The sequence below is a fragment of the Platalea leucorodia genome, assembly GCF_965183815.1.
Source record: "Platalea leucorodia genome assembly, chromosome: 3".
NCBI lineage: Eukaryota > Metazoa > Chordata > Aves > Pelecaniformes > Threskiornithidae > Platalea > Platalea leucorodia.
The window spans coordinates 22434676-22505355 of NC_138825.1; the positions used below are offsets into that span (position 1 = coordinate 22434676).

Sequence of the window (70680 nt, forward strand, 5' to 3'; positions counted from 1 at the left end):
GTGGGAGCACACCAGCATTCAGGGGGTGGCAGGAGGGGACACGTGGTCGCTTCAGCATCCTCGGTTTGTTCCAATGGGTGGCAGACTGCATTGATTTGACAAGACCAAGGCATTTCATTTCAACCTGCAATGCTCTTATTACTTTTCACTTGGTCTATTTACATTGAAGGGAGTGTTAATATTAAAACTCATCAAAGGCAGCAGTGCTTTATAGTATGATGTCGTTGTAGAAGTGAGGTATTTCCACACTTCTGAATTGATTTATTTTAAAGGAAAACTTAAAATTTGGACTCTTTGTGTTTATCATGACACAAACTTGGAAACTCTGGAGGTGACTACAGCTGCCTACCTAACTTGAATGTGTCCTTTTGTCCATACTATTTCTTGCTCTTACCTGTGCCAGATGCCAACATCTGAAAAAATACATTTCCAGAACAAAAAAAAATTAGGAGGGTTTTATTTACTGGATTCATTCATAAGTCTTTTTAAAATTTTAGTTGTAAGTAACACAGTGGAGCTCCCACAAGAAGGTGTTGGGGCTTGCAAGAGGGAGGGGAGCGTTTCCCCTGCCCGGTGCAACGTGAGCCTCCCGCAGCCACCCTGGTGCCCTGGGTGCTGCCCGCACCCCTGAGCAAGCCCTGCGCAACCCACCTGCGCCCGGGGGCCCACGCTAGGGTCCTGGTCCTGCTTTGGGGCTTTTAAAAAAATGCTTAGGTTTTTCCCTGTTTCTGTGCACCCATTCCCCCTTCTCATTCTCCTCCCATGTGCAAGCAGAGGGGTACGACTGCTGCCTATGACCCGTGGGGAAGTACAGCCTCACCTGGGTGCTTTTCCAATGGGACTGCACCCATGGCAGGGCAAAGCTGGACAGGCCTGGGGGCTCAGCCATGATCCCATAGCGGGCAGCAGCAGATCATCGGCTGGGATGGAGGAAGGTACAGTTTGTCTCCTTGTTTCTTCTTCATTAATTGCCCCTGTTGTGGTGAAGATGAAGGCATTGGAGCAGACTGGTTCTCAGCTTTCCTAATAACAGAAATTTTTAAAATCATCCGTGGTGTTTAGATTGCTGCCCTGCCATGAGCTACTGTCTTACTAATGTCATCCAAGAGGCACACAGGGAAGAATGAACTACCACAACTGGATAATAAAAATAGTTTTAGCGCTTGGGATTGTTGCAAACATGTTCTGGTCAGATGGATTTTTGTGCTAAGAACAATGTTTCTTCCTTACCCCAAAATCTTCTAAAACAAAAGAAAGGGCTGCATAGCTATTGATTGTCTTTTAGCAATTCCCGAATAAGGAAGGAAATTATGTTCAGGCAGGCCTTTTAAATCAGTTCAGAAATCTCATCTGGACTTGTCTTGCGTGAGAGCCCTCCACTTTGCTAGTCCTCTGCGGTGTGCGAGCTGGCTGTTCTCCCCAGCTAGATAAACAATAATCTCAAATGTGGATTAAACTGACAATCAGCTTCTTAAAAAAAAGTCTTTTTTTAATGGCTGTAAGAGAATGAACGTTTCCAGCAAGTCCGCAGAATGTTACAGGAAAATTGGATCTGAAATTAGCTCCTTCTGATTAACTTTCATGCAGCGGGCTATCGCAGTGCCACCTAGATTCTTCCTGTTAATAAGGCTTATTTAAGGGGCGGAATAATGACAGGCTTGCAAAATGCCTGCTTTTGCAAGATTTTCAGTATAATTTTGATGACTCAGAATGATCAGATACTATTCTTTTGAATTAAGCATGGTCAGTGACTGCTACCATATCTCTGTAGGGTATTAAAGATTTTAAACATTTTCATGGTAATATTTTTGTTAGAAAATGAAAAATAAGGCTTTGCAGACTGTCGGACTGTGCAGAAGTTTGGTGCAGGTTTTGGTTTCCTTGTTTTCTGGTGTTACACTCTACAAAACAAAATGCTACTTAAAAGAATGTTTTAGTTCATTTAACATTAAAAAAGGTTTCCATTTGGAGAGAATAATTTCTCCAAACCCTAGATTATGCCGTGCCTAATCAACTCAAAGAACCGTTTTTGTTTGGGAGCAGTTACCCCAAGTCAGGTTCTCTGGGACTCGTTTTCGCAAGACGGAGAAACTGGGAACGGAGCTGTTATTCTCGGTGCAGCCCAGCTCCCTCAGCCCAAGGGGAATACAAAAATCAAACCAGATGAACACAAAAATTCATTTTTGCGTACAGCTCTTGAACTCTTGTCTGCTAGCACCTTGCCAAGAAAGGTCTCTGGACTTCTCCTTGCTACCTTGATTTAAGTGGAGGTCTTTTCAATGCCTCTTTTTTCTTTTCTTTCTTTTTTGCCTGAAGTGCTGAGTTTGGGAAACATCTTCTCTGGGACAGTGGGGAACGAGATACAATTTTCCCCTGAATTGTCTTCCTTTCCTGTTACTGTCAAGGCTTAACTAGCTCAGAAGGATCAAAGGGATGGCCGTCTGTGTTCCCCAGTCAGGCAGGTTGCAGCCCGTAACGGCAGGGAGGTGTAACTCATATTTCTGATGCAGAGCAGGCAGACAAGAGATGGAAATGGCTGTGAACTGAAAATGAATCTATGAACCATTTGAAAGTTTGGGGAAAGGATTTCAGGCCCTTCCCCAACTGTGAGATGGTTTTGATATAAACGAGCCCATCAGGCCTTTGGCTGAGTGAGAAAATGGTGCTACTTGGAGAAAATGCTCCATTGCAACAGACCCACGAGATGCCACGGCTCTCAACCCCAGAGAAGGAAGCAGGGATGCCTCTGCCGGTACCTGATGTCCGGTGGGATGCCCTGGCACCTCCTCCCCAAGGCTGCTACAGGGGAGGTACAGCTGCAGCAGGGTCTCAGCTCTGCGCTGGACCTTGCCCCACAGATACTGTAGCCTGTGTATATTTTTATCTGTAATATTTAGGGGGAAGTGTGGCACACCGATGGGAACCAGCTGAAAATGAGGTGGTTAATCTGCTTGGACCTGCAATATATTTCAACTCTGACCTTTGATATCTCTTGCTGCCGCTATCTCGTGTCTTCCTTTATCAGAGACTTCCAGTCTCATGTCAATTTTAAGACATGGGCTGTGGGCCTTGGGCAAATATTCACTGGAGATTAGGAGGAGACTTGAATGCAGCGCGGCAGAAGCACTCGCACAACAGTGGCTTTTGAAAAACCTTTCCCAGGGCAGTTGCAGAAAATCTGGGGCATGCCATGATTTCGTTCACTTGAGATGCCAGCTGCAAGGCATGTTGTTCCATGTGGGTTTTCTTTTGCATTTCAGCCGCTCAAAATGTCCGCTCTGCGGCTGCTGGGGCTTGAAATGAATTTGGGAACACGTCCAAAAAATGGTGGGTGGGTGTGTTTTGTGGGTGAAGGCTAGCGGATGAAAATTCCTGTCAAACAAGGGGATATGAAGAAAAGACGATCCCAGTGCATACCCCGGCCAAAGCCAGGGCAGAGGGAGGGAGGGAAGATTCATTTCCACGGGGTGCGTCAAGATGCTGACCCAGATTAGTGATGCCGCAGTGGTGGATGTTACGCAGCGCTGACTGCGCATGCAGCAGCTCAGCAGGAAACAGCTTGTGCAGCACGAACGTTTCATCACATCCCTTCCAGGATGGGGAATGGACTACCTGGAAGTCCCTGCAGCTTGACGGCTGGATTGGGAATTGCCTCCCCCCTCCCTCCCTCCCTCCCTCTTCCCCTCTATAATTACTAAAACTCTGTAGAAAAGCTGAGCGGTGGGGTCTGGTTTCAAGGTCGAGTGCATCTTTGAGGCCAGCCCTGCTGTGAGCGGGTGGTTGCACCAGGTAACCCCCAGAGATCCCTCCTGAATCACCGAAATTAGTGGGGTTGTAGCGGTGTGATGGTGGTATTGGAGTCAGGCCCCAGGGGACATAGACACTAGTGCAGAGCTGGCGGCAGGTGTGCCCGACTGCCCATGAACTGCCTTGTTCAGAGTTTATCCCTTTTACCTGCATCTTAATTAGTTGCTAAATGACCAATAAATGATCACCGCTTAATCTTAGTGTTTCCCCATCATCAGTCATGTAAAACTGTCAGTATTATTTTATGCCTTATACAGTTCTGTTAAAGGAAATGGTGCTATTCAAGGACCCACATGATGCAGAATATGGTCTGACCTAGAGCTTGTTTAATAAAAGCTTTGTCTGTGGAGTGTTAGCTTCCTCTTTCTGCTCAAGTTACAGGACCTCAACCTCCTTTCATTTTCACTTACCATCAGAGATCCAAGGTCAGACCTGTAGGAAGCGCCAGAGGAAAGAAGAGTCTGGACTTGCTGCTAAGCCAAGTCTAAGGTCTAACTCAGGCCTGCTGAGACCCATTTCCGCTGTCATGGACTTATGCTTCCCATTTTGGTCTCCTTTTCTCCCTCTAGAAAGTGGGAATGATTGTACTGGCCTATCTTATCAAAGTATTAAATAGCTCAAGGAGTTGAGGCTTAGAAAGACCTTGGAGAGTGGCAGACAAAGTACAAGATGTGGCAGCATTGGGTAGTCCTCGAGGAGATTGCATTCGCTCCATCACACAACAAGGCCACCAAGAATGTCATGGCAGTTTGGGTTCTGCCTCAGCCCTCCTCCCCGAGATTTGGAGGGAGATTCTCAGCCTGACCTCAGCAGTTTGCGAGCCCTTGGGTCTGCAGACCTGACTGCATGCAGCCATGGGGCAGCAATTGTTGGGATATTTCAGGTTTTTTCAGTTTCCATTTCTGATGAGGTAGCAAGAGAAGAGGTGGTGGTGTGGCTCCTTGTAGTTGAGCACAGAAATGTCACTGATCCTCCAGTTCTAGCAAACGAGTCATGACTGATGTTGTCCTAAGTGAAAATTGTTCTCCTTATACCCCATTAGGAGCTGTGATGGAAAGCTTCCTGCAGATACGCTTCTGTAGCAGCTTGGCCAAGGAGGAGTTGGGTCCCTTGCGCGGGGCAGCTTCAGGCTGGCAGCAGGGACCTGGCTTTTGGTACCATGCTGAGCCCCCCCCTCCATGCATAAAATCACATTGCTTTAACCCTTTGTGAGGGGAGGAGGCAGCTCTCCTTGCTGCTGAAGGCCAACACATTAGTGCTTTGTGGTGCCAGCCACACGTCTGCCCTCAACCATGCTCGGCGTGGCTGCCAGCATTGATTTCATTAAAGGGAAGCCCTCAGTTTATTGGGCCAAGCTCTTTTCTGTGCAAGATCTGCTTGGCACAGGGGAGAGGGGCATTTGTCAGGGACTGCAGCTGTCCCTGAGGTTTGCTGGTAGTTTTTAAAGCTGCTGCGGTCTGTGAATGGCCATGGCATTCACTTGGTGGCCGCAGCTATCAGGCCACCCAGGAGGGAGCTGATCATCCCAGGCCTTGGAGGGCTGCTGGGCGGCTCCTTCCAGCCAGCCCAGTGGGATGAGGGAACGATCCCACCAGCGCTGTGCTGGTTAAGGCCACCTCTCCATAGCAGAGCACTTAGCATGGTCCCCGTGGTCAGGATAGGTCCACTTTGCCTGCCTTGGGCTGCAGAAGGGTTGAGGCATGGGGAAGAGCTGGGTCTGATACATGTGATTCTCTCAGTTGCTGCCTCTTCAATCTGATCTTCCCCCTGCCCCTGCCAGGACAATAAATGCCGACTGAGGCATGTCTAATTCTTCCCTGTCTTCCTCAGCCTGTACTTCTTTCCTTGTCTGAGTGGTCAAAAATAACCTCTGCCTCCTCTCCTTTCCAAATGTTGTTGACGCAAGATTGGCCTCACGATACCCGTGTAGCAGAGTAAAGCACACAGCTTGGGTTTTGTCCATAAACAAAAGCGACTGAACTGCAACGAGTGGGGGATTTCCAAAGGCAGCCTTCACCTGCAGCTACTGGGGATTTTCCAAAGTGGAAGCCTTGTGTAGACCTCACGGCATTATTTGGTTAGGTTGCATTGCACGGCCCATGTATCGCAAAGCATTGCAGGAAAAAATTAGTGGTTTGGATTCAGAGGTGTGTAATTGCATGAAGATACGACTAGAGTATATGGGGAATGTTTTTTCTTTTTTTCTCTTCTGCAATAGATTTCTTCCTTTTATTGCCCTCTTATTTTGACGTGCTTGCTCATGATTGCTGGATGCTGGTGTGAAAAGGGTCACTGAAGCACTGCTGTAGAAACGTCATGTGTGAAAACAGAGACCTTGATATGGATAAATAGAAAGGGGTCAAATCCTCACCAGAAGACAAATGGGTGCAGAGCCTCTGCCTACAAATGCAGCCATCCCTCTTTATGCTGCTTTAAAGACCTGCCTTGGAGAAAGTAAGCTGAGCTAGGGAGCTAACGTACTTACTAGGGAAAGTATGATGAGAAATGTGTCCGCATGTCCCTGCTTGTCCCACTTCCCGCTTGCTTTCTTGACTAAGTAGACTCCTTCTCTGGGGTGGAGGACATGTGATGGACTGGGAGGTCGTTCCCCTCCAAAGGTGAACCTCCCCCGAGGCGACCGTCCAGGCCAGGGCAGCTCGGGCATGGGGCCTCCCATGGCCATGAGTGCATCAGGGAGGTGTGGCAGGGGTTTTTCTCCAGCAGGGGCTCTGAATAGAAGGGGGATGATGTGGCAAGAACCTGCGTGGCGCAAGCACTGCACGTCTCTTGCATGTCTGGTGCGTGAGGTATGAGGAAGCATGGGGAAAATTCTTGAGCTTTGTAGACAGCTCAATTTATTCACATCTCCCAGGTAAGGATGGACTGTGGCGGTGGTTGCAGGTAAAGCTCACTCCTCCAGGTGACTGGGAGCCCTCGTCACGCTTTCTGATTCACGTTAGCTGTATTCTGAAAGCATACGTGGGACAGAGGTGCCACGTGGACCTTGCGCTGGGTCTCTGCTCAGCGGGGAGCTCTGTGAGTCTGACAAGTCTGCATTGGCCAGCTGCATGTGGGAGGTGGAGGGAGATTTGGAGGAGTGTGTGAAATTAATATTTGTCCATTTTGAGCTTTAAGCACTCAAGGAAACTTTGCAATTAAAAAACCAAAAACCTCAGCCCTCCACCCCGTTAGTTCCTGTGTATCCATGCATGTGTATCTATATATAAAGAGTTATTTTAGAAGGCTGTTCAGTCGTCTCCCATCCTCCATCTCTCTCTCGTTCATTCAGTAGGGCGCTGCTTCTCCTGGCATACTGGTAAGTGGGAGAATGGTAATGCAGACCACACCTTAGGGCTAACAAAATTGTTACTTGAAAGTCAGGGTTATAGCCAGGCTTTTGACATAGCGATCTCCCAGCATGACACTTAGTAAAATTTTCTTTTTGCCTTGCTTCTGCATGATGTTCAGTTCTTCCATTCAGCTGGAGACCGGTGGCAAATCTGTGGTATCTTCAGTAGGGCCAGGATGTTTATTTCACTGCCAGACAAGAAATACAGATTCTTGAATGCTGTGCACCACTAATGCACCATTGAATAATCCCTGTAATTATTTCCCAAGTCTTTTCTTCTCAGGATACTCATATCCTGAGCATATATTAACAGCACCTGTAAGCTGGAGGCAACGGCTCTGTTGTCAGCTTCAGCAGACAAGCCTGGATCAGCATCTGAATAGACCGGTGCTGTTGTGCCCATCACTGCTGGCTGCAGATCTGGCCCATCCGTGGCAGCGAACATAGCTGGGGAGAGGGAAACTTTTCCCTGGGCTCAGGGTCACCCAGCAAGTATCAGCGCCCTGAGAGTAACAGGAGAGTTGAGCAATATCAGAGCTGGTCATTTGCTTCTCTGAGGCAACAAAACATTAAATATTTGGTCCATCAGAAATGCTTGAGGCATGTGCTTATGTTGAGCAAAGCCTTCAATCAGTAGGTTGTTACTACTGGGTCTGGCAGTAATGGCAAAATATCTGCCCTTCTTTGGGATTAGTAAAGGGATTTCTTGATAGCTTCCAATATCTCTTCGTAATTAAGGGCGTAAGCCTCAAGTGGCATAAAAAGGCAAAACTCCCTTGGTGTCATTGGAGCTATTCTGATCAACGTGACAGGGGACATTGGCCTCATTGTTACTGTTGGCCTTGGTTACTCATTTTTTCAGGTTTCCACTCAGAATTACTCATACCAGTTTTACAAATGGGATATGTGTGGTGACTAAACTGTTTGGATGAATCTAACATAGCTCATTATATCTTATGCTAACATGAGTTTTTGTTATTTTTCATGTACTGATTTATGAAAAGTATATATATTGGGGGAGGATAAGTATTTTACTATATACGGAGATCTCTCCTTGTAATATCACATCAACTTTCAGGAAGCCGATGATGCTTACTATTTTGCATGCAGCTATATAGAATTGGATTTAATGCTCCATGGGGCTATGCAAAATGATGCGCCAAGGGAACTGGGAGGCAAAAAGGCTTTTAAATGCACTGTAATATTTAGCTCCCGATGTCTGTGCAGAAAGGAGCAGTCTGAGACATTTGGCAACACTTGTCCACAGCTGTCCCAAGAAATACTGTCCCTGGTCTTCCTACTGTACGGTGAGCGTGCAGTACTGTGTTACTGATGGGTTATCGTGCTCCTCTGACTCTGCAGCACCTGGAATACCAGTGCCTGGCTTTACACCCTCGGTGGTAACTGCTCTCTGGTATCCGTTTGACTCTGAGAGCCTGCAAGCCTGGGAAAAAGTCTGTCGGCATAGAAAAAGTATATGAATCCTTTGTTTTTCTGCCAACAAAGAGGTATCTTCAGAGGAAAACAAAAATAAACTGGCTGATTTGGTCAAGTAGATCTGAGCTGAAAAGTTGAGAGACCCATATCCTGCCTGTGAATTTGTATTTACGCATAGTGTAAGCTCAGATCCTTTCTCTAAGCAGCGGGCTCCTGAGTTATGGAGCTGCGGTGCTGCACCACCAGGAAGGTGTTCTGCAGCCTGCGGAGTCTTGTTCTTGAAATCCCTTGAGTCTCAGGCAGGACTGCAGCATCCGTAGGGTATGGCCATGTTTTATAGCACATCCACCCAACTGCTGTTGAACTGTGGCACTGTGAAACCCTTGGGTACGTGTTATACCCTCTATTGGTGGTGGCATTTCAGCAAAACCTCTCTTCCCCTGTCCCGCAAGGGTTACGTATAATTCTCTTGGAAAAGAAAATCCTCTCACTGCGACCTGGCAGGGTGTGAGCTGCCTGCAGGTTGGAGAGTAGTCACTGAAATTATTCACTTCTTTTTTTATATGCTGTGCCACCCTTCCAGTGTAATTACCACCTCTGTGTCAGTTTTGGTTTCTAAATGGTTAAAGCTCACAAGTCATCTTTTGTTTCCCTATTCCGTAGCTTGATAACAAATGTTTTTCCCTTAAAGTGTTTCCTGTACTGAGAATGTCTGACCATGACTGATCAACACCAGTCATCACTGTCATGAATGACTGCAAATTGTGCAACATTGTCCCTTGATGAAGATGAGTGAGCTCATCGTTGGGACCCGAACGTGACTCTTCTCCTAGGCATTTTTTTCATTAGTAGCGGAATAAAGTCACAGGGGAGTGGGAAGGCTCCCGTAATGGGAAAGATCAAACCAAAAGATTAGGGAATAGCTCACTGAAATCGCCTGACATTATCATAGCCCTTTTCACTTGGCTAACTAGCATGTGAATTGGGGAAGTTAGGTCACCAGTTTTTTACAGTGCTTCTCGCAGTGTGGGAGTATCCCAGAAAAATTAGGAGGCAGCAAATGCGTGAGGAGTAATAACACTGTTTTACACAAGGCATAATTAACACGTGGAAATTCCTTCCAGAGAGAGCCTCGAGGTCAAGAGGCAAGCGGGATTAAGAGGGTGAATGAAACACTTAGAGGGGTAATGAGACTGCTTCTAACAATTCTGTTAGAAGGAATCAAAAGCACTAAAAAGTCTCGCCTTCAGGAGCATTTGCCAAGGCTTGGATATCGTAGCTGTTCCTTGGTTGTCCACTGAGGGGTTCATTCAATCTTTTGCTGAATCTCTTTGCTCTCAGAGGCTCAATATCAGAGTAGGTGGGTCATGGGGATTGCCCACAACACCAATTTGTTTGTATAGCATGGAGGGAATCACCAAAAGCATTGTGTGTGTGTAAATATACCTATGCACACTATGTAAATTTGAACTATTTAATATGCATAGTTGTTTAGACCTCACTAAGTTTTATGGCTGAAAAGTCTGAAGGCATGACATTGTCAAGGAGAACAGTTGCGTTTATCACCTTTTTGCTTGCAGGCTCCATTTTATATACTGACCTCAGCAAATGTAGCAATGAAGGCAGCCGTATCAAGGAAAAAATCAAAACAAAGCCTCCCAGTTGCTTACCCATGCATGTTCCCAAATCCTGCACTGAGTTAGGTTTGAATTTTGCAAATTCTTTCCTTTATAACAGGCTGAACAAGCAATAAGGTTAAAACAACCTCCTTTTCCCTTCCTCTCCCTGCTCCCTCTCCGAATCTGCACTGTGTAAGATCCTCACACCAAAGTTTGCAATTTAAGCTAAAATTTCCGAGCTCTTCCTGATATCCAGATTTCTTTGGAATGCCTTAGTGGAATGTGTACATCCCAGGCCTCTGAGAGGTGGCTCATGGTCCCTGCCGTTCCCCGTTGAGCCAGGCTGCGGGACATCGATCCAGCTGGGATGACAGAATGCTTGGAAGCCCCCATCACTCTCCTGAGCCCAAGCTGAAGTTTTATTTATGCAAAGTTTGCCAGAAAAACGTTAGTCATGAATGAAATATCCATAAGATCACACAACTGTCCTCCTAAACTTTTATTTCATCTCTTTTGAAAGGATGTATAATTTTATAATACAATGCGGTCTTTTAAGAAATGCCATGGATGAGAGATGACTTATATTTGCAGTGACGAATGGAACAGATTAAAAGACCTGTTGTTTATTGTCCATCATGGCAGTTGCATACATCCTTCGCCCGATGAAGCAATTCCTTATTTGTGTATTGAGCGCTAATTGTTTGTGTGTGCTGTGTTTAACACAGAGGACATTGCTCACTCCTGTGGCATTTGCAATTAGTGCTAATCACAGGCAGTGTAGTCAGATGTAGGTGGTATCTAAATCAAAAGCCAAAGGGGTGCTGATTTTGTTAAGCCTATAGGCGGGGATGTCACTATTTCCTTCACCACGAGTAGTTTATCCCAGCCCCTCCTGGGAATGAAGGTGTGATTCGAGAGTCGGGAGAGGGCCAGTCAGTGGACAGGACAAAAACCGGGATGCCTGGGGTCTGCAAGACCCCTCTTCTCTTCTGGTCTTGACGCCCTGATGAGAGAGCGGTGAGAAGATGAGAGCAGAGGAGAAGCAGTGCTCGGGCTGTGCTTGGGATTAGAAATGTGTTCCCTGGCAGGGAAAGCTTTGGTGATTCATTATCAGAGCTTCCATGGGTCTGAAACAATTTTGCTGCACATTTCTCAATCCCTGCTCTGCTCGTCCTGCAGATAACTAGGCGACAGGCAAAGACTCTTTTGAGACAAAAAATGTTAAAAGTGAGCAACAGCATCACAGCAGCAGCTGGCAGAGCTGCTGCAGATAAGGGCTTGTGACGATTTCCATTACCCTGTTGTTTGAGTGCTTACGGTTCAGCCATTAAAATTAGTTTGGAGCTAAAAACTGACATTGAGTTGCTCATCTCTAACACTGAACACACACAAGGTATGTTTTTTATAGTGTAGGTTCCCTATTCTTGGCAAAATTTATAGTAAATAGATTTGCCCCCATCCGTTAGCTGCAGGCACAGACTTATGCACGCCATTTGCAGGTACACGGCACAGAACTACAAGGGAAATTATCCAGGGGCGGACCCAGAGCTTGTTCTCTGTCCTCAAAATGGGCACGTTAATGTATGGCTGAGTGTATACCATACCCCAGAGCTTCTCCACGTACACCAGTGAGAACAGCACACGAGCACACAGCGCTGGTGTACTCAGCTGTGCTTACTGGTGGTTCTGGACACATGGCTGCGTTGCGTTGTGACATTTGCTGGCCCCTGTTTGGCCATGATGCCAGAAAGAATATTTTTTTTTTTTTAGAAGATGATGCAAACCATAAGTTTCAGTCCTTTATATTTTTGTTTTTAGACCCTGTTTCATTGATGATCTGTGCCCTTGAAAGGGTAATAAAGCTCCAGTTCCCATCCCTTTCTGTCCTCCAACTGCCCCTGGGCAGTGCTGCTACTGCTAATAGTTGCTGAATCGTGATGTAAGGCTGCCCATGTGGGCAGGGAAGTACATCTTCGGTAATATAACTGGAAAAGTCCCTTTGGAGTGCTTACTTCTGAAGAGGTCATTCTGCACAGTAGGAAGTAAAGAAATAGAGAAGATAAATCTTCCTGAACATGTGTTGTGCCTGTACAGATATGCGGGGATCTGGTAGCCACTGTTGTCAATGCATATGTCTACCGCAATGCCTCTGGAAATACCTCTTGGAAAAATTGTTCTTCCTTAGTGATTTTCTGTGGTGTTTCCGAAACACCACGCGTGCCTGATCGCTGCTTATTGGGTGGTGTCCTGGTTTCAGCTGGGATAGAGTTAATTTTCATCTTGGTAGCTGGTATGGGGCTGTGTTTTGGGTTTAGGATGAGAACAATGTCGATGATACACTGATGCTTTGGTTCTTGCTAAGCAGTGCTAGGCTGTCTCTAAATAGGTGCTAAGTGGCGCTCACACTGGTCAAGGACTTTTCAGCTTCCCCTGCTCTGCCGGGGGCACAAGAAGCTGGGAGGGGGCACAGCCAGGGGGGTGCTGGCCCAGACTGGCCCAAGGGCTGTTCCATACCATACGACGTCATGCTCAGTATATAAGCTGGGGGAAGAAGAAGGAAGGGGGGACATTGGGCGTGATGGTGTTTGTCCTCCCAAGTAACCGTTACGCGTGATGGAGCCCTGCTTTCCTGGGGATGGCTGAACACCTGCCTGCCGATGGGAAGCAGTGAATGAATTCCTTGCTCTGTTTTGTTTGCGTGCACGGTTTTTGCTTTGCCTATTTAACTGCTCTATTTCATTTTACTTCAATTATTAAACTGTTCTTATCTCAACCCACGAGTTTTCTCCCTTTTACCCTTCTGATTCTCTCCCCCATCCCACTGGTGGGGAGTGAGCGAGCGGCTGCGTGGTGCTTAGTTGCTGGCTGGGTTAAACCACGACAGGTGGATTTTCCCTGGCCAAGCAGTGAAGCAGAACGGGGCTGGGATGTGGAGGGGAACCAGGATATCTCACACTAGATGAAGGGTGTAATCCTCTCTTTGGGAAGGGGAAGAGTCAAAAGGGATCACAGAGATGGTGAGAGAGAGTTTTCTCTCACAGAATGAGTGCAGGGATGGTAACTGCCCCTTGCTGAACATTAATCCCAAAATGGCCATAGGGCTCAGCAGACCCACGTCTGTTGCCCCACCTGAAGACCATCATCTACTCACAGCTCCCACAGGGGCTGTGTGACTGTGACTTAATTAACACTCATCAAGAAAGAATCTTTCACTTTGTTATATCATCACTTTTTATTTTTACACTCCTTCGATTAAAACCATGAGTAATTACTCGCACTGTTGACTTTGGCATCTCCTCCTAGATCTTCTGCGATAAGCAGTGGACAGGGGGGTGACTCAGAGCATTGGAGTGATCCAGGGGCGGCATCTAATTTAGGCAGCGATGGTCGGGTGCCTCATCTGCATGGTTTGGGTGTCTCATCCGGATGGCATGGCTGCCTAGAAAGGAAGGAGACTAAAATCCTGAATGAAAGTCCCTTGACAGGACTCAGAGCAGACCCACGTGATACCTGGAGTGACAGTGTTTGCTGTAGTACTGCTGCATCTGACGGGGAAAAAAAGCTGTTATTTAGTTTCCTGCTGGCCAGATGGGATTAGTCATATTTGAAAACTACTTTAATCAGACTAATAGTAAATGCACTCGCTAGGCTAGGAAAAATCCTTTTCCTCTTCGAGGAAATCTGCTTGATTTGCCTGATGCAGCACGAATGATTGGCACAGCTAGGAAATATTTGCACAATGCTCTGTCCTGGTGTACAGGTGATTGTTTTACTTGGCTTTGCTATCAAAACCTTTCTCTTCTGTTAGGTTACAGCCACTTACGCTGGCTTCCACAGCATTTTAAGGCTGAGTCACCACCTCATAAATAACATACAAAGTCCTGCACGTTTACTGTATCTTTATTATTAGATGTCTGTAATTAATGGCCTTATTTTGGAGAAGAAGGAGGGGAAGCAGTGTTCTTTGAGCATGTTTATAAAAACAAAATTGAGCAGGGCTTTATAGAAAAGAGCAGAATTTGGAAACAATGGTGAAAAACACCCAGGCGTTGTTTATGCCATCAGCTCGTCTCAGTGCGTTGCTGATGATGTGAGATTCACGTAGAACTGAAATTCTGGTGTGTGTCCTGGCACGCTCTTACTGGTTTGATCTTGGGGCTGAGAGACCTCTGCCCTGGATTCTTCCTTCTGTGTCTGCTCCTCACCCTTTTATGTCCTAAACAGTCTGGTTTTACGTCACCTGGGATCTCTAAGCCACCATGCCCCCCCCACCCCTTGGACAGGATCTTATATACTCAGATGGTCACTTTGGAGCTTCTAGGCACCATCTGACTGGCTTGCAAAGTGCCAGGTCCCCTTTTCCTCATCTCATGCAGGTGGCATGAAGGACTGGTCAACGTGCTGACAACACTCTGAGGATGCACAAGGTCCACTACTACGAGCTCGCTCTAAACCGTTCTTCAGCGGTGATAAAGGAGGCCAACCCAGGGGTTGGTGCGGTTGTTGCCACGTGGGTGGCATGGGCAACACTGACTCAGCTGTGTAGGACTGGCACTACCACTGCTTTCATCTGTAGTGACTCTTTCCAGACAGAGCTCAAGGGATGACCCATGAGTTACAGAGATCACCTGCAAAATGCCACCGTGATGAAGTGATGGAGCAATACCGTGTTGCGTGCTAATGATCCTTATAGTAGTGACAGCCTGTCCCACACCTCCCTGAATACCACATGCACCGTTTTAGGTGCTGCTTTGACAAAATGAAGGGGGCTGTGATTAAAGCTTGCCCATCCAGTTCCTAATATCTGCAGTTTGCTGCTGAACAGAGAAACAAGGGCTGAGCAGACACTGAAGTGAAGCTACAGCTGTGCTCCTTGAGAGACTGCCATAGGCAGAGCAGAGCCACGTAACCCAGAACTGTGACATGAACGTCTCAGAGATGTCTTTCCAATACATTGCACCTGCAGCAGGGCAGAGTGCTGCTGGGATCTGGTGCCAGGGCCACTGCTTGCTGGTAGGGATTTTATAGCTAGCTCAGGAGCAGCCATGTGGCTGCCTAGTGAGAACGGGATACTTATAAAGACTGAAGGAGCTCATTAGAGGTCAGGAGAACTACAGGAACTGGACCGGAGTAAGAAAAAGTACTGGTCAGCTGTTGGCTGCATGCCGAATTGCTTTCAGCGGGTAGCAGGGGGAAAAATGATTATTGGTCCAACCAACAAATAACTCTCTCAAGGAGGTATCTAAGTAGATGGTAGGTGTGGTGATAATCCTCAGTGGGCTGGGGAAGCAAGCCCATAGTGCGTAATCTCCACTGCTGACATCTGTTGTGTGAGTCCCTGAACTGTGGTTTCACAATCCATCAGCTGCAGGATCATCAGCGTGGGAAAACAGAAGTCATAAGAAATGCCTGGGACAGTAATATTAACCCTAAATAAACTTGGTTTTATTTTTTGTACCTTGCTATATAAGAGAAGGGCATTGCGATTTCCTATTAGGAGCAGCCAGCCTGACTCAAGCATGGGTAATCTACCTTCTAAGCAAGAACAAGCATTTTGTACAAGATCTATATTTATGGCCAAATACTGCTTGCTGTACTCTCACAAGTGGGCACGAGGGAGCCAGCTTCCTCTTCTCCCTCGATTACATCATGTTGTTTTCCTTCTACCAAGAGTGGTAGAAGTCCCTTAGGAAGTCCCTCAATCCCATGAGTCAACTGAGCAGGATTTGCCTTAAAATTTTTATCGATTGCAAGCATTGATTATACTGATTAGCTGATTATCCTGTCCCACTGCTGTTATCTGAATGACCTGCACTGATTTATGTGGTAAGAGCATAGTCTGCCTGCTTAAAGTTTGGTCGCAAGCATGAACCACAGAGACAGGCTCACCCGGTAAGAGCAAAATTGATCTGTAGTTTTCTCCTACCATCTTTAATCCTCAGTGTCCTTCCCTCATCTCCCGGTGGCTTTAATATATTCACCTCACAAAGGAAGAGGGGACACCCGCACCACGGTGAGAGAATGTGGCGTTCCCCTTCGAGCAACGTCCCTTTTTAGAGACTTGGCAAGGCCAGTGCATCATGCTAAGCTAAAGGCAGCGGTGACCTCCTGAGGAAAAAACTTGGTACCAGCCACCTTCAAGCTGGTGTGCCCCATCACCTTGCCTCACCTGCAGGGATTAGCAGGGTTTTGGCCTCCCGCACCCTCTCTGGGAAGTCCCGGCAGCCCCCGGTGTCGCAGTTGATGGGCCAAAATTAAGGGGGATCACAGGCGTGTTGTGGGACCCAGCTGGCAGCTGTGAGAGCAGAAGGAAGCGAGGAGTGGTTTTCTGGTGGGAGGGAGGCTCTGTGGAGGCAGGAGATGCTTTTGATTAAACTGTCATCCCTTTCAAAGGGAAAATCTCTGCAATGAAAGCTGCATAAACCCGCATGGGGCTCATTGGCCTTTGGTACAATAGACTGGCAAGGGAAGCACCCTCTGTAGTTAAACTGGTTTGTTGTATCAGCATAAGGAAGATGGTGAGCATAATTATTGCTCACCGCCTCGGGGAGGTGGAGGAGGAGTGAAGCAAGCTCGTCCTGTGACCCAGACCACTTTGCTCGTTGACTAGCGAGATGAAAATTTGGACCCCATTAATATGAATTCCACTTTCCCTGTTGCCTGACTTTGGCTGCATGGGGGGTGACTGCTGGTCGTGTGACCACGGTGGGAGGCATGGGTTTTGTGAAGCAGGGTGAGAGCCCTGGGCGGAGGGTGCCGAGGAGCCTCTGCTGTACCTGCTCGCCCCGCACGGATGATAAAGCAAGCTGTGGCTTGCGCTGTGGTAGTCATAAGTAGAACAAGGTCAACTGCCTATTTCAGTCAACATGACAGAAATAGAGTTGATCTCAATAAGATCCCAGCTCTTTCTTCCTGTTAACTTCTCAGTTCCAATTTTAGGATTGCTGTAATCAAGCTGAGGAAGAGGCCATTTATCTCATGGAGGGGAAGTTGCTTGAAGCCCAGTCAGGAGAAGAGGAGTCGCTTCAAAATGTACTTTAAGAAATGAGTCTCTGGCCTACAGAGAGGGTCTGTGTGGTTCAGGAGTTGTTCCTGTCCAGTCATCAGTGTGGCCACGCAGAAGGTACACAGGTCAGAAGAGGATCTGTTCTCCTTCCCATCTGGTGGCGGCCGCACCGAAGGAGGGAGGTGGTTGGGCTGAGCCATCTAGTCTGGCCGCGCAAAAGTTTCCAGGTTCACAAGCCTGCACATCCATTAAACTGTTAAAGCTCTGGCTTTGCGCAGAGCCTCCCCTGCCTGCTGCCAAAGAATATTGATGCTCTTTTCGTTGGAGGCGAGATGCTGACAGCTCTGCCTAATACAGACGGAAATGGGGTGGAGTGGAAACTGGCACTGAATGCTAATCTAAATGAGCAGCAACTTACAATACAAAGCCTCTGCCGTAAACAAATTAGTTAGGATGTTCTCTTAGGACAAACATTCGGAGTGGTTTTATGATAGTTCAATTAGTTTCCGCCGAAACACCTGCAAATGCTAGAGCGCAGTGCTGCTGACATCTGACTTTACCTTGCAGCCTGCCTGTGTGCATCCTCCATCCCCTCATCTCCGCCAGGCTGGAGGGAGGGCTGGGAGCCCAGGGTCCTTCTCCCTGGTTAAGCGGGTGAGTGAGCCATGTCATTGACACCCCTGAGAAAGGCTGGTGCAGGCTCAGGCAGTCTTCGAGCAAAGGAGCAGAGCCAGTGGTTTCCCCACATGGGTGGTGCTTTGCCGGTGAAGCTCTTCTGCTCTGTGCCCCTGGGCAGGGTCAGAGCTGCCCACCCCGGTGGCTGCTGGCTGCCGCCCCTCTGCTGTTTTGGCACAAGTGCTGGTGCAAATTCAAGAACTGACCTGGTGCAAGAAGAGGTAGAGGAAAGGGGATCCGTGCCTCTTCTGCTGGTTCCTGTCTCCATGGGATGATCTCCCCATGCCATGTGCCTGCACGCGTGGATGGACCAGCGCAGAGCGGGCAGTGACACAGGAGCAGCAGCCGGAGGTGACTGAGGCGCAAAATGCTGGGTTAAAAAGTTGCTTGCAAACCGGGACTGCTAGTGCCGGTTACCTGGGCTGCGATTTGCCCCGTGAAGTCGCTCATGGCAGTGAGTGGGGCTGGTAGGATCTCAGCTGTGTTATAAAGGCACATCTGCTGTCTAGCAGGGCTTCATCTGGCTGTGCAGCATTGCGCTTTTTCACATCCCTGACCTTCAGAGCCTGGCCAGTGTTTGCAGCCGAGCAGGATCAAAGCTGTGGTCCAGGTGGAAGGTCTGATGTGGACAGGCTTGTTCTGGAAAATGAGAACCTTCTCACGTAAGACAGGAGCTGCCCTTCCCGAAGAGGGGCTGTACAGGGGCCGCTGCTGAAGCAGCTACAGCAGCAGTTGAAACAAGCATCTCTGAAGATCTGTTCTGGTACGCTTCCAAGTGCGGATAAGCCATAAAGGTCATATTCCTGTCCTGCTTCCCCTTTTGTTTATGTGGGTAGAGGGAGAAATACGCAAGACTGAGTATTCTCACTCTTGTGGCTCAGGAGGGAGGAGTCGCATTGGCCCATGAAAGAAAAACCAGGAGGGAGAGAACAAGGCAAGAGTTGTCACTTCTGGCAGGCAGGCAGCCGTCCTCCCCAGCACAAGAAGGAAAGGGCTTGGCTTTACCTGGCTTTGCAAAGGGGCACCAGGGCTCAGGTTTGCGTGGGAGCACACCTACAGCATCTCTCAGCTGCAGGCCTGGAAGGACCCTCAGAAGCACCCTGTCCTGTGGTGTCAGCTGTGGCATGCCCTCACCTACCCCATGCACGTCCATCTGCAGTTCCCAGGCTGCCAGGACAGGACAATCGGATATTTGCCTCTGGGAAGGAGACCTTGTGCCAGTGCACCAAAAGGCAGAGTTTGCTCTCACTGAATCGATAGGGCGGTTTGGGCGTGATGGAGAGCAGGATTTGGCCCAGCTGGCTGTCAATAGCGCTTCAGCTTTCTCAGCTCACAGTTATTGTCAGGGCAGCAACTATTCATGTACTTGTTTTCCGATAGAGCTGATTTGAATAATTCACCTTCCCTGATCTTTTTTTGGGGCCAGGAGGGACTAGCCTTTATGACCCCAAACTGCTGAACAGAGCGGTCGGAGTGACGCCAGCTGGACTTTCTCCAGTCCTCTTTCTTCCTAGCTCTGCTCCCCATCACCAGTGTCTTTCCCTTTGGCTCTCCTAAGGAGGCACAGAACACGGGATCTCACCCAATCTCTAAGAAAAGGAAGTAAGACCGTGTCTGGCCTGAACGCAATTTATAAATAAAGACCTTCAGAAAGCAGTTCCCTTTTTCTTTTCGCACTCTTACTCCTTCCCTCCCTGGCCTTCATGTCCCCTTCTGCACGGCACAGATGTGCCGCCTGTCCCTTCCTGTTGACGTGCTCCTGGCGTCGCTTCGTGCTGGTGGTGTGGGGGCTCCAGGAGCACACCTGAAGACTTCTTGTGACCGGAGCCTGTTCTCTCCCTATGGTACATGTACCCTGGGGAGGTCAGTCACTGCGTGCTCACCCAAACAGCTGCTGCTTAAACAGGGAAATCATTATGATAAAAAGCCTGTAAAAAAAAAAAAAAAAAATCTGTGTCTGTCCTGCTGAGGTTCCTGGCCAGGCTGCAGCCAGAGATGGTTGGAGAAGCTTAAATACAAATGAGCAAGTGGGACCCAGGCAGGTTTAAAAAACTAGCTGACTTTACTGAAGAAAACTCCTATTTAAGCATTCCCCTGTTGCTTTAAAGGCGGCATATTCTGCCAGGTAAGTGGAAATATGTTTGCTTTGAAGCCTGGGGTAAATGTCCTGTAGGGGAATTAAAATGTCATTCTGTAGCTGCATTTGTTTAATGAAATTGTATAAACAAGGCTGTGAGCACAGATCATCTTCTCACTCGAGCGCCGCATCTGAAAGGTGTCAAACCACTTCCCGCTCGTCCCGGCGCGCAGCCCTCCCCACGCTCTGCTGGCAGAAGGGTCACGGGGCTGCTCACAGGGCTGCTGGAGGTACGTTCCTCCGGGTTAGCTTGTCCCCTGCTTCAGCTGCTGTTCGACCTAACCCGTCCCACCTGCAGCAGCTCAGGGTGCTTGCAGGGTGGTCTCGAGTCGAGATCTGCCACCAAGCACCAGGAAGGCAAGGGTGTCTGCAAGGGCTGCAGGGTGAGCGTCCGACCACAGCCCCATGGCAGCGGCTGAGAGCTAAACTGGAGCAGGCATGGAGGTCAGCAGATATGGGTTAACTTCACCTGTCCGACCGTCTGCGTTGTTGCTGTGTTTAAGTGATGCTGCTCACCGCTGTGACCTCTTGCCTGAATGGTCCCATGGCGTGCCCTGGGGACGGGACACCTGACATTGCCCGTGGCTTACCAAACCCACGCAGGCTGCTTAATGTGCAGCAAAATCATCCACAGTTACAGTGCCATGGCTATTGCATTTTAATTTCTCACCTAGGTCATGTTATAGCAGCTTCCCTATTGGGGATAAGCCATAAAAAGCAAGCAGGAGTACAAGGATACATCTTTATGCTTACTACTGGATCTCATTTTCCTTATAAACTCCTTTTCTGCACAGTTTTAAACCCACCCCCTTCCTTAGAAGATGAACTGTTTGTCTAAAAGGGGTTATGTTTCCTCTTGTACTAGAGGATCAGTTAAGAGGGAAGTTTGTATTTTACTGAGGAAGGTGCCTTGAAAACAGACTTCCAAAAAAAAAAAAAAAAAAGGCGGTATCCTTTTCTTGTGAAAGCCTAAGAGAAACTAAATCAAGTGGTTTCTCAGCTTTGCCTGTGTAGTGAACTGACATTCCTAATGAGGACAAATGAAGGTGCGATGTGGTGCATTGAAACCTATCAAGACCCAAAGAGTGCTTAAAAGACCAAATGGGCAAACTTAAGTAGTGAACACATAGAAGTTCAGTCTGGCCCCAGGGAGATCTGCTTTTAGCCAGTTCATGCGATACCTGCTGAAGTGCAAGTTACTGGTTTGCAATTTAAATACCGTGCTGGTTAGTGCCTTTGCTTTCCCCAGGTTTTCCTATTTTCTGCTCCACAGTGTAAGCTGTTGTGTAGCTTTGGCCAAGTCGTTCAACCTCTTGCTTCCCATTTCTGCTGGTAAAATTGGGAACTTTCTTTGCTCTGTTTAAATCCCAGTCTCAGGAGGGACAGGCGACTGTCCTTTATTGTCTTTACACAGCCTGTTACGGTGAACACCTAAATTTAGTTGTTACTTTGCTCCTAAAACCGAAATAACGCTACCACTGAGAGGGCGGCGCTGACAGCAGCGGACACAGGAGTGCCTGATCCTGCCGTTGTACAGAGCACAGAGCATGAGGTGGTCGTGGCGGAGGGACGTACTGTCTCGTACATCAGGTCGAATCCTTTCCTGACGCACCATTTCAGAGGAGATCTGGGGGGACAGGACAGCAGACCTTCCTCTCCGCTTAAACGCAGGGTGGATGCTGTACATGAGACTGTTGGCAAAGGTAATTAATTTTTTTTTTTTTCAAATCCCAAACAACAAAAAAGGTCCCTGATTGTAGAGCAGAAGATAAGAATGGTTTGACGTGGAAAAATCTTTCAATAAGAAGGGACTCTTTATTTTGAGAGTGCTTAAGGGATGTCTGTGTTATTGGTGAGAATTTTGATGGCTTCTTTTTCACATCTGTTCAATATTCAGCATGTGTTTTTAGCAATCTTTACCCTTTTTGTGAGGTTGAACGGGTTTGATTGGATTTTATGCAATTAGTATACTGTGAGAGTTTGTGAGGATTTGCTTCAATTCTGAGATGATTTCTCTTTGTCTGCTTGTGGTTTTCTACAAATATCTGAGCAAGTGCACCATGATGGCAAAAGCATTTGAGGAAAATGAATGCCAAAATCCCGTGTGCTGCTACTGCTGGAAGTGGGGATTTAACTAAGATCTGCCAGCTTTCATAGTAAGAATTCTTGTATGCTTTTCAGAAAAGAGAAGTTTAGTTGTTAGGGGATAGATAAGGTGTGTCTCTTATGGGTGTTGAATTACAGAAAGCAAAAGCATTTAGAAAGCTGTTCATTGGATATGCTCAGAAAAAAATCACAGTGGATTGTGGTTTCTGAGAGCAGGAAAAAGGCCAATCTTATGTCATAGGCTAATAAAATAGATTAAGGATGAAGTCAGTAAAAGTTCTGTAGGAAATCCTCTGAAACCAGGGATGAATAGCAACTTATAGTCAACATTCTTAGAAAAATATAAAGATAAGTCAAATATGAGACAAAATTACATTTGGCCTCACTTTGTATTGTAAGAAAATTTGGCAAAGGCTGAGTATCCTTCAGAAGGGAGCGGTGCTTGCCATGGGTAAGCTCTGCACTGCTTTTCTGCGAGGTGAGCTCCTCCATAAACAAGTCATGAAACATTTCCTCGATTCACGTTGTTAGTATTGAGAAATTTGGTCAGAAAGTAAAAGATAGCTAAATCAGTGATTCCAAGTGTTTTCTAGCAAATGTTTCCTTTAGGACACGTCTGACTTTGGGAGGATGCCCAAACACAGAAACACCATTTCCAGCTGCCCTGGTTGGAAGGACCATTTCGGGCAGTGAATAGAGCACAAGCCCATAGAGAGCTCCTTCCCCAAGCTCGAGCGTGGCTTGAAAGGACAGTTTGAGGGGAGCATGAGCTAAGCCTCGTCCCTGCAGTGAGCCCGGTGCCAACCACAGCAAGCCACAGACAAAGAGGAATAGAGAGCATGAAAAAGATAGAGTGATGTGTCACGCTGGCACCTCCGGGGAACTGAACCATGTTTGTGGAGATAGCCTGAGACTGGTGCATTTCTCCATCGATCTGTTTGCTGTCTCATTGGGGAGGGCAACTGCTAATGCAGTAATTACACGCCAGTATTAGAAGCCCAACTTGCCTTTATGCTGGGCATCATGGTGACTTATATTTTATAAGCCTTCAGAAGGTAACACCTCCAGACTGCAGTCTTTGCTGGTGTGAGGATGAAGCCACTCCATGACTGACTTGCTCAAAGTCTTTGCCCACCTGTTTGCTCTCAGTGGGAGCAGATTGCTGGAGGTGAAGCTGTTGCATGCGAGAGCCTTGCCCCGGCTCCCCTTTCCTCTCCAGCGTGCAGGAGAACTGGTGGAATTGCAAGAACTGGTGGCATTGCAAGACTGGAAACCAAAAGCCTGAGTTTGTGCTGGATGAGTCACTGTCCTGCGAGGAACGTTTAGGGGAAAGTAACTGATTGTTTAAGGGATGGCTGTGAGGAGAATGACTCGACTTTCTGTTTAAGTTAGAACTATTCGTCAAAAAAATCAAGTATTCAGTGCTTCTGAAATCTTCTTATCTGTTTTTGTGAGATTTTTTTACTCTGAATTGCTGAATGCTGATATTACTGCGTTTTGCACTATTTTTGGTAATAGTCCCGGTTGGATTGGTAGTCACAGCTTGAAAATCCCTGTTGAAAAACGAATTCTCTGGGTTCACCCCAGAACGAAAATCTTTGGGGGCTAATTTAGGTTCAATGTTGTCATACTGACAACATCTTATCTGCTTTAACTTCACCCTTCCTCCTCTAGCTCAAAGGGTTTGCATTCCTGAGTGTAGGTGAAAGTCTCTGGCACTCCCTCCATCAGGGAGGATATGGTGGGATGCATCCTTCTGGCGATGCCACTTTCCCCATCTCTGACGCGACGGATTGATACGTGATGAGATGTGGTTGCTGAACCAGGAAACGCTAAAATAGATTGCACGGTGGGGAAGGAAGAGGTGCAAAAATCTCATGCTGCTGCCAGGTACCCTCCTAGTGTTCAATGAGTTGATTCATAAGGCTCGAAAATCAATTTTCACCTTTTTCCTGGTAGTGCACCCGTAGCGAGGGTGAGAGCTCATTATTTCACCCATATCAAGGTCTGACAGAAAGGATGAAAGGAATTTATACTTGTCCTTGTAACTGGTCCCTAACATCTTGTCCTCAAGCCTGTATTGCTTTCCTTTTTACACCGGGAGAGTCCAGTCTAATGTGACCACTCATGATCTTTGCCGGACAGGGATGGACTGGCAGTATGCCAGAAGCTGGATTCAATCTGAATTTGCGTAACACGGAGCAACTGGATCCGTCTGTAACATGGAGGTCAGGCAGGCGGAGACCTACAGGCCTAGCCGGCTCCGAGCTGCGTGCGGGAGACATCTTCTGCCCTCCCCGTGATTTATAGCTGCCATTCAGGGAAGTTACTGTTTTTCTGCATGAATTATCTTCTGCGGGTTTATTTTTGTCAGAAGAGCATTGTTTGGAAAACCATCTAAAAAGAAGCCTCCTTGATTTGACCCCATGTATGCATCGTCGAACGGCTTGTTGCGAGGGCTGGGGGGGACAGGCAGTATCGGGGCCCCGCTGCCCCGAAACTCCGGGAGCAGGGGTCTGTGCCCTCCCCGCCCTGCGTGGCAGGCCGCCGGTGGCCTCGCTGGCCCTTGGCCACGGGCGGCGGGAACAGCTCTGCCCGCGGGAACCACGCGTCTGGGCGACGGCCGCCCGCAAGCGCGCTCCGTCGGCTTCGAAGGGCGGTTTTGGGGGGCGGTGGTGATGGGGAGGTGGCACTTCCCTCCGAGGTGCGGCTCCCTGGCGCGGCGGCGTGGCCCAGGAGGCGGCGGGCCGGGGGTTACCGGGACGTTTGTGGCTTTTCCTGATGAAGGGCCCGATTCGGGACGTTTAATTATCGGGGGTTTTTTTGCGAACGGTTTCCCTCAGCGGGCGCGGAGGTGGGTGCCACCGGCAAGGCCGGCCGGCTGCCCCGGCGCCCCCCGGCCCCGGGCCGCTACCGGTACCGGTACCGGTACCGCCGCCGCCTGCGCCCACCCCGTGCTGCAGGGGGCGCTGCCGCGGGGGGACGCGCGGCCCGCCCGCCTCCGCCTGTCAACGGCGAGCAGCTGCTGCCCCGGGGCGCGAGCCGGCGCCGCGCCCTCCCGATTGGCTGCCGATGACATCACCGCCCCGGCGCCCGGCGGGCCGGCCACGCCTCCGTCCCCGCCCCCTCGCCCGCCGCCTCGCCGCTATTGGCCGGCGAGGCCGCCCGTCGCCGCCCGCCCCGCCCCCGCCGAGCCGTACATTTACGCGGTAGCAAAAGAGAAAGTAACGAGGATGGTGCGGGCAGCGCGCGCGGGACGCGGGGCGGGCGGCGCGCGGGGCAGCGGGCGCGAGGCGCAGCGGGGGCCGCGACGCACCGGGCCGGAGCGCGCCGCGCCGGTGAGTGCGTGCGGGACGGGCGGGGAGCCGGGAGCCTTCACCCCACTCCCCCCCGGGACGCGGGGCCGGGGGCTGCGGGAGCCGGGGCACGGCTGCCGCGGCGGGGAGCACCGGCCCGGCCCGCGGCGAGGGCGGCGGCGGCGGCCCCGCGTCCTGGCGCTCGGGGGGTAAAACTTCAGCCTCCCGCTTCTCTTGCGCTTCCCTCCTGTTTCCCCCGACCCTAGCGACGGGGGCTGGGTTCTCTCCCCCGTTCGTTTAGGGCTGTTTTCAGTTGCCTCAGGCGAAGGCGCTCGGGGCTTGGTTATCCTTTCCCTAAACAGCGGAGAGGGCGAGGGGAGGTTTGGGAAAACGAGAGGAGGTTGGAAAACCTCTCGGGCCAGCCGGGGCCGCTCCCCCCGGCCCCCGGACCGCCGCCGGCCCCGGGCGAGCGGGTCGCCGCACCTTTCCTTGCCCCGGAGGGGCCGGCGGCTTTGCTCCGGTGGCTCTTGAGGCGGGGGGGGAAGCGTCTTGCGGGGCGGCCCGGGAGGAGGTCTCGCCGTTCGGGACGGGGCATCTCCGTGCCGCTTGCCGAGGGGCCCGGTGCAGGGCTGGATGGGGAGGCGGGACCCGCGCCGCCAGCGCTCGCTCCGCTTTGGGGGTTCGGTGGAGTTGGCGAAGTTGCCGCTTTCCAGCGAGAGCCGCAGCTGCTCCGAAAGTTGCTGGGGAAGGGGAGGCACTGTCTGCGCTTTCTTAGGTGGTTGCGCTCGTGTTTTCCTTCCCTCCCGAGTGGAAAGGGGCAGTTTCTAAGTGTCCTGTCTCTTAGCAAGTGGTAAGCCAAAGGCTGGGCAGGCTGTGACCTTGGCCGGGGTGGAGGGGGACCCCTCTTTCTAGAAGCTGTGAAATGTGCTGGGGTGGAGGGGACTCCTGCTCTGGGACTGCTGAAGAACAGCAGCCTTCCCGGGCCCCGGACTGGGGGCTTAACTGGGACTGGATTCGCCTCTCAAACGGGGGATGGAAGCGCAAGGCACACGCTTACTTTTTGTAAAGATCTCCAGAACGTAATTTTTCTGTCTTCTCGTGGGTGTTTTTTGTTGAGCTTTATGTGTTCGAGTTTGTAACTGTCTTGGGGAATTTATTCACAAGCTCGTTTTATTCTAGCTTGCTGGAAAAGTTGCATATCACCAGTGACACATTCAGCTCCTGTGCGTTCCTCCCAGCAGTAGAGTCAGCCCAGTAGTTGCTTCCCTTGCAGTAAGCAACGGGAACAAGAGAATGTGCCTCTCTGTCATTATCAGTTGCATGCCTTGCAGCCTGGGGTTTCAGAATAGCTCAGCACCATCTGCATGGAGACAAATGCCTCCTCCGGGGTGTAGCTGCACAGTCCAGGCTAGTCGCATGTATTCTGCGTGCCATGTGCACACATGCAGATAGCTGAAGTATTTGCTGCAGGATTGGAAAAGGTTCTTTAGCAACTACTGTGCGCTGATAACTGTCAGAAGGGGTTGTTACCCATGGGTAATGGGTGTTAGCAAAGTGAGTTGTCATATCTGTGGGCTTATGTCATTTCATGACCTGTTTTCATCACCTTTTTCTTCTTCCCTTTCCCCCTCCCTTTTTTTCTTTTGCAGGGTGATCTTGAGTTCTTCCTAACTTGCTAGTGCTCAGCCTCCTCATGCCTCCATCTCCTTTAGACGACAGGGTAGTAGTGGCACTTTCGAGGCCAGTGAGACCTCAGGATCTCAACCTTTGTTTAGACTCTAGCTATCTTGAATCTGCCTCTTCTGCCGGTGAGAGCCACTCCAGTCTGCTCAGCGCAGCTGTCGTGTCCCTAAAGACTGCTAATCTCACGTATATGCCCTCATCTAACGGCTCTGCACGCTCCCTGAGTTGTGGATGCAGCAGTGCCAGTTGCTGCACTGTGGCAACGTACGACAAGGACACTCAGGCCCAAACTCAAGCGAGCACCAGCAGCGCCAACGCCGGAGCCTCCACCGCCTGCCCTGCCAACCAAATGGTCAACAGCAATGAGAACACCGGCAGCTTGAGCCCACTGGGCGGAGTGGGGAGCCCTGTCTCAGGCAGCACCAAGCAGCTCGCTAGCATCAAAATCATTTACCCCAATGATCTGGCGAAGAAGATGACCAAATGTAGCAAGAGCCACCAACAGAACCAAGGGCCTGTCATCATTGACTGCAGGCCGTTCATGGAGTATAATAAGAGCCACATCCAAGGGGCTGTCCACATTAACTGTTCTGACAAGATCAGCCGGAGAAGGCTCCAGCAGGGCAAGATCACCGTCTTGGACTTGATCTCCTGCCGGGAAGGCAAGGACTCCTTCAAGAGGATCTTTTCCAAAGAAATCATAGTTTATGATGAGAATACCAATGAGCCAAGCAGAGTAATGCCTTCCCAGCCACTCCACATAGTGCTGGAGTCACTCAAGCGAGAAGGCAAGGAACCCCTAGTCCTAAAAGGTAATCCTTCTCTTTGCCCAGATGTAACCTCATGGTTTGCTTTGCAGTGCATGTATTCTGCTGTCAGCCTTGCTGATGGTTGAACTTTCAAAGCAATTGTTTATTTCTAGGAGGGCCTGTGTGCCTTGAGTCACCGATGGCAAAGCAAATGCCTTCCATGAACATAGTGTGGAGATGCTTGCTTTTCTCTGACTGTTGTCCTTGAGTAGCGGAGAGGGTGGGAACTGGAAGGAGGAGGAAGCACGCTTCCTGGTGTCTGTCTGTCCAGACAAAGAATTTCCCCCAGTGTTTGCTCTGAGTATTTATAGCCCAAGGGGCAGAGGTCCAGGAGGGTATGCTTCTCTTTTAGCTCATCAGACTGACCTTTACTTAGCAGCCTTATTTTAGTCTGTATAAAACTGGATATGGGCAGTGGGAGAGTGGAAGAAGGGAGGAGGAAAGATGAGGGAGGCTAGTTGGTCTGAGGCATTGCATCATGGACCAGTCAGCAAAACCTGAGGAGCAGTTAAGCTTTGTTTTGGTGGTATGGGGTCAGAATAATGGACAGAGGGAGATACTTCATCCAAAAAGTGATCTGAAAGCGTTGTGTCTGAATGTATGCATGCTTATATACATATATGGCTTTCTTGTAAAGGCTCCAGTTTTAATGTGGTGTTTGGTTTATCCCTTAATGGTCTGGGGGAAATGAGCCCCACCAATTAAGGCAGCACCCAAGGACACTTCCCTTTCTTCACTTGATTCTGTAGCTCCTATTTATAACAATGCTGCCCTCTAGATTGAATCTCCTTTCCCCTTCCCCTGGGTGTTTATGCTATTCAGAGGCATGGTTGGTACAGTCTGGTTGTGGCACTGAGAAACCATGGAAGGATTTGTTGCTTAGCTCATACTGTATGTATTTAACTTAATTTTTCTGTACAGCTTACTACTTCTAACCTGCACAATGTGGCAGGAAAATGTATTGGGCTGATAGAGGAAAGGGGGTAAACTGTTTAGTTTCAGAGCTTTATAGGAGCGAAGGGTCCTGTGAGATATTCCTCTGTGGGTGTATCCTGTAGAAGCTTAAAATTGCAGTGAACTTTCTTCTTCCTCCCAGCAAGTGTATGGTCATGCTGGCTTTACTTTGACACTTGCTACAGGTTCCCAGTATGCTTTCATTGAGTCTGTCAGGTCATGACGGTCCCCTTCATTTGCTTTAAAAAAAAAAAAAAAAAAAGAGGTGCTTTGGAGGATGAGGTTACTGCTGAAGTCCTGTGTTCCTGGTAGTAGTCATTCTATTGTGCAGCTCTTACAACCAGATACGTGGTTGTAGTCTTCAAGCCTTCCTATCCTTAGAAAACTGTGATACTGAAGGCGTCTTTCCTCTGTGTTCCTCTGAAAACACTGAAACTCCTGTGGACCTCAATCTAGCTGTTTTTCAGTACCTGAAGTAAGAGGCCCTGGATGAGATGGAGCCACAGAGCTGTAGCTGGGCAGCACCGAGCTGTCGGGTCCTGTGGGCAGGTTGTGGGCAGCCCCTTCTCCCACCTTCCAATGCTGGTTGCTGCCCCTGGGTACTGCGCTGGGTTTAACTGAGTGCTTGTGGGATTGCTTGGGCCGTTTCTGGTTTTCAACCACTGAGAAATCTGCCTCGAAGACCTGCTTAGCAGAAATCCTCTCCCCAAACTGTTCTGCTGACAGATCTGGAAGCGTGCTAGAAGACAGAGGAAGCCCAAATCCTTTGCTTTTCGGATGTAGTGATGGGCTGGGCCAGAGCAGACCACACCTGGGGAAGCGTGGAGCGAGCATCTCCCCCACCACCTTAACTCCCCTCCCCTCCTTTGAAATGGGGCTCAAACTGGGGTCGAATGGCATTGAGTATACAGTAAAGCAGCATTTAGGAAGGCTGTGGTTAAGTTTCCGAGCCAGAGGAGTGGTGCTGGAAGCGCTCGTTATTTAGTTTCACTTGTCAGATAGCGTTTTTTCCATCATGCTTCAGCAGCCCGGGAGCTGGCACACGCATGCCCCTGGGTTCAGGCACCGAAATGAAACCGGGGGTAGCTGGGGAGCCCTCTTTGCCTCCGTTTGTTATTTCGAGAGATTTCTCTTGCTCGCTGCAATCCGGTCCTAATTTATTGCTGGCCCATCTGATCCCCCATGTTGTGTTTGCAAACACTGGTTGCTAGCCTGGCCGTCCAAGTTTATGCCCCCCTGATCCGGTGCCACCTTCTCCATGTTTGGTGCTGCCTGTCAGCCCGCGGCCCCGTTGCCGTTTTCGTGGCGTGGTGTCGCGTTGTGGGGCGAATCTGATCGGCAAAGCTGAGGGTTGAGTTACAGCTTTGGCTTACAGCGCGCTGGGGTAGCAACGTGGCCCTGCCTGTATTTAGGTTTTAGGTGCCCGAGTCTTTTTAAGCAGCAGATCAACTCTGTGCTGTTTCCAAAGGCCAAGCTGTGATCTATAGATAAATGTACGTATGGGGCACCTTATTAGGCTCAAGTTAAAAAGAGGTGGCCTGATTTATTTTTAATGTAGCAGACTAATATATAAACTAGCACTGTGATGAGAGCATTGGGGCTTTATGTATGCTGTGGTATGGGGGAATTTTAAGACCTCTGTTCTTCCCTTCCTATCCATGCCTCTCTTTGCTACTTCCTTTAACACAAAGCATTGTTTTTGTCATAAATATAATATTTGCATAATTTTGATTTAAACTTTAGAAGCAGAGATTTGCTTATTTCTTTGTTCACAAGGCACACCAGCACTTGAGACAGTCATAAACCCCCTATTTTTACAAAAAGGAAAAAAAGAAAAAGAATCGCGTACTTCACAGTGCTGCTACATGGGCTCTAGCAGCCTAAGCTGTCAGGGCTGAAGCTGCTACTCAGTCTGTTTGTATACAAAATAGGAAGAAGTCATGTTTCACCCCTGCACCCACACACCTTCGTACTAGACTATGGTATTGCATGCTTACTGAAACCTAAAGGCTTCCCTTTTTCTGGATGGCAAAGCTGTTGCTTTTTGGGGAGGGAGAGTGTGGTGGTGTGGCCCCGGGCTGGCTCAGCAGCCCTGGCTCTCCTTGGTGGGGTTGTGCCCCTTTCTCTCCTGCAAACCCAACGGCGAGGCACCTCTGCCTTCCCTGAGCACCTCAGCTCATAGCGAAAGTGGCCTGGCATCTTGGGGGTTTGTGTGCTCGAGTTTGCTACTGGAACCTAAAAATAAGAAGTGGGAATTTCATTTGCATTCAGATGAAAAGTATTATTTTACCCAGAAGAAAATGTTTAGGTTTGGAGTTGAGCATCTCTTTTTCCGAGTTAAATTAAATCTACAAATGAAACAAAAATGAAAAATTGAAGCATCTGTGCCAATACGTTTCAAAAGCTTTTAACACAAGAGGAGTTGTCTTTGTCTCCCTGGCCGGTGTCTAGCGGTATTGTCTTCATCCTGCCCTTCCTCCTCTCCCTTGCAGCCCCAGCAGCGAGAGCCTTGTGAACCCACTGAAGTCTTGTGTTTAGTTTTAAAAGGCTTCTGTGTTTGACTGCAGGGAAACGTCAAATTCAAAAGCAGAGGTGCAAAACGTAATTTGGCGAATAATCCTTTTTTCTTTTTTCCCCCCCTCTGTGTGCTGTAAACTGATGGCTGGACTGGCAAGGGGGATGGGGAAGGAACCGGCTGGTGGTGATAAAAACTGGTTGCTTCTCTGTTCTTGTTCCTGGTCTGAGCTTTTTTATGCTCTGGCTTTCAGTCTTCTCATTGCTCATCTAACAGGGAAATAAATGAAGTGACTTGCTCTCATTATAGTGGGGAGTATAAGATCTGCCAACAAACCACTTCATGCTTTCTGCTATGGTCTAAGAATAGCTTCAGACCTCTTACCACACTGAAGTCGCATATCAGCAAAGCTGAAACAACTACAGAGGGACCGAGACACCTATAAAAGGAATAAGTACCTAGTTTATGTTGTTCCATGTTCGTGTAAAATGGTATGGTCAGCTGCCTTTGAAATACCTGACCTGGTCGTAATATGTTGCAAATACGTTATTAAGTATTATTATTAGTTATATAATTTAACAGTGCCGATGTTACTTTAAACCTAATTGGATTACACTGCAGAAGTGTATTTGAGAGTAAAACTTGACGCAATGGTCAACAGATCCAGTTGACCCAACAAAACACGTGCCTGGCACTTATTTCCACCAGAGATCTCTGCTGAATAGTTATTAGGTCATAGTTGTAATAGGGAAATGTGTATTTTTAAGCGTGAAGTAATGCGTGTGAAGCATCCAGTGTGTTTAAGACTAAAGTGTGTTCCCTCTGGGCTGCAGAGGAAATCTGGCCCCATCAGTCATTGGAGAAAAAACTTCTGTTGGCTCTGTTAGGGCTGAGATTTCATCTTTGGTTTTCAGACTCTGATTGCGGCAGCTTAAGAAAGTATCCCTTTCTCCGCTGGAATAGATAATCTTATTGGCCATAACACTTGACAATTGGTTGTGTGTGTCTATACCTTTTGCATATAGATAAATTGGGGTAATGGTGTGGTTGCAGACCACAGTCTTTTCTGTACTTGGAGGGGATGCTTCTGCAGAGGAGCGTACCTCTAAACTTTGCCTATTCAACAGTAGTGGAAAGCGTAGCATTTCCCCTCAGATGATGGCATCTGAGAGTTCAAAGTGCTGGCTTGCACAGTGCCTGTCACGTTTTAACTGTCCTTGGGGGGGAGAGAGCAATGACACTGTCTTGGAAAGAAAGGAACCGGAAGGAGATTTTTTTTTTTTTTTTTTTTTTTTTTTTTAGCTTTCCAGCTTCTCATACCCTTGGAAACCAAACTAAGAATCAAGAAGCAAACTGTTACATTAGGCAAATATCTCTGATGCTTGTAAAGAAAAATCTGCCTCCAGCTCTGTTTAAACTGGGGGGACATCCCCTGCAATGTTCCTGATGGGTAGATGTTGGGTTATAATTAGCTGAATGCCTCATGTGCTGCCCTTACCCTGTTGGAGGCAAGACTCTCTACTAGTAAAAATCTTTATAGAGTTACTTGTTGGTGTGTCTCCTGGCTTTTTATTCCTAAGGTGAGCACAGCCTTTTTGAGAGGCTCAGGGTGGAAGAGTAGCTGTATTTGAGGTTTGAGTGGTGTCTGGATGTTAACTAATACAGATAGACTTTTTTCTTTTTTTTTAGGGCTTGTACATGGGTTGTTTTCCTTCTAAAGTAGCAGCCTATGTTTTTACTACACTTAAGAGCACACAAGTTTTTAGTGAGATTACCTTGGCTTTACGGTGCATTTGAAGTGGGGGATCAGCCACTTGTCTGTAGGCTATGACTCTCTTTACTCTGTGAAAAGGCACATTATAACTAGTTTTTTTATTTATGCAAGCAATTCTGAAGTGAAGAAATGCCATAAATAGGAGCAGCATGCAGAGTCTTAACATTTGTCTGGTTTGCATGTTTACCAGCCAACCAGGAGGGAAATATTTCTCAAATATTCAGTATGGGCTTGCAGGGCTATAGAAGTCACGCTGTTTAAAGAAATAGATTGTGGTAATCTATGAAGATGACCTAATGCATTGTCCCTTTGCACATAAGATAAGATTATGCGTGGATCCTTGGCCTTGTTGGGAAGTCTCTGGTGGGTTGGGAGATTGCTGGCTACAGAAATCACAAGGCTGACCTGAATTATCACAAGCAGTTGTTTGCCTGGAGCTTTGTTTCTAGGTACTCCCCTGAATCTGTCTTCAGTTTGTTTTAAACACCTCTGTACTGTAAAAGTTAAACTTTTTTTGAGGTTCTTGTTATCACAAAGGTGTTTGGTAAGCCGGGTCTGAAAGAAGAGTGGTGCATATCATGGATGTCACCTTTCCCCTCCTCCCCTAAAAGTCAGAGCTGGCAGAGTCCTGTTGGGAGAAGGCTGGATAAAGGTGCTGTGTCAAGCATTGCACTTGCTTCAGCTGGTGGGTCTTTCAGGTGGCTGCCTTTCACCTGGTCTTGATCCAATGAGTGTTGATGGTTATGGTGGTAAAGCTGACACGCACCAGTGCCTTTGGCTTCAGCCGCTGGTCCTGGCTGTGCCTCTCAATGCACCCTGTGTGGAGGTGGAACAGGGGAGAGCTGCTGCTGCGAGCAGGAGGCGTGGAGGGGTTCAGCGGGGTTATTTCTGCAGCTGGAAAAGTCCTGGGGTGCTCGTGGTTTCTGTGTGGCGTGGCCAATCGATGCTTCAGTAGTGAAGCTGTGGGCTGGTTTTTTGTTTTGTTTTTTTTAATGCCTTGTAACTTTTTAGTACAGGAAACTCTTTGCTTCAATTAATATCTATGATTAAGGCAACGTCATGTCTGGAAGCATCTCAGCCCACTGGAGGTTGGTTTTGGTATGTCCTGCCCTGCTCTGAAAGATGTTGGTTCCCCAGGAGCACGTGTTCCTCCAGAAGGCAGTCACTGACTTGGTAATGGACCTGTACAGCAGCATTTTAGGGCTAGAGGGAGAGGAGGGGGGAGATGGGAGGAATAAGTGTCTCTTCCGTGTGGTGCAGAAAAGGTGTAATCTGGCTAGAGGGATAACTCTTGTGCCTAGATAGCAGGGCAGTCTTGGTGCCAGGAGAGCTCTGGCCAAGGCCGTGCAATGGTTATTCTCCTGCTCTGTGACTAAGCACACACAACAGACTTGCTGTGAGGCCTTGGACAACTCATTTTAATCTGTCTGGGTTTTCTTTTTCTGTCCTCTGCGCTGTTTGCAACACTGAGCTCATCCCTCTTGTTGCCGTCAGTGGTAAGCGCGGCTGACCCAGGTTCATCCACCGTCACAGTGGTGCCCTGGAACAACGCAGCTGCCTGTTGCAGAGAGTTGGACAAAGGCTTGCAAGCACCCCCTTCCCCTCCTCCCTTGAAAGTACGTCTTTGCTAAAGTGATAAACTGTAGGCTCTCATTTGCCTTTGGGGGATTTTTATTCTTTTAAAAATTCAAGGTTCGTTTTCATGTCTTTCTCTGCTTGGGTGAGCAGGTTACCTCCTTTCTAAAGGAAAGCTCCACTCCCAGTGAAGAGACCAAGATCCAGAAGGGGCACAAGCTTATGGTCTCCTGGCACTTGTTTTTAGTGGTGCCCCTAAGAGCATGTCCCAGGGAAGTGTGTGCCGAGAGACCTGAGCCAGCAAGTCTGTGGGGAGCAACCAGGACCTTGTAGGTCTGAGTGCCACCTAGTCCCTCGTGTCCTGAAGGAATGAGGCTCTGATTGCTGCCTTGTCTAGCTCACCTACACCCACCACTCCCTTGGCTGGGCTCCAGTCAGCTCACGTGTCCCTGCACTGGGCTGTCCCCACCGGAGGGGTCTGGGTTAGCGCAGTTGGGGTGACTATAAATCTGTCATCACCTTCTGCTGGGGGTACAGGAACGCGGTCCATGGTCAGGAGGGCTTGGGAGCCACTGCTCCCACTAGGGTTAGATGCTGCTTTGCATGTATGTGTCACTGTGTTTCCAAGATGATGGCTTTGAAGGAGGAAATCGGAAAAAATAAATTAAAAAAAAAAAAAGTGATATGAACATGTTGGTTCCAACTCTTTTACTATGTTCTAGCTTTAGAAAGCCTACAGCGTGACTGGGTTAATTCCCACTTGATTCGCTGCAACAGAGAAGAACCGCTTCTAATTAAAGGTAATAAAAAGAAGAACAAATGTTACTCCTTGCCCACACGTGAATTATTATACTTTTTTTTTTTTACAATGGCTTAGAGATTTGGAAAAAAGAAGATAACTTGCAAGCTTCAGGCAAATTGGTTGTCTCCAGTTTATTATGCCAAAGTGTGATATTAAGCTGTATGTAAGCAGTTGACCAGTAATGTTTTAAAGCAAAAACTGTTGTTAGAGCAGTTGACCTGTACTGTGTTGGCAATGGGCTCTAATTCTTCTTGGTCTCTGCTAAGATAATGGGAGTCTGTCTGCTCAGATGACAGAAACCAAGAATAAGCCTTTTGCTGCCGCTTAGAATTTGCAGGCATATTTTAGGTACAAAACCACTTAATGTGATTGTTTAACATGAGGTTATTCTTAGGTTCATAGGTGTTTGTGTTAGTCCTGTTTGACAGCATGACATCTCTGAGGGATAACACAGTGCTTATGCTTCCTGGGAAATGTTAATGTTAACTCACCTGGGGAGACAAGGAGACCTGGGTTGGTTTAGATCTGGCTGAAGAGATTGCTTGTTTAATTGCTATTTAGCTCTGGATTCTGTGAATCTCCCTCTCCTCCTTCTTTCTTCTTCCCTTGACTCTGGAGCATATGGATGCAAACTGGGTCAACTTTCTCTTGCCCTTTGGGATTTGTAGGGTCAAGCCTTGCCTCCCTGACCATTAGGACTGGGATTTAAGGACTGGCAGGGCTGGCCCTGAAGTTTGTGGCAGTGTGGGGGCTGGCTTGCACCATGCTAGTTCCAGTAGTTTGCTGCTTTTATTTTTGGACAGCATGGCACTGGGATATGTCAGGACAGCACCCTTCATTTTCTCTGGGTTTTCTTCCTGTGCTTTGAATATACTTTTCTGGAAAGTGTCAAATCAGAGCCAGATATTATTATTATTTCTAGCCTTCTGGCTTTAAAAAGAGTTTAGATCCAGCAGGAATGGATGGCACTCCCAAATGCTGGTGTGGTATATCAGCACCCTGTTTTCCTTTCATATTAATGCAAATGTTGCTGGTGTTTCTGATGTGGAGGAGCAGTCATTTGGACTGGAAAAGAGCCTGTGTTCATCCCTGGGAGAAACAAAGCAGCCTGCTCTGTCATTAGAAAGAAGCTGTCTTGAAGAGGTTGCCCTTAAAAGGGTAAAGTGAATAAATGGACGGCTGAACCATGAAAATGTCAGTGTTCTCTAAAACATGTGAATTAAACAGAAATGTCCACTCCTACGCATCCAGGATTACAGCTGTCTGACACAGTGCCTGCACCCTTCACCCTCTTCAGACATGCTGAGCCAGAGCCCTCTGCACCGCGCTGGTGTGCGATCACACCGGCCGCTGGCTGTCTCCAGGCCAAGCGGACCAGTCGCTTGAGGGATGCACGTGGTCATGGGCAGGGAGAGAATTGGTAATAGGTTAAAAAAAGCCAAACCAAACCTGGTGTTTTGGGCAAATCTGGTCTGCTCTACCTCTGTCTGTGAAAACAGACTTGTAGCTGTTGGTCAATATAAAGCCATTTGTGGTATCTTTATTGCATTAAAATAGTTTCTGTTCCCTCCCCCCTGCCTCCTTTGTACATAGCTTTAGCATTTCTTGATGACCTTTTTGTTAATATGATTTCCAGTGGGAGCGTTTCACAGTAGAAGTATGTATTCCTTCAGGGTTTACGCTGACATTTCCAGTGATTATTTAATTGGACTTCATGTTAGCCTACATCCCCACGGGAATGCATACTTTTGCTATGAGAAGTTGTAATGTGTCTAATTTTGAGTTTCTGCTATAAATGCTTGCTCTCCGGGGAGGGTAAGTCCAATCCTCGTCTGTCGCTGCAGAATCATCACCGTAGTGTGTTTGGGATGTGGGTTTTCTTGTCTTGTTCCTAATTACATTATTGTGTAGCTTAATCCTTGTACCAAAATTGAGAGCAGGCTTTTTCTTCTTTCACCTTCCTGAGTGCTCCCCAAGGATAACTCAGTGCTTTGAAGGATGTTGTCATGTGGCGTATTTTCCTGTGAATACTTTTTTTTCTTTTCAAATGAGCAAACTGTGCACTCACTCAGCATAGGGGGATTTACAGTTACAAGCTGGAACCACTGTCTTGAATTCAGAAACGTGGACCAGAAGTATTCACAGAGGCTTCTGGACAAGCTGGCAAGTAGTCCAGAAGTTAGCAGCATCTCTTGGAAAAGCTGGTGAGTAAGGTAGGGAAGGGACGTGTGGGATTTGCATGGGTGGCCTGGGCCCAAAACTTAGGGTATAAGGTAAAACTAAGTTTAAGACAAAAAAAGAAATCGCAAACTGAAGTACCAAGAAAGGTTCCCTAGTGGCAGGTTTTTAAAAAAAACAAAAACAAAAAACCAAACCCAAAACAAACAAACAAAAAAACCCCAAACACCTAAAAAAACAACTATTGTTCATTTCTAATTGGAACTACTTTGGATGATCTAGTGGTCCTCAGAAGAAGAAAAGCAAAGGGGTGAGAGCTGATGGTGGAAAGAAGCATGTGTTGAGCTGTGGTAGGCATTGGGGGTGACAGTGTGGTTGACAGCAGGAGGAGCCGAGAGTGGAGCTGGGCAGAGCCAGCATCTCTGGCACAGTCTGGCAGGGGAAGGGGCTTTCAGTGACCTGCCCCCTGCCTCCCAGGGTCCTGTCCCTAGGGCAGCCGGCTGCACTGTGCCTGGTGACAAAGTACAAAAAAAGCAGATGAGACCAGGGACTGCAAAGGCCGGTGGGAGAGGATGTGCCGCATCAAGGGGCGTGAGTGGTAGAGAGATGAAATTAGAAATAACATGCAAACGCACGTGCACGTACCTCGATGCTGAGGGGAAACCTTTCCTCTTTATCTGATGTCACACTCTTGACTTCTAAAGGGACCTCAAAGCGGTTGTGTCAAGGATGTGCTTGTAACTCCTCTAGGCCAGAATTTGTGTACAAACTGACCTCTCAGGATAGTTCCCACATGGAAAAAAACCTGACCTTGCAAGTTCTCTGGAATGCAGGGTTTTGCCTTTTTTTTTTTTTGAAGTGCCGTTGGCAGCTCGATTAGAGGGAGAGACTAGATTAGATTGAGTGTATCAAGTTGGAAGCTGTTCTTTGTGAACTATGTTTACTTTTACTTTTTTATGTTTGTTTAAAGCTTAATCTTTTGCGGCAAGGCTGATGCTGAATGCCGCGTGGGTGACAGGGAAAGAACCCCTGCGATGGGTCTTTTGAACCTCCTGCGGACAGGTGAGAAATATGCTTGCAGGACTGGAAAGTCAGACCTATTCTACTTGCTGGTAGCAATAGAAGTAGAAAAACTTTCAATTATGCCTTTGATTTTAGAAAATAGGGAGACAGCATGGGTTGTTGAGCTAAATGTTGTAAAAGGATGCATATTTTTTTTTTATTTCCCCCGCCTTCTTTAAGAGCAGGAATGGTAATGTGTAAAGCAGTCCTGGTGTCACTGTGGTCTCCTTGTACTGCAAAGGGATGGGCTCCCCTCTGTTGTAGGCTTGACCTCACATAAATCTCCCTTCAGTGTTTTAAAAACAAACAAACAAAACCAAACCACAATTTCCTTGAAATCAAAGGAGCAACTCCTAATGTCACCTGGGTGAGTATGGTCTGATATGTCCACACCCCTTTTGACAGAAGGGAGTTGCCCTTCTCATCTCAGCTTCCGGCTGCATGGGCCAAATACGACATCTTGAACCGTGTTGCGCTTCCTACAGCAGTGAGGGCAAGCCCTGAGCGCTGCTCAGCAGCAGCTGTGGTGAGGAGAAGGACATCTGTCTTGGAGAGTAGGAGCACTCCTACAGTCACCTGCTTGGAATAGCCCTGTTCCTCTGGAAGAGGTGTGGGACGCACAGTTCTTTGCCGCAGCAAGCGGAGCCCTGCTTGGACAAAGAAACCTGCTGTCTCGGGTTGTTTAGGAAATTTGGGCATCCCTTCTTTCAGTATCTCAGGATGAACAGAGAATGATAAGCACCGTGAACCATCTTTGCTATGGCTAAAATGGTGCCAGCAACAGCTGTGGGTAAGTGTGATGGCTAGATCTTCCACTGCAAGGGGCTTTTAGCTCTGGTGCTCTATGGGTGCACCCCCAGTGCCTCCCTGTCCTCCCTGCTAGTGCCTTCAGTACCCAGTAGGCTTAGCCCTGCTTGACGCTAAGGGAGTACTGCAGAAGAAATGTGGAGAGTTAGGGGCTTTTCTCCTGCTTTTACCCTTTCCGTGTCATTTGGTGGTGCTGGAGATAAGGTAGTGGGCCTTTGGTTTGGTTATGGCCGAGATACAAGGTCCTTTGTGCACAGCCATAAACCTCTGCAGACATGGCTGGTTTGGTCGGTGGTATGAAGAGATGGTCTGGGTGGCTGTCCACATCCTGGGAGTGGATTTGGCCTATACTGGCTGAATTCTGCTTCAACCTGTACAGCTTCTTTTTTCCTACATAAAAGCAAGCAAGCTGTGATGGATTTGCCGCTAAAAGCGAACCTGTGTCGGATGGGGAGTGGTGTCCCTTGGAGTGCCTCTGTGCTGGAGCTTGCTGATTCCCCTTGCGTGGGAAAGCACTCCTGCTGTAGACCTGTAACCTGGGGACAAGCTGCTGCCTCCAAATGAGCTCGGACAGCTTCAGCCCTCTGTAAACCTGTTGTGTGAAGGGACCAACACAGGAAAGTGATGCTACCTACCCGCTGAAGCCAGTGGGGACTGTAGCCTGAGCCAAAGGGGAGGAATACGTGACGCTAAGGAAAAAAGATAAGCAAGCGCAGTGCTCAAAGGTAAGTGCATCTCACTCGAGCATGGTGCCACAGTCCACAGAGTGCCCTGCTGTGGTACAGGAGCAGCCTGCAACACCGGCACTAAAGTGGTGGTGGCTCAGCAGCAGCGTGCCACCCTGAAGCAGGACCTACAGGCACCGCTGGCGGCATGGCACGGGGGTGGCCCCGGGGCCCTGACCCTCCTGCCTGGGTGGGGAAGGGGTGCAGCACCAGGTGGGTGAAGCAGCTGGCAGTACCTGGCCGCTATTTTTACATGCCAGAGTCACATTTGCTTAACCTTGAGGCATCCTCCACTTTGAATCAACTTGACACGAAGTCAGCTGTTCATTAATAACACAGGAGCAGTTTAATTGTTGTCTTAGTGGAAAAATACATGAGACTGTCATCAGCTGTTGCTTCTGGCAGTGCTTTTCTGCAGTAATGTAAATAAATGAGGTCACAGGTTTAAAGGAACAGGCTGTACTTGCACAAATTCAAAGCGTCATCTTAAACAGATATACACCAATTGTCTGGATATCTCCATCCTGTGCCCCAGTGATAGCTGTAACATTTTGACCTTAAACACACTCAAACACAGCCACAGGGACTTGGTTTGCTGTGTCTGTACTGACAGGGCACATGCTGAGAGGGTATTCTAAAACTTGGCTTCGTTCCTGAGTGAGGGAAGCTCTTGGTGGCCAGAACCCCAGTATTGTTGCATTTTCTGCTGCTTCCCCCACGAGAGCCCAGCAACTCGAGAGTAGGGGAAGTTACAGACAGAACTTCTCCTTTGCTGATACTTCACGTTGTCCTAGGATTTCGGCTCTTGTTGCGCCTGTGCATGTGCGTGTTGGTTTTATTTTTTTTTGAGATGGCTTTGTGGTATTGTAATCGAGGATGAGCGGATCCAGAAATCTGCCTGGACAGCTTTGAAAGCTATATAAAAGGTCTGTTTGTCTCCCGGGACCACGTGTTCTGTCTAAATGTGGATACTGCATCTGCAGTCTGTCATGTATAAAAATATGTTCCTGTTTGTAATCGTAGTGGGAACACCCAGTACCTGCCACACTCAGAACAAAGTATAGCTATGCCGATGAGGTAATGCAAAGGTATTGCTTTATGGTGAGGGTACTTCATGGTAACTGCCTCTCTATAAGCTCTCTCACTATAGGGGGAACAAGGTCACTTACTCCCTTTGCTGTGGGGTAAGAGCCTGTTTCCAGATAGGAAACGTATTGCAAATCTACCAAAACATATTGTAAACCCACATCCTAGTTTGTATATAGTCACACAGCCACAGAACAGCAGTGATGGTTGAAAGAGGTGCCAAAGAAGACACAGAGAAGGAGGGCAGGTGTTACTGTACTGCTTGTACTTCAATTCTCAACCTTCTTTTGGAAAAAAAAAAAAAAAAATCACTTGTATAAAATGTGTGCAGATAAGGTTTGTTTTTCTTGCTTTCTTTGAAGATGACTGTTTCTATTGCAAGGTCATGGTCCCTTGTAAAAGCTGGTTGCCTAGTTCCTGCCATACCTTTTGTGCCTGTTTTGCATCATATTTGCCCTCTTCTGATGGCAAATGACAGATGCCATGTTTGGCATGATATTTATGCAAGCACTGTGCTGCTTGTCTTTTTTTTTTTTTTTTTCATTTGTTCAGAGCTGCTCTGGCTCCTGTCCAGCTGCTCACCTGGCCTCGCGCTGGTGCAAGCCCTGGGCTCCTGGGTGGCTTCGAAGCTGGGAAATCTGTGTGCAGCTGCTGCCCAGGCGCTGCTCGGTGGGGGATTTTGAGGAGCATTAAGCGAGATGTTTATGGGCAGATGGCTGCAAAGAACTTGAACAAACAAGTATGAATAGCTGGAGCATGTACGGTGCTGACTTGAGACTTCCGAAAAGTTTTGAGGTCTTGGACAATCCAAAGTCTGTTGTCACTCACTAACTGTTCTGGCAGGGCAGCATGCTGGAAGATGTCATGCAGTGATAACTGCAAAAAATCTGGCTCCAGCATCAGTGGTGAGCAAGAGCACTCCATCTTCTGTTGTGTTCCACTGGATAGCGGGCAAGGCTGGCTGCTGTGAAGGGTCCTGCTTCATTGATTCATTTCCTTGTGGAAGAAATACCTTGGGTTCCCCAATGTGCTGGGCATCCTTGCATGTCCATCTTCATTCCGATTTGTGTAGGTTCAGTCCCCTCTGAAAGCCTGCCCAGCAGCTGTTTTGGAGCAGAGTGTGCACAAAAGCACTTGATGTTCTCCACATCTCTGCGTGGGCTGTGTCAAACTGGCTGGGTGGTTCAGGCTTTTTGCCGTACTTTGGTTATTAAAGCTACGTGGTTTGTTTAAAGCTAGAAGAGACGGGTTACAAGCATGACGTTCTGTAGAAGTGAACATTGGTGGCTTATCTAGCTGCTGGCATTTTGGTTTGTCACTGAAGGTGGCTACACAGCTGAGTCTAGTCTTCATGGCTGTCATTCAAACTTCACTGCTATGCATGCTAATGGTCTTTCCTGGTGGATAGATTATATTGTCTCTCTGCTTAGGCTGCCTGTATATGATGAAGGTTTTTTGCATATAGCAAATAACAGTTGAAAAGCTGCCTTTAAAATGCAGCTTGCTTTTGTGCTAGTGAGAGGCTTCTGACAGGTTGTGCTTCTCCTCCATGCTCCCTGTTACTGCCCTCTGTAACTCTTCCTTCATGCCACAGGTTTGGGAAGGCTTGAGCAGCTTCAGCCACAAAGCAGCTTCTGTTACAATCATGAGTGGAGTCTCTGCATCCATGCCTTGAGCTTCCTCGTGATCTGGAGTTGCTGTCAGTAGCAGTGATATGTCTTGGTCCTTGCTGATTTTAATGAATCAGTTCTTAGACCAGGCTTGCAGTAGCTATGTGTTAGCCTCTTCTCTCCTACCTCTTCTCTCCCACCTCCTCTCCCCCAGTGCATGAAGACTTGCACCTGAATACCCTGTACATTGTATTTACCTTCATGTGGAAAGTCCATTCCTCTGACTCTTTCCGACTGGTCATAATGAACTTTGCTTGGACCTTTTTTGGGAAGTAATGTCAAACTGTAGAAAAACCTGAGCATTATGCATGCGTGAGCTCCACTTAAATTTCACTGGTGCCTCATGAGTCAGCTAGAAGCAAGGTTCATGTGTGCTGAGCATGGGGGTAGTGGAAGTGGATTAAGGGAACAGCACTCGTGAGGTGTCTGGATCCTGTTTTGGGACCTGCATGACTCATCTGGCAGTGCAGATCCAAGCTAAGCTCCTGCTGTTGGCTTTAGAGTTCAGCTTCCGTCCATGACTGCAGCTTGCTGCACCCTTTCCGGGTACCAGTGTTCTTGTCCAGTCCTCCCTTGCTCACGTGTCTGAGCCAGTTCAGGTTAGTAATTCTCTCCCCAGTAACATGTTGTTTCAGGGATGTTTGCTCTGAGAGTTGCTTGGGTATGGTGCTTTAAATATTGCTTGAACTGACTTTTTAACTTCCTACCCACATATGGGAGGAGAACAAGGAGAGGGGGGATGCAGGCTGACATTAGGAAAGGTGACCTCTTCACTGGCAAATGTCAGGAAAGACATTGTGGGTGAAGCTATTGTATGTTTGGCTACTCCACTTCTCCACTTGTTTGGGTATCTTCCCCATGGCATATTTGGGAACACCTTCCCATCCTTTGGCCTGATGTTCCTGCTGGAGTGGTGGGCTTTGCCCTGTGCCTCTTGCTCTCTTCTGGCTACAGTGGTAACAAAGGAGCTCTGCACAATGTAATGGTCTCTTGTCCTCTCCTCCCTGTTCTCATCTGTTGGACCAGAGCTCGCACTGAGGAAGAGTTGGTAACAGGAGTTAATAGTGTTTTCTGGCCAACACGGCAGGCAGAGGCCCCAAAAGGAGGACATGGGTGGTGAGGAAAGAGCTTGCTCTCTACAGCTCCCCTGTATTTTACAAGGTGGCTGGTGAAGCAGGATGGTGTCTGCTACACCATCAGTGTGTCCTCACTTGAGCAATGAAGCAATGGGATCCTACCTCTGCTTACTTGCAGAAGGCTGCAGGAGAGGTAGAAAATGAGCATTGACTCAAGTCGCTAAAGCAACTTATTCTTCAGGAGTTTTCTTGGAATCCCAGCATGCTCTGGTTGTTGTTGTTCAAACAGCAATATTTAAGCTGAATGGATTGCTTGCCTGTGCAAAAGGATGGAAATGTGGGTTAGGGCTTACCCTTTGGCCCAGGCTCTAGGCTGGGGCTGTCGGTTTGGATGAGACTTCAAACATCTTTGGCTTGAGGACCATAGTCTTGTTTGCTTTCTTGAGTGGACTGAGAAGACTTTTCAGACCCTGTCAAGGCCAGGTGGTGCAGCTGGCAGTTGAGCTCCGATTTTGTCCTTGCTCTTCCTTCCGTCCTGCTCCCTTGTTATCACAACTTCATGAGTAGAGATCTTTAAGGCAGATCTGTTTGCTCTGTGTGCTGTAAACAGCAGAAACAGCTGAAGACAAGCATATGCTTTTGAGGTGGGGGAAGTACTCTGTGTTTTGTGGGAGCTTCAAGGATTTCTGGGAAAGTGAGTTACTAGTGGCATGTGAAGAATAGAAGTCTGGATATTAAAAAGGGTACTTGTATTAGAGGGGCTGAGGTTGTTTTGTGACCTGGTCTGGGTACCTTGTGCCCATCGCATACGGCACCAAGATGGGCCCTGGGTGGGTCCCACCCCGTGGGCAGGCATGTGGACGTTTGGAGTTGCAGCACTTGAGATGCAGGCGTGGAAGCCCTTTGCTGTATCTAATCCAGAGCTGGTGTGACAGCATGTTTTGCTTGTTTTTAAAATTTTCCTTTGCCAGATCACTGTTAAAGAGCATGGAAAAGACAAATAACCTCTTTTTTAAAAAAAAAAAAAAAGAAAAAAAAAAAAACAAACAACAAAAAAAAACCACACAAAAAAACCCAAAAACACCAACCCCCAAAAGACAAAAAACCCCACCCATTAGCAGGATGGTGACATTCAGCATTTATTTTGGCTAGTGTAGCTCTTTCTAGTAACTTCAGCATAGCTCTCCCCCTTCCTGGGTTGTGGGTTGGCTTTTGGTGTGTGTTTTTTTTTTTTTTTTTTTTTGGCTTGCATTTAACAAAGTACAATTGAGTCTGAACACTTGGCCCGTCTCGATGCGGTGCATGACTCCAAGTATCCTGGTACAACATAAACGTGCGCTTTTGCCGGCGAGGCGGGGGGGATATATCATTGCATTTCTCTTCTTTCCGCCTTTTTCTTTTGGAGGAGCCACCTGTTAGCATTACATCAGCGGCTCCCAGGAACGCTGCCTCCTACCAAAGGCCCTACACAAAGTAGTTCTTCTTGTATTGTTTGCGCTCAAAGAGCTGATGTCATGCCAGCTGATGTCATTGTGTGCTTTGTGTAATCGCTATGGAAACTGGGCAGGTGCGGAGCCTGGGGCTGATGTAATTGCCGAATGAGGTGTAGAAAGAAGGTCTGCTTTTCTTGCTCCAGTTCTGCAGAGCCGCCCTCCTGAAGAAAAAAAAAAGGGGGGGGGGGGGGGGGGGGGGAATGCTGCTTGAAAAAAGCCAGCAAAATGTGCAGGAGAGCCAGGGGAGGCGCAAGCCAAAAAAAAAATTACTTTTCCCTCCCCCCCTCAGATCCATTTCCCAATCCATATTAATATCCTAAAAATAACTCTTGCTAGATATTTTCAGGCAACCAGGGCAGAAAAAGGAGAACTGTTTGCCACATGTTAAGTGAGCACCGCAGTCACTGTTAGGTTACAAGGAGAGGTTTTCTTTCGTTCGGCCGCACAAACACGCGCGTACCATTCCCCGGAGCGATGCTGGTGTGAGCTGCACCTGCCCCTCCTCGGGGGTGTTGGATGGGGGGATGCCCTGCAGGGCTGCTCCTAGCCAGCAAATGTGTTCTGGACAGGTAAAGCTAAAAGACTGTCCCAGCTGGCTCACTGCTCTGCTTTGGTGTGCTGCTAGCCCATTTGCTTGTAGTTTTGGCGATGTTTTCCTTCTGGGAAAACTGCCTTTTGTCTTACCCCCCCCCTTGTGTCCTCCCACAGGCTCTTAGGTGAGGCAGCCCCAGCACACTGATGTTGCACAGAGGCGTGTTTGTCTGTGAGCCTGTTCCTTGGCACCGTCAGCCTCGTGGAGGGGAGGACAATGCGTGCCGCTGATTCATGCCACCCTTGCCGTTGGCAGCCGTGCCCAGCGTCGGCCACTGTAACAGTGGTGGTGGGGACAATAGAGCCAGCTCCAGTCCTGCTGGCCCCAGCATGTGCTCTGAAGAAAGGTGGGTCCAAAGCATGACTGACCTTGGGGTGTCTAATCAAAATATCTGCTTGGTCTCTCTTCCCAGGAGGACTCAGCGGTTTCAAGCAGAACCACGAAAACCTCTGCGATAACTCCCTCCAGCTGCAAGAGTGCCCGGAGGGGGGAGGAGGGGGCGGCGCGTCCGCTGTGCCCCCCACGCTACCTCAGTCCATCCCCACCACGCCAGACATCGAGAACGCTGAGCTCACCCCCATCCTGCCCTTCCTCTTCCTCGGAAACGAGCACGATGCTCAGGACTTGGAGAAAATGCAGAGGATGAACATAGGCTACGTAATCAATGTGACCACCCACCTGCCCCTGTACCATTACGAGAAAGGCATGTTCAACTACAAGCGGCTCCCGGCCACTGACAGCAACAAGCAGAATCTCAGGCAGTATTTTGAAGAGGCTTTTGAGTTCATTGGTAATTACCCTTGACTGGAAATACTCCTGTTTTGTTGTTTTTTTTTTTTTTTTTTACCTGCTCTAAAAATCTAGAGTGAATTTTGTGCTTCACTAACTACCCTGAAGGCTGCGTAAGGCCATATTTACTTTTGTTTAGGTTGTCAGAAACGCTGAGCACCTCATGTTTCTACTCATTCTCATCTCTGGCACATCCAGTTCAGTAGCCCGGGGGTACAATTTTTATCCATTGATAGTGATACCTACCTCCAGGCTTCCAAATTCAGGAAACCCTAGAAAACTGAGACTTTTGTCATCCCCTCTTCTTGATTCCTTTGCGTTCCTAGTTTCCACAGTGGCTTCCAGCCAATTTTTCATAGTAACTATTCTTAATGATGGCTGAGTCTTTCCTAACTTAATTTCATGAGAAAACTGACAAACTTTCACACTTCACTTGTTCTACCATTAGATTTATAACTTCAGAGTCTTATGTGTGGATGAATGGATTGTGACGAAAACTTGTATTAATAAGCCTCTAAACCCTGTAGGCTCTGTGAAAGAGTTAGCCACAGTCATGCAGCTTGTTGAGGAGGTTGCTGAAGAAATGACCCAGCAATGTTACCCACGTTGCTTTAAACCTCACTACGACCCACACAGCACAACCTTCAGCCAAGTTTAGGGGTGCGTCTAGCTCCGGTCATCTAGGCTAAAGCCAAATGGCCTCTTTAAGCAAGGCTCGTCAGTGAGGACATCAGCACGTGAATGTCCACTTGTGCTTCCCCAGCACAAGTACATGTCCTGAGAGTTTTTCTGAAAGATGCTGAGAAGACTACTGACATACAATTTTGTTTTCTTGTGCTGAGGCTGGGCCAATCCAGGCTCGATGGTGGAAGACTAGACAAAGGAAGTCTGCTTCTGTGCTTGTGTCACAGCTTAGGTCCTTAGCTGACCCCATGCCGAAGTGGGTGCAGAGCAATCCTCCTTCCTGCCCTCAAACCACGGGTGTTTATGGCCCTTGAGTCAGAGTGTTGGTACACAGCTCCTAACACTCAAGCCTACTTGTGCTGGCTCTGTGGAGGTGCTCTGGGGCTCAGCCAGGACTGGGTCCCAGGGCAGGAGGTCCAAGCTCAGCATGTTCTTCTGAGCCCATCTGCCCCGGCTGTATGCCTGGGCAGGGGCTCTCTGCTCTGAAGCAGGCAGCTCGTCAGCCTAGTCCGGCTGTGTTTCGGTTGGCAGGGGATCATTGTGCACTGAGGCATGCAGTCTGGAGCCATGCTACTTCAGTGAAGGTGAATAGGGAAATCACTGCTTACACTGCAGTTCAGGTGGAGTGCAGCATTAAAGCTTGAGTCTTACCCCTGAGAGCTTTTACCAGGAGCCCCTGGGCTTGTTCTCTACAGTGTAGAGGACCAAAGGATCTCTACTTAAAACCAAATTTTCCCTAGTGTTCCTAACACAACCCCCAGCTCTACCAGTAGTGCTGGCAGCTCCCCAAACTGCTGATTACTATGTGCATGGGAAGGTGAACGCCCCTTTTTGGGTGAAGGGAAGCCTTCTCTGAGGGCAGGGGAGAGGGAACCTCGCTTTGATCCTTTGAGAAGAAAAGCTGGGTCAAGACATCCAGTAAAACCTTTAAACTTTGAATTCAACAAGATGGGGAGATGCAATAGGCTAAGCTTACATAAAGAAACTGCAAAGCTCTGTTGTGGCCCTTTGGGGGTGGGAGGGAGATTTCTGCACCCAGCATCCCTATGAACTGCAGGATTAGAGCTCTCAAAACCACTAAAAGATAGTGTTTGGCTTATGACCTTACCAAGGGCAGAGAAAGCAGCCTTGCTCTGAAAAGGTTTAGAAAGTGTTTCAAAACCCATTTCACTTTCCTTTTTAATAATTACAGCTTGAGGGCCTGGTTTTGTTTTTAATAAACAAATACTTCTCCATTGAGAGTTTTTCTCCGTAGCAAATTTATCCAGCTGGGGAAGTAACTAGTCAAAGCTTTCCCTTTCTCAGGGTAAACTTTAAACTGCATTTAAGAAGATTTGGAAATGTTTAACCAGCAGATCATTGGGTTATGTTTCTTTAAATATGTCTTGAGAAAAACATAACCAAACCCAGGTTTAGCTAAGACTAAAGCCATAGGAAGTGAAATCATCAAAAACTCTCTGGGAAAGTGTGTCAAAATGCGTTAGAGTTTCAGCTTTCTGAAACACTAACTGGCAAAAATGTCTAGAGGGAAGTTGGCTTCATTTATGCTTTCACAATACAGGTTGAACATGTGGGGTAGGATGAACCATGTTCTTGGTGGGGTTGGATTCATGCCAAAGCTTGTAAACTAAATTCATGCTCCTCCTGTGGATTAGAACAGAAGAAATGGAATGAAGTTAAGTGTCACATGTTGAAAGTTTTATCTCCTGTTTTCAAAGCAAGCTGTGGGAGATGAGGATGGTATAGTAGTGACTCTCCTCTTTCTTGTGTCCTATTAGCATGAGGTTCCAGGGGCTCTGTCCTCCCTAAATCCTGCCCCGGTCGCATCCCTCTAAGTGATGTATCTTGGTGGAGAGCATGTGTGTGTGATTGTCGTTTCCTTCCCTCCCCACCTTGTCCTTTTGCCACCGCTCCCAGTGAGAAGCTCTGGAGGGGTAGCGTTCAGCAGAATGCAAAGCTGTGCTCAAATCGCACGGAGGCAGGGATGGTAAATCCCTTTTTCACACTGCTGCAGGTGACCAAGTCACAACACACAGAGCTTGATATGCAAGAAGTGAGGAATCAGAATTTGAGCTCTCTTACTGATGAAGTCTTGCTGAGGTATAAACTGGATCCAGCTCCTGCTTTTGCAGAGACACCACAGCAGAGTGCCCCATTGAAGCTCATTTCAAGAGTAGCTTTGTAAAAACCTCAAAGAATAAGGCTTTGAAACAGATGTATTGTTATGAATTGAATCTGAAAATTCCTTTTTTTTGAAAAGGTGATATCCTGTTTTGAAAGACAGGGAGGTTGAGATGCCAACATAGTGCAGTGGCGTTGCGAGAGAGGTGGAGATGGACCCTGAACTGCCTCATCATGGGCCTTGAACTCCTAAATAAATGCTCCCTGGCAGCACGTGTGAGCAGCGCAGCAGTGTCTCTCAATGTGCAGTTTGTCTAATAAAGAGATAAAAGTGAACATGAGTATTTTCAGCGTTAGATGGGCCTGTGTGTTTCGCATTCAGTAACTGAAACTCCGAAGGAAGATGGGCTGGAGGGGAAGGGGAGGAGATGCTGCTGTGCTGGTAATCAAATAAAGGGACTTTTCACGTTAAGTTACTCTTAGTTGCACTGAGCTTTTTCTAATTTACAAACTGGCAAAAATCTTACTTACTTCTGTCTTTCTCATTTCCAGAGGAAGCTCATCAGTGTGGAAAAGGTCTCCTCATCCACTGCCAGGCTGGTGTCTCCCGATCTGCCACCATAGTTATCGCATACTTAATGAAGCACACACGCATGACCATGACGGATGCCTATAAATTTGTAAAAGGCAAACGACCAATCATTTCCCCTAACCTTAACTTTATGGGGCAGTTACTGGAGTTTGAAGAGGATCTAAACAACGGTGTTACACCACGAATCCTCACACCAAAGTTGATTGGCGTAGAGACTGTCGTGTGACGGCAAAGCTGCAAGGAGGTGGTCAATGAAGGGGTTAACCTGTTCTTCACCTGATTTGGGGCAGTGATGGGTGGGTTGTGGGTTTTTCTTTTTAGCTTTCAAGGGGGGTTTTGTGGCAAACTTTTTGTGAATAAAAACCTTTTTTTGTAAGGAAAGGTTTTTAAAGAGATCCAAGAACTTCACCGTGTTTGGGATGCTGTTGTGATTTCCTTCCCAGACGCCAGCAGAGCAGGGAGGCTTCGGAGCAAATGGAGTACTTTTTAAAATCAAAACAAGAAGAAGAAATACTGGGCTTTTTTTTCTTTTTATTTTTCCCTCCTCTCCAGCTACTTGTAGAGTTTATGGCTAAGTAGTCTGTGCAGGTTCATAGACTGAAGAAACCTAAGTTGAAGATGAAACACAAACAGCCAAAACAACACAGGAAAAAAAACCTCCCTGAAACATAAGGGCCTTCGTTCTGCAAAGGCTTTGCTAAAGATAACCTAGCTAAACGCTCACCGATGCAAAGGAAATTGGAGCAGCTTAAAAAGGCTGCAAGGCACTTTTCACACTCCTGACTCAAACTAAAGAAGGAAAAAAAAGTTTATTTGGCGTGTTTCATGTTCCAGTTCTATTTTTCTATTTTGGGGTGTAAGGTTTTAACAGTAAGGGACTTTGATCATTCTATGCCATATGCCTTCACTGGCTTCTTGTGCAATAATAATTCGGGGTTTGTTTTGAGTGTTCAAACCAATTAGAGTTGGCTGCCCACTAATAATAAGATAATTTTTAAAGTCTAATAGTGCAACGGCAGCCGGCTTGGTTCAGAAAGGATAAATGATAGCAATTATTTAGTTCCTTTATATGATTTTGATCCTGGTTACAGTGCCATAAACCTTGTTACATATGTATATCGGAATGTACAAAAGTCGAGAACGAGCAAAGTTTATTTAAAAATATTTTTCGCACAAAATATTAGTGTGTTTCAATTGTCTATGTAAAAAAATTTGATTATAAAACAAAAAATCTTTCGGAAAATGTGTGTCCTTTTATTTCTTTAGCAATTTTCCATTTTCTTTCTATGGGATGGGTTTTTGTTCTGTTTGTTTTGTTTTTGCGTTTGTTGTTGCGGTGTACATCTCCCTTTGACAAAACTGATATCTCGTTTGGCATCTCCTCTTCAGTGTTTCATTCCTGTCCTCTGCTGGTGGAACATGTTTTCTTCATTTTCTATTGTACTCTTGCATCTTTCAGTTTCTGTAACCGGATTTTTCTCTCCTGGAAGAACATCAGTTTTGGAGCTGTTCAGCTGAATTAGCACTGTTGGTGGGCTCTTTGGGACAGACTTCTTATTTCTACAGCTCGGTAGCCATTTGGAAAAATAAGAAATAAACATTCTTCACTGATTCCTTTTCATCTTCCTGCAATTAGCTTATTTTCTATGTTATAAAATTGTCCGGTTTCTAGAAATACGTTGGTTTCTCGTGTGCTTTTCCCTGGCCTCTCTATAGCCCACTCCTTTAGCAGTTCCACAATTCCTGGGAATCCTCCTCCTGGGATTTTCCCCTCTCTCTTGCCCATCTTTCCTTCATCCCCCTCCTTTTCCAGCTGTGTCTGTTAAGTGTGGTGTGTATTGTAGGGCTGATGTTTCTGCCTGACAGTGTCCCTTGGGTGGCTGACTTTTACTTTCTTTGTTTGTATTTACTTTTTTTTTTAATGAGAGGATATAACCTGGTCTCTTCTGGACTGTTACCAACGCTAAAGTTTATTTGTATGAACCTAAAATGAGGTAGAAAACATTTCTCATATGATGCTGTTGTGCAAACTGATATATCCCAGGAAGTCTGGTAGCAGCAAAGGTTTTTCCTAGATAAAAACCTAGATGGACTGAACCAAGTTTAAAACAGGACCTGTCAGAAAACTTATGTATAATCACATTAGACATGTATATTTTTGTGGACATTCTACTTAAAATGTTGTTACTATACAGATATTTTCTTGAAACTTATCCCTTTATTAAATTATTTTTCTACTGGAATGGATTTTTTTAATTTTTTTTCTTTTCTATGATCAATATTGGTCCTTTTGCTAAGATGCCCTTGGCAGCGAGTGTTGCCCAGGCGGCAAAACCTCTCGGACTGTGACTGTTTCTGGGGCTAAGGAGAGAGCGGCTGGACAGAGAAGTTGCTGTTTGCCGGTTGGGAGCCTTCGTGCTCCCGGAGGAAGGAGGTCCCTTAGCAGAGATGGTCTCCTTCCCTCTCTCCCTCCCTTCCCCCCTTGCCTTGCATTTGGACTCAACCTCTTCCAGCTGTTCTCCATGAACTGCAGGTGCAGGTCATTTGATAGCAGGGAGGAGGTTAGAAAATGTCTTTGTTTCTTGCCAGAGAAGCAAAAGCAGCAGCCGGGTGAGGGCTGGCAGAAAAGTTGGTCCTCGCAGCCTGCGTTTCTGGCTGTAAGCGCGGCCTAACAGTGCCGATGCTCTGTGAGGGAAATGGGTTATTCAGCAAGGAGACCGTGCGAGCTGCCTACCTGGAACACAGCTCTCCTAAGCGTGAGGGGAAGGAGGACTAAATTCAAAATCGGTCTTCCCTGTTGCTGCTGTTTTCTTGTGCCCGTGCTGAATGGCCTGATGCGAATGTCTCCAGCGGGAGGAAGGGCCTGCCACGCCGCCGTGACTCGCAGCGTCCTCTCGGGTTCAGCCTTGGCCGCCGCACGCTGCCTTGGATCAGGATCAAGTTTGCAGCCATGTAAGTTCTTATGTTTGGCTTTTATTTAAGCCAAAGAATAGCCATAACAGCCCTGAGTAAGTTACTAGCAGCGGAGGATTTGATGGCATTTGCCCGTGGTAAGGCTGAGCAGCGCTGCTGTATGCACGAATGTGGAGTTTGGAGGCCTTGCTCACTGCTGCAGAAACCCAGTCAGCCTTTGTGCTCCTCACGGTGGGAAGCAGTGCCTGATTTTGCTCTCCAGTGCGATGAACTTGGAAACGATGGGGCAGGGCGATGCGAGGTTGTGAGTGAGCAGAGTTTGCTGTGGGTCTGCCGGTAGCAGAGACTGGGTCAAACCCCTCCTTTGTGCGGATCCGTTCCTCGGAGGGGGCTGGAGCTGGCCTGGAGGAGAGGAGCTCAGGAGGTTTAGGTCCCACTGAAGGCAATGCTGGGAAACGGCAGCCTGGGAGTCGCTTCACTGGGGGACAGGCTGGGGAGAAATGCTGATATTTTTCAGCAGAATTTATTGAAGCTAGTGAATGATCACTTGATATCTTCATGCCTGAGGGCAGGAGAAATTCAGTTAGGGTTTGTGTGAGTGTTAGACCACCTGGCAGCCCTGCCTGTGTGCACGTGTGTTGGAGATGCCTCTTTTTCTGGTATCTGATACGATGCACTGCGAATATGTGCCTGCCTATCAGCAGAAAGCCCCTGTCTGAGAATCGCATGTTCCTAGCCAGAAAAACAAAACAAAACAAAACAACAGATTTGCCCTCATTTCTAGGAAGAAGCAGGGCTGAAGGGGTGGGGGCCACAGTTGCAAAGGTGTTGAAGCAGACATGGGCGTTGCTTTGCCACAGAAACCTCCAGAAAGGTTATTTCTGACTTTAAGGTCAGAATTGAGGCTTGATCACCAATCCCCTGCTCTTACTGCTGGCTGCAATGTACTCCCAGCCTCTCCAAGATGGGGCACGGTTAAAACAAACCATAAATCAGGAAAATCATTCGATAGCTTTTGATGCACACGGGGGTGTCAGTGAGGACAGGACCTGCTTTTCCCTGCTCAGCATTAGTATTGCATGCTTGTGTGCGAGGTATGCCGAAATAGGTACAGTCCTGGAAAGTTGATTACCTCATAACTTATTTTCCATTTCTCCCCTTTGGGAGCTTGGGGTAGACCCCTGACTGCTTGTTTCTGAGAGCATTGCCCTTGAGACCTGGGTCTCGTGGGTGGGACCCTGAGATCCAACTTGCAAAGCAAGGCACAGTGTTTGGAGCAAGTGCTGCTTCTTGTTGTGAATTTACTCTCTCTGTAAAAACAGGGAGGTCTACTGAATGGTGAACTATCAGTGTGTGAGTGTTAAAACCTGCTGTAAATCCCTATTAAAGCTAAAACTGTTCAATTCATTGATCTTGCAAGCGGTCCTGATTTTAAGGTTGGGCTGTCAGAGCCAAGAGATTGTTTAACTTTCCATGCTAAATACCTTGTATGCTTTATTCTTCTGGGTCACACCGGGGACCGAACCAAAACCCCCTTTTTGTCTTGGCAGTCGATTTTCTGAGGCTTCCTATGACTTTACCTTTCACAAATGTGCCAATGTCCTTTGGGGAAAGACGAATCAAAGGTCCCTCTCCTACCCGCTTGACAGATATAGGCTAGGAGTGTTTCAAGATGAAGTGGTGGCGTAGGAAGCGCGTTGTTACCTTATGGTCACAAGATCTGCCAACAACTTATTGTAGGAAGGTGTGTTCAGAAGCACATGCAGGAGCTGAGGAGACCGAGACAGGAGCCACAAGGGGTGCGGGAAAGCGCAGGGGAGCATTTTGGCCTCCGGTCCCACTCGGCCACGGTGGAGCTGGCTCCCAGCACATGCACTACCAGCAGCAGGAAAGCCTCTGGGAACTGAAGATGCTGACTCAGTAGGGAGGACAAAAATAAAATGTGCTACCTCTTGACTGAGTTAAGGAAGTAATCAAAGAGAGATAACAAGTGGTTGATGGCTGTCTCATTAGCAGGTATCTGCTTTCCTGTGGCATGTTTGCCTGCTGCTCCCGTAGGTACCACAGAGGAGGTTACTGATGAGCAGGTTTCAAATGGTTTGAGCACAGCCTGACATCAGTAGCTGACAATTAGAGCCATTGGTTTTCCCCCTGAGCATGCTGCTGCTGGCAGCAAAGGGAGGTGGTTCAAGCCATGCCATGTTCCCAGGAGCCCCCAGCCTGCTCCCACTGCTGGGTGCAATATTAATCTCTCTGCTCAATCGGGTGCTCCTTTTGCTGAGAGGTTTCTTTCTTCTGCTATCTCCACTCCCTCTGTTGGACTCTTGTACCTGTGGAGCATGAGGTGGAGGAACAGGCTCCTTTCTTGTCTTGCTTTCGCTGTCTTCTGTACCTTTTCCAACTCTGTCATTCTTCAGACTAGAGGAAAGCAATTTAAAGCCAGTCGTGTTCAAGGTGTATGGCAGTGGGTTGAATGTCTTCAGCTGCCCTGATGGGCTCCTGGTTTGATTTGGATGTTATCCAGGTAGCATCTCTCCTAGGGAGGCCAGAGCCTAAGACCTTCTCCTGCAGCAATTCCTGCTTGCAACCACCTTGTTACTAGAAACAAGGGACACTTCTGGGATGACAAAATTGCATATTGCAGTCACCTGCTGAGTAGCACCCTGGTCTCCAGTTGGTGTTGCCCAGGGTGGGGATGTCTGTCAGGTGTGCAATGAGCTGTAGCAGGACTTACCAGTGTGCAGCCAGAAATCCTGCTGGTGACTCAGTGACTGATCTGCTCTTTGCATCTTTATGGAGCCAGTATCCTGGAGTATGTAGAGATATGGTCCCTTGCCTCAGAAGCTGTCTGAGCTCCTGTTGAATTTGGCTGGATCCAGTCTGGCTGAAATCCTCCACCGTGAGATGCCTGTCTGTTCGGTGTGTTCCCGGGCTGTGATGTGAGTTTGTTGGAGTGAGCACAGAGACTGTAAGCTACTGCCTCAGGGCTGGGTTCATTTCAGTGATGAGGAAAAATAACCTAGAGTTTTATTCCTGGGGATAAGAATTGTTCTGTCGGGGAGGGGGAGAGTTCAGCGCAGTACAGAAACACTTAAAAAAACCTAACATTAATCAGGGAGTAAAGTTAAAACATGTAACAAACTGTTTCTGATAGATAAAAGCACAAAACCAGAGGTTAAATGTAATTTGACTCATATGCCTTGTCTTCACACTTCTGTACCTTAGCTTCTTTGATTGTCTATATATAAGAGGTGACATTGGAGAGCATGGATTTATCATGAAGATTTATTTGTCATGGAGAGATGAAGGAGCTGTCTGGCACTTGGGGGTTTCGTATCAAGTTGCGCTTCTGGCAGATGCCAGTGGAGCATTTAAAGAAGATCACATTGTAGAGCAGAGTAGTAAGTTGCTATAACGATGGACAGAGGTTTGTCTGTGATGCAGGGACTCTGAATAGAGCACCGCTGGATTTGTAAGATCTCTCTCTGGTCCAGGATGCATGCAGATACAAAATGTCTAGCCAGAGGCATAGGCAGCGGCTTCCCTGAGGGCATGTTCTGGTCATTTGTTAAAATCCATTGGGGTGATGGAAAAGGATGCTGGCGTGAAAAACAGTGAGATATCGGCAGCTGGGCTGGGGAGCTTGCCTGGAGCTGTTTACGTTTTCAGAGGTCTGAACAAGGTCTGACAGTCCTGAACAAAGCTTTGCCCTGCTAGCATCCATCTGAAAGCTCTTTCCAAGGAATCCAGTTTTGATGCAGTGCTGTGCATCTGCCTCATATTGCTTTGCTTTGTCTTGTAATACTCCAACACCTGAGACCACACTTTTGCAGGTACTAATAGTAGCTGATGGGGGTTTGTTTCCAGTGAGAGGCAAATGGGTGCTGAGGAGCACACTGACAGTTTGTGCTCCTTCCTCAAACCCTCCTCGGTTTTCAGCTGCGCTCCTTGAGTGGCGAGGGCTGTGGTGGCCGTCAGGTCACGGCTGTTGATCCTGATGGAGTGTGACCTGCGGAGAAACCCCTCTGGGCCTGGCTCTTTGGGGCCAGGGTCCATGACAGTGCCTGAAAGGTAAACTCAAGCGCACTGGGTGGGCTGTTGCTGCCAGCTGACTTGACTGAACTGCTCATGTAGCATCACTAAAAATCTCAGAAAGCTTGAAATGAGAGCCCAGTTCCTACTCTGAATTTTTTATGTTTATTGAGGATTTGGTGCACAGTCATGAATATGTAACCTTTGTCAGGGAATCTAGGCAGATAAAATGTTTACAGCTCTATAGGATCTGTATGAAACATAGTATGTTGTCTGTAAGACAGGCTTGGGTTTCTTTGGGAGTCCTCTCTGCCCCTAAGTATCACCCATGCTTGTAAATAACACTGTGGAAGCAGGCGAGACCTCATCCTTCAGATGGGTGTTGTCCCTCCTGTTTTGCAGCTGGGGTGGATGAAGGGGATGTCCATGGTCACAGAGCAGAGTGAGGAACAGAGCCCAGGAGCTGAACTCCTCGTCCTTTACTAATGTCACAAAACCATTTCTTAAAACTTCATCTGGTTGCTGATTAATGTGATGATTAGCTACAGCTTAAGATGCTGAGGCCCTTCTCCTTGAAGCCAGAGCAAATTAGGTCCTCATTGTGTCCAGCTGTCCTATAGGCACTGAAAATGCCAGAGCAATTTTAGCTTCAACAAAGTGACACTGAAGTCTTATTAGTGCCATTCACTAAACGCCTTTCTACTGCTGTATGAGCGTTAGCAAAGAGTCCTCTGCACCTTAGTTCTAAATGAAGAGCAATGCATACATATGGCAGTTTACTGTCCTATATTTAACAAAGCCACAATTACATGGAGATATAGAAGGGGCTGATAAGCCCTTCGAGTACTCTGTAGAGAAATGGCACAAAAATAGTTGTAGTGTTGTTTCTAATTGCAACGGATGAGCAGCCTGGCTCATTAATCCTCCCTATCAGCAGCACATAGCCTGTCTGCACCAGAATAGCCCTGATCTCAGCAAACCTGCATCCAGCCCTGGCCCTCTCTTTTCGACGTATTTGGAAAAGACATGCTTCCAGCACAGCCCCGAAGGGACTTCCACTTGGCTGGGCTGCCTTTCCACGGCAGAGATGACCCAGGGTGTGAGGGGCTTTGTGGCATTTTGGGAGACTACTGGGGTGCGCGCGGATGTCCGTGCAACCCCGACTTTAAGCTGAGCAAGAGAGCTGGTTTGGCAGGTCCTGCCGTGTAGGTGGTCATGCCGCTGAGCGGTGAACCATCTCACCAGTGTCTCTCATTGCTCAGGGGGTGGCGGGGCTGCTGCCTGTGCTGAAGACCATCAGCTGCACAGCACAAGCATCTGTGTCTTGAGAACCACACTCCCTGGCCCCATCAGCCCTGGACATGGCTGGCACGGCTTTACACCGCTACAGCCTCAGCTTTAAGCCAGAGGATGTAATTCAGAGAGAGCTGTTGGGCAAAGGGCCTGTGCTATTGTGCTTCTGCCTTCTCTTTTTCCCCTTTCTTCTTGGACACCTGCACAAAGCTTTTCCAGGGGCTATAACGAGCGCTGTTAACAAGCCAAGTCTGTGTTTTCTTGCTGTCCTCAGTGATTTCAGTCTAAGCTGTGTTTGCAGAAATTTTCTCTCAAGAGATGGTGCGAGCTACTCTTGAAAACTGAACCTGAGTCTTTAATAGCACTCAGTACTGTTGCAATCATCCTGAAATCCTTGCAGTAGGAGCCTGGAGTCAGGTACTACACGGATGAGAAAGCCGAGGCTGGGGTTAGACGGTGACTTGGGAAGCGTTCCTGCATAGGGCAGAGGCTGCACAGTGCATCATGAGAAGCAGAGTGCTGCCTACCTGGTGTTACAGGATGGAGGAAAGTCATGCAAAGACAGGGACCATAGCGACAGGGCAAGCACAGGTGCAATGGTACCACTGTTTTGGCTGCTAAATGGGGATTTAGTCTTCTGCACCCATATGGTATGCAGGTCACTAAGCATTGTGCAGGCAAGAGATTTGGTTTTGGGACAGGCTAATGCCTGTTGAAAGCTAGGAATGTTTTCCTCATCTATTTTCTTTGTTTTAATTGTGCGTATCCTATTAGCTTTGAAGACTGAATGGCGAGACAGCAGCATCTTATAGCACACCCCGACGTGGTGGGAATGTGTCAGCTGAATGCTGGCAGCCAGCTGCAGGGGCTTGATCAGCATGAGCCTGGTTCAAGACAGGCTTCTGCAGAGCTGAGCCCTTTCCCACTCACCACCTTGCAAAGAGCTGCTTCTTGCAAGCCATTCAATCCAGGGTACGCTGGACCTAATGTCCCTCCCAGCTGAATTCCTGGGATGATTGGGCTGGATATGGCTAGATAAACCACTGGGGAATTAAGTAAATAAACTCCTGCTACCTTTGCCTTGCTTTCGCTAGTACGACCGTGCGTTGTACATGAGGAAGCAGAGGAACCATGACTTAGTGCAATCTGTCAGAGTAAGGGTCGTGTATGGAGAAACTGGGCAAAAGGATTTCTGGATCATCCTAAGATCCCAAGGAAATATACTATAGTATTTTTGCTTCTTTAATCTCTCCTATTCTATGTTTCTGTCTGCCAGATGCCTTCAGTAGCATTCCAGGCACATGGTCTACACCCACAGAATAATGATGTTTCGCCTATTAAAATGCTTCTTTCTGTTTCAGCTGGAGAGGGTATTTCTCTTTGCTTCCTTTTTCACCTTTAAGGTGGGAAAATTGCAGGCTTTTAATGATTGGAGAGTGGAAAAGGCATAACCACCTTGCTGAGAAGTACCATGCGTAAGAGATGCTAAGAAGCAGAGGATGGCACACACAGGGAAAACTGGGCGCAGAAGTGAGAGTCCCTGCTCACCTGGGTTTGAGGGACAATGCCAGATCTCTGCTGAGTGGTAGGGAATCAGGAACACCACCTCTGGCAGTCGGTAGCTGGACCTCTTGAGATGAGCTGCTGACCAGGGAAAGAAATGGGTCCTGGGAGCTGGCCTGGAGTAAAACAACAATTTTGCTTCATGCATTTCTTTATCATATCATTGGCTTGGTTCAGAGAGATGGAAACAGTGACCCAGATAGAAAGGGATTTTCTACACGGGTCAAAAGTCCACCTTAGTCCCTGCTCTGGGCAGCAGGGAGAGCTGGGTTGAGATAGGATACCTGCAGAAGGCAATGGAGACATTGTGTGTCCAAGGGTCTGAGATACTCCTGGAGTCTTCAGCTTCCCAGGGAGGGCCTGGGGCTAGCTGCATCCTGGTGACTGAAAGCCAGTTGGGTCCAACTGGCATCCTAATGCTGGACATCCAGCCAGTTGGCAGCTTTGCCCACCTGAGAACCATCTTGGCTTCCCTGCTTGTCACCATGAAGGTTAAATTCTGTTGCCTCACAGAGGGGACTTGGCCACTTTGTCATCATCCTGCTGTTTTCCTTGCACTTATCATGAGAAGGCTCAGATTTCAGTTCCTTATAACTTTGCTGAACTTGAGCTATTTGGGGCTAAAATTTTCCGTGCTGGGTGGGTGTCAAGGCTAAGCACCCCTTTGTGCTCATCTGAAGCTGATTTACGCTATTTCCATTGTGTTCTTAGGTAATTCTCTTTTAACTTGAACTGACGAGAATTTTTGGAATAAGATGTTTTGATTTTATTCATTAGAAAAAGGAAAATAATTTAATTTTCATTATGAAAATGATTCATTTCATTAACAGCAAGGCATTGCATGGAATGCATAATTCTAATAAGGTTTTTGTTTAGAAAATAATTGGAAAGAAACCCTTTTGATAAGGTCAGAGTGTGTCACTTCGACCTTTTAGCGATGAAACCATTCAATTGTTCACCCCAAAAAAGGACTTCATCTTCTGCATGCATATCTAAAATGAAATGAAGTTGCTGCTGGAAAGGAGTGCTTTGACCTTTGTCAAAACTTTTCGGTCATCTGTAAATGAACCATTTTTTTAAATGGCTTGTTGCAGGCAGTTTTTGAAATGATGGTGTTTCTTCCAATAAGGAATGGGATTATTACCCACTGGGAAATATTGACAAATAGTAAATGTGAACAGAGAGAGGAGCTTTGCCTGCATGCCTCGTTTGTTTTATAAACTTTGAAGCATCCTGAGGCTGTGGAGGTGCCTCCCCAGGGGCTGGTGTGGGGTCTGTGTGGGTCACTGGTGGGACTGCTGGTGCACAGCACCTGCCTCCGCTGTCTGCATCATGAGTGTGACTCAGACCTGGTAATGATGTCAGAGCGGTGTGCCGACATCCTGAAATGTGGCTGCTGCTCTTCCAGGTGAGTCTGAGAGTTCACTCATGGTTGGAGCCATGTAGGAGAAGTGTCCAGCCTGGCTTTGGTGGGAGAGAGAAAACAGAAAAAGGCTCCTCTGTCCTGTTTGTATTGTCTTCAGGCAGTTTGTCCTGCAGCATGGACTCCTGGTCATGCTACTGCTAAACCAGGCTTTATGGGGCTGTGGTTGAGAAAGGAAAACGTCTGTGTCAATGGCTGACAGCACTTGCAAGAGTGCTGTGTCTTGCCTGGAGGGCAGGTATTGAGAATGTATTTGTTCTACCAAGAGTACGTGGTTGCAAAAGGGGGGGCAAATAGACATGCATCCCTGAACTGGGTCTTAATGTGAAGGTGAAATTCTCGTTATAGAAAATAATGACGTATTCTTACATTCATGAGAGATCTTAAAAAATATTGACTTACAAAGGCTTCTCAGAGTTTCAAGCTTTCCCAGACTACTACTTCAGTCTCTTCAGCCTGCCAGACTTAGAGGGAAGTGAAACTTTCCTACTAGATGAGAGTTTCTAACAACATACTCTGTGCCGGTATTTCTTTTCTTCCTTCCTAATGTTTGTTTGCCTAATCCCCTTTGGAGCACTCAGACTAGAAGCACTCAGCTATGTTTACTGGGAAAAACCTTCACTTGATATCCTGAAAGTAGTAGGAGAAGGTCCTACAGGAGTTTTAAGTTGTAGTCTTGGGAAGTGCGACTCTTCCTTTGCTATTGACTCTGGGCATGTGTTTGAGCTGGGCATCCAGTGTTGGATCTCCATGTGAGGGTCCAGCCCAGCTAAGACCCCTGGAAACCGTCGACTCCAAGCCAACATCAAGAACAAACCACGCTGCCGAGGGTGGTGCTGTGGCTGTAGCAATGCCGTGTTCCCACTCTGAGGGATGCAAGCTCCTTCAGCCCTTTCCTGGAGCACATTCTGACCCAAGGCTGGCCACCAGCCAGTGCAGGGGTTACAGCAGGGGCTGATGTCCCTGATCTGGGATGTCACCTGACAGCCGTGTCAGGGGAGGTTTCCTTGTTTCTGGTCGTCTTTCCAGGCAGGCAGACACTTATGTGCTGAAGTGTGATCTTAATTCTCATCCTCAGCATTCTCGCCTGTAAAATGAGGGGAGGGAATTGCTTACATCTCAGGGCTCAGTGCTCCTCACAGAAAGTGTGGATGGAAGAAGTTAGGTTGGAGGTCCTCAAAGAGGAGCTGTGGCCTAAGGTGCAAATACCGGTGCACTTCTCTGGATTCACCCTGAGAGCACTTGAAGAGCACTTGACGCTGCATGTGGTAATGGGATAGGTATGCTTATTAGCGAGAGCAGGAACATGAATATGTTTGTGAAACAACATTATGCAACTGAAGTCAATATAGTGCTTTGAATTGCCAAAGAGCAATTCAAGAAGTAGAGAGTATCAAAGTTCGTACACTTGAAAGCCAAGGGCCTCATGTTGCCCGTGACTGACTTGTTCAGCTCCACTTTCCCAGTGCTCGGCCGTGCTGACAGCCTTGTGCCTGAAATGCCCTGCTTGTTCTGAGCTTAACTGAAAGCATATTTTTCCTATTGCAAGACGCTAGTAAGAAATGAAGGTATGCCTGAATATCAGGCTAGAGATAAAGGCAACACATGGCTTTTATAATTCAGAGCATTTAATTCATCTTGGGGAAAAACATTCCTGTCGTCTTTTCAGCTATATGACCCCCATGCCTTTGTGTGTAATTATCCTGGGTCATTCAGAGATGCAGCAAAAGGGTTTAGGTATTCACTAGGGATGATTAGTGCTAAATTAATAGAGGCTTGATGTTTAGCGTAGTCAAGAAAATTGTGAAAGGAAGAAAGCAACGTGTCGAAGTTGGTTTCTCTGTGATAAAAGAGAACAAGCAGTAAAAGCTGGTACAAAGACCTGCAATACAATATAAGAAAATTAGCTGAAAAGAACAAAATGGCTCATAATTACGAGGAAACCAGTCTTGCAGAGAAGCTGCCATCTAAGGTTGAGTCAGAAGCAAGCAAAGTATGCCCGAAAGGGATTTTAATATCTTGATAATTCAGATATGTATTCTTTAGTTGGTAATCTACCCCTTATTTCTTTAAAAAGCATCTGCATGGTTTTTGTAGGACAGCTACCGGGGGCATTTGTTTCATTTCATACAGATAATTCCACTGATGAGCTAAAAGATATCATTTGAAATAATTTTCTAGCAACATTTCTCTATTAAAATGTAAATTTCAGAATTTTGCATCTTGTTTGCACAGTTTTGGTTTTGTGTGGATGAAACTAGGATTGCCTCCTCTGAATTATTTTATAGAAGTTTATAGCATTTTTTTAGAAAAGTTGCTAGCAAAATTTTTACAGACCTGTGATCACAGCATTAGCAATCTAATTTCCTCAAAAGCGTCCTTGCAATTAGCAGTTTCAGTAAATTTTTAAGAAAGTAAGAGACACACAGTCTCTGTGCCACGGCATTTTCTGCATGTTTTTGAACAGTGGCCTCAGGAAAGATGTGTGTGGTTTCTTGGAAGACTCCTGTTAGAACTTGTTCAAATATTCAGCATGGCATAGATGAGAAAACACAAGTTCAGAAACCAGGAAAATGGAGGATATAGCTGAGGTGTCCCACCCGTCGGGCTGGTGACCCAGCGAAGGGAGCGTGGGCATCCTCAGCTCTCCAGATAGATGATTTCTCACCCCAGTGAGACTCAGCAGTGGGAAGTAATGTAGCTAGAGAGACAGTTTGGTGCTTCTACATTTACAGCTCCATGTCCTTTACCAAAGTCCAGGTGACCAATGAGTTTACAAACCTCCATTTAAGAATCTTATTTTCCTTTTTACTGCCTTGGGGCTGAAGTCCCCAAAGCTTCTAAGTTCCTGCAGAGAGAAACCCTCTCAAAGCGTGCATCTCGAATGCTGCCTGAAGCTGAAGCTCTCAGGGAGTCAGAGGCTTTGATGCTCCTTCCACACACCTGGTTCCTGTTACTCCTCTCCCCAGGTTCTGGTTGTGTTCTGTAAACGGAAACTTAGAGATAATTTGTAAAGAAAAATATCTCTCCCCCACCCCCCCGATCTCCCTACTTCTTCTTATGTTTTGAACACTCAATTACGCTGTTCCAGACAGAATGCAATATTTCTCAGAAAAGATGGTCCTTTTTTATTCCTTATCAGCCCCACTCTAACCCAGAAAATAAATCAGTGAAAGTTCAAATTCCAGTCTAGTTATCAAAACCACGATGTTGGAGAGATTACAAAATAAGTCTGCCTCTCTGTACACATGCTTTTAAAATTACTCACTAATTTTGGCAGTTCAAGCCAAAATCTGTGTACCTATTTGAAAGTGGCTACTTATAAATCCAATTTTCAAGCTTTGTCATGTTTAGCACCATCTTTTTGGATTGTTGTGATCATCAGTCGTGCTTACAATTTGACCCACCTCAATCCACCGACAGCATATTTTTCCCACTACTGGTAGTTCACGCTGTTTATTTTGCTCCTGCTCAGCTTTGCTGCTTCATCACCTTCTCCTTAACTGACCCTGAGGTTGGATGTGACAGAATTAACCTTCCACAAACAATTAGCTAGCCTGCTTTCTGTCATCCTAACCACATACTAGCTGGTTGATTGACTAATTTTATTTCAAGCTTATTCAATAATCCTTTAAAGGATTTCTTTTTGAATGCAAATAAGGGGATAATTATTTAATGTAATTATTTTCTTAATGTGCTTTACATCATTTTTTTACCTTAATTGTGTTGAGATTTTTATATCCTTACTGCATTACAATGCTGATAGCAACACTGAATTTTGACATTTCAATTAATAACTTAATTAACTTCTAAGTCAGAAAGACGTAAACCTCATTCCTTGCTTCAAAGCTACTCGGACCTGACAAATTCAATTTCGGAAGCACCATGTTGCTGTGATCTCCTACTTTCCTAAGGGACAGCATGGTCTTTAAGTTTCTACTTGAGAAACCGATTTGGCTTTGAGTTTGAGTGTTAATTCTGTAGCTTCTGGTGATCAGGTGGCTCGGCAGAAGGGTGATGGGGTAAGTCCATCTGCATTGCCAGGTCACTTATCAAATGCAGTGCAGCCAGGTAAGTTTCCTAAAGCTGAGAGATATCTGTGGCGTATGTGAAATGCATCAGTTAGTTGTGATTTCAGCATCAGTAAACCCCAATTGTAGGTTGGAACCTGCAGTCCTCTGTTAAAACCTGCCTTTTTTTTTTTTTTTTTTTTTTACTAGGTAAGCAGTTTAATGAGCGGTGGATCAGTCTGCATAGCTTTCATTTAAAGGCATTGTTGTTCTTGGTCTATGTGCATGGGCAGGGAAACCGAGCTACCTTTCCTTTTGTTTATTTTAAAGTAATGCAGTGCTACTGCCAGCCTGGATGAAGTTCTTTGGCAATAACACTCTCACTGATCACTTGCAGTCTATGAATGTTACTTAAAAATAACGAAACAGATCTGCTGCAAGAATCTATAGAAGCCTTTTCATAAATCCTGAAACAAACTGAGGCAACAGCAATTGCCTCCAGGCAGGGCTGAATAGTGTTTCTGAGTGGCATAAAATCACGGGTGATAAAGGGTTGAATTAAATATCTTGAATGAAGCAAATTTAAGACATTTAAAAAAGAAGTAACTTTTTGGATAATAAGCAGAATCACAGTCCTCTCTCCACATCTGTCCCTGGTTGATCGTGAAGGAGGAGAATTGGTTAAGAGGACATAGGTTAGGACTGGGCTTGCACAAGAAATAGCATTTTCTAACTGACTGGAAGGGGTGGAAATAGGCAGTTGGGAATGAGAATTTCCATCAGAGGAAATGATGGGTTGATGCAATCATTACACAGTGCTTAAAAAGGGACTTGGGAAAGATCTTGAGTCCAGGACATCTGCACCTTGCCTGAAAATGTCTGTGTCAAAAACTGTGATAACTATTCTAGTTCATCCTAAGGTAACAGTGAGCTTTCCCAAGAGATTCTGGTGTTCCCAATGCTTTCCCTCAGAAAGGGAGGTGCTCAGGAAGGATGAGATACCATTTCATGAACCTGTGAAGTACCAATGCTGAGTTACTAAAATCTGTGTTGCCAGGTGCTTTGCCTCCTATCCCTGTGGCAAGTTCGCAGAGGTTGCTGGCTTGAACCTCGGTGACACAAGGATGGTGAGATGTGGCTCCCACGCTGCGTCTGATCTCAGGGGCCTGCATTCCCCAAGCCTACAGGCTGGCAGCCCCAAGGGTATATGGGAATCCAGCCTTTCATTATAAATGTGGCATGAACTTGAAGTAAAGCTGAAATTAAAAGGGAATGAAAATTCATAAAATGCTGGATGTCACGTAAAAGTGAATAGCCAGAACTGGTGTGAAGTACAGTCTCATCATAAAATCGTGTCTTATCTAGTTAGATGTAATAGGATCAAAATAATCACAATTAAAAATCATAAAATACAATAATTGCAGGAGAGTGTGAATTACAGCATGGCTAAAACTCATGAAACTTGGTGTCAGTTTTCATGCATGCGTTGCTAGAAGTGGTTAAAGCAGCAGCTGTGGTGAAACTTAGTTTTCTTAGAGCTACATGACAGAAAGGTGTGGGCTACTCAGAAGTGTCTGGGTTTGGGGTTTTGATCATACACCGGTGCCCTGTTTTCAGAAAACAATGAGATGGCTTCCTCAGGAGGGTCTCCAAAATGACTCATCCTCTTCCAAAACATGAGTTTTTGGCCACGGCTAGGCAGAGCTGTGAGCACTGGTCATGTTCCTGCAAGTTCTCATGATCCCGAATCCACGTTTTCCCCAGCTTTGTGGACACCAAAAGGGTAAGCATGCAGGCTGAAGCTCCCCTAAGCTTATACTGTGTTTTTCTGGATGGTTACAACACAGTATGACCACAGAGCGAGGAGTCCTCATCTTCCTCTTCCCCTTTCCTTGGAGGGAGGAGATCTTGTTGTTCATGGCAGCAGAGCAGTGCTGTTGCTAACTGAAATGCTGTGGTTGCCTCTGGCTCCACAGCACGAATACGCCGTTGTCTGTATCGTGTGAAAGCGTTGCTCTGAACAGGACCCGTCAGGACTGACGGTATGGGCCATTTCCCACTGCTGGGTAGGGCAAGACAGATGCTGGTGGAAGGGAGCTCCATGTGCGGGAGATTGCTAGAGCGAAATCTGGGTGGTTGGCTGCTCTTTGCTGAAGAGGCAGGGAGACTTTCCTACCAAATACAAAGTGATGGGGCAGTAAGGTCAGGATGTTATCTTTTTCTTTCCACAAGATGCTTGGTAGCAAAATTTCCAAGGGCAAGAACATTTAGAAACTTTTTTGTAAATATTTCTGTTTTGGCTTGTTTAGTGGATATGTTTGTTTAGTTCCTTCCTGCTATCTGTTGTCCTAGAGTCTTGTAGGGCCCAATTAAGGAGGAACGAGACAGATTTGTGGGTGCTGGGACTTTTTCCTAACATGATGGTGTACTTGTGGAGCAATAACTTTGAACAGAGTGGATGTTACCATTTGGCCTTGACAATTATATGCCTGTGTATGAAAAAAACCAGCATTCCCAGGGAAAGAGGACCAAGAGAATTGGGAGCTGTTAAGAACAACCCCACAGCCAGCAACCAGCAGATGAGATCATTAAGTCTGAGGGTAATGTGGTTCCTGGGAAAGGTTTAGCAACTAATTAATTTTCTTTTTCTGCTTATGCAGACACTCTTTTGGGTACTGCCAGTGCGTGATTAAAGCACATCCATTGCTTCATGAAGTGGAAGCTTACCAAGTCCCTGTGTATGACTCAGTTGATCTGATGTGTTGGGCTACGTGGGGCTCAGTGCATGTGTATTCCTACTGATCAAGGGACCCTACACTTTGTGCATTCAGGCTCCCTTACCTCCTCAAAGGCTCTCTTTCATTATTTGCTCTTATCTAAAAGTACACTCTTGCAGTGGGTAAGGAGGCAGCTATGAGAAAGCAATGACTGAATTACTCAATGCCTCTGAAGTGTTTGTGGGTAGAGGGAAGGATGGAAAAGCGGAGGAGATAATGACTGTGCTGTCTTTCCAAAAGCAGAGAATGCACAAGGATGTACAGAAAGACTGCCTTGACATTAAGACGCTACGTGCTGATCTGTAAAATATTTCAGCTTCAACCATACAGGAAAAGAGGGATGATGCCCCCAAATAACAGCCAGTGGCATAATTTCATTTCATTGTGACCATTAAAATGTAGCACACCAAAAAAGGCTGTGCCTCCACATCTGTCTGTGCATAGACATCTGGTTATACATAGTAGATATCGAAGAGCAAAGGCAATAAATAGCTCCAGAGGCCCGTGTGTGGTTTTGTGTATATTAGTAAATACTCTGCTGTTGTCTTGTCAAAAATTAATGAAATCTGGGTAGTGAGAAATCAGTGTTATATTTTGACTGCCAAGCAGCAGTGTGCTGATTTTCCTCTCCTCCCCCCACTCTGTGCAAATTATGAGGTGTGTGGATTAGTGACATAAGAATGAGTAAGGTTTTTCTGCGTTTACTTACATACAATCTAGTCCGAGTACATTTACTGGGGGGATACAGTTTTTCCTAACATTAAATCACAGCCCATTACGGCAGCGATTCTGAAGCCTTTCCAGTAGGCAAAGCTGCCTTTCCCACCTAGCCATCAAGAAGTGCAGTCTCAGCCATGTCTGCCCCCAGACCTGTTAACGAGTCCCAAGAGAAGAATGTATGTATTTTATGTATGATTAGTAAATTCTGTGGAGACACAGTCCTAATATTGCTTCAGGCAGCTCTTATGAAAGTGCTGCTGCAAATAAATACAGTTGCCTTTTATATTTTTTTTTTTTTAATGGGAAAACTGTTCATCCGTGAGGTGTGAACAGGCCCTATCAGCACCATCACCACCACCTGGAGACTGTTAGTCCACTAGCTGCGTCTCAACAGGCTCTAAAATAGTTTTAAGATTTTTGACCTCCTTAGGAAAGACCTAGTCAACCTGACTGGGTTATCCTAGATGCCACCTGCATAAAGGATCTTCATGTATTTCATGCCAGTGAAGCTGCCAGCCAGCTGTCCAAGCCGTCTGAGACCTCCTCTGGGGCAAGGCACACCTCAAAAACATAAACCAAAGGTTTTCCTCTGACACAGAGGAAAGCTATTGCTTGTGGTCCTCTAGACGAATGGGAAATACCTAAGTAGAGGGGCTGGATTTTAAGATTAAACGTAAGAGCACCCTAGAGAAACACAGATTGCTGGAGACGGGGGCTGTAACAGTAGCTTGGCCATGTGGTATATGTCCTGTGACACAAAAAAATGACCTGCTGTTTCTGGATCTGTGTGTGAAATATTAAAAGGCAACGTGATGTGCAGCGAACAGCGTGGCAGTGCCCCACGTCCCCCAGCAGAACCTGTGCTCTCGCAGGGAAGCAGGAGAAAATAACAGGAGGGCTTGGGATGCTGCCTCCATCCCACAGCAAAGGAGATGATCAAAGGGGTGCAATGGTGACCACCAAGCGAGAAAAGACAGAAAGATATTAATTAACCCAGGAGCTGATTAAAACAAAGCCCTCTCAGTCGTTCCAGCCTTGAGCACGGCAGGCTGCGATGAAGCAGCCGTCTGCATCCACCATTCTCGCGGGGCTGGGAGGGGAGGAGAAGGACAAAAGTTGTAGTGCTGTGTGGGGGAAGCGTAGGTAAGAGCAAGCACTTGAGACTAACTGAACCTGCCACAGAATGTCACACCGATGTGCACAGATGCATCCGAGGGAACATTTATGTGGCAGCTTCAGATTTGACTCGTGGAGGCGCCTCTGAATGTAAAGTTCAGGTAGTTCAGTGCACGGTGTTTCCCGCTCCTCTTGGAGAGGAGGTGAAGTGTGTGTGTGCATGTTTGTGTCCCTGGCTCTCCGGCATTGTCTGCCTGTTTACAAGCTGTGAGCACTGTGATTTTGTATATATTAATACTTGGCAGCTTACATAAATAGGTTTGTTGCTGATGCACAGGCAGCAGTGGGCTCCAGCTTTCCTAACTGTGACTGCTCTGCTAACAGAAATAGAAAACAGTTTTTAAGTCCTTCTGA

General features: G+C 47.3%; 1 protein-coding gene across 2 annotated transcripts; it reads left to right on the forward strand.

Moving 5' to 3' along the window:
- The first annotated feature begins 25371 nt into the window (after window positions 1–25371).
- On the forward strand, window positions 25372–52640 carry DUSP10 (dual specificity phosphatase 10). 2 transcript variants are annotated; one of them, XM_082306880.1, is made up of 5 exons: window positions 25372–25474; window positions 27082–27927; window positions 35465–35542; window positions 46646–47023; window positions 50380–52640. In XM_082306880.1, the coding sequence occupies exons 2-5, from the start codon at window positions 27126–27128 to the stop codon at window positions 50643–50645; spliced, it is 1524 nt and encodes a 507-aa protein (XP_082163006.1). In that variant the 5' UTR covers window positions 25372–25474; window positions 27082–27125; the 3' UTR covers window positions 50646–52640. The 2 variants fall into 2 exon arrangements, with proteins under 2 accessions (XP_082163006.1, XP_082163007.1); XM_082306881.1 differs by lacking the exon at window positions 35465–35542.
- The last annotated feature ends 18040 nt before the right edge of the window (window positions 52641–70680 follow it).

Bases quoted from the DNA above. Each gene is read 5' to 3' on its own strand.
- DUSP10 (XM_082306880.1), top strand. From the start codon at position 27,126: ATGCCTCCATCTCCTTTAGACGACAGGGTAGTAGTGGCACTTTCGAGG. The intron at 27,928-35,464 runs GTAATCCTTCTC...ACTATGTTCTAG, and splicing joins GGAACCCCTAGTCCTAAAAG to CTTTAGAAAGCCTACAGCGT. The intron at 35,543-46,645 runs GTAATAAAAAGA...CTCTCTTCCCAG, and splicing joins AGAACCGCTTCTAATTAAAG to GAGGACTCAGCGGTTTCAAG.